At 43.0% G+C, this 72,089-nt stretch overlaps 1 protein-coding gene and 1 long non-coding RNA gene across 3 annotated transcripts; one reads left to right on the top strand and one right to left on the bottom strand.

Moving 5' to 3' along the window:
• Positions 1 to 22,557: 22,557 nt before the first annotated feature.
• Positions 22,558 to 25,800, bottom strand: JUN (Jun proto-oncogene, AP-1 transcription factor subunit). Its single transcript, XM_016159926.2, has one exon. The coding sequence runs from the start codon at positions 24,825 to 24,827 to the stop codon at positions 23,820 to 23,822; it is 1,008 nt and encodes a 335-aa protein (XP_016015412.1). The 5' UTR covers positions 24,828 to 25,800; the 3' UTR covers positions 22,558 to 23,819.
• A 12,855-nt stretch (positions 25,801 to 38,655) lies between these two features.
• Positions 38,656 to 55,304, top strand: LOC118612846. 2 transcript variants are annotated; one of them, XR_004955131.1, is made up of 3 exons: positions 38,656 to 52,725; positions 53,299 to 53,382; positions 54,596 to 55,304. It is a non-coding gene; the product is annotated as an uncharacterized LOC118612846 (long non-coding RNA). The 2 variants fall into 2 exon arrangements; XR_004955130.1 differs by having other exon boundaries at positions 38,656 to 53,382.
• The last annotated feature ends 16,785 nt before the right edge of the window (positions 55,305 to 72,089 follow it).

The following is a 72,089-nucleotide window of genomic DNA, read 5'->3' on the forward strand; positions in this document are numbered from 1 at the left end:
AGTCAGGCATGGTTCCAGGCCCACAACCTGTGGGCTGGCACAACAGTAGGCTCTAGGCCCAGGGTAGGGACACCAAGGCAGAAGCTAATCTTATGGGATTGGAGAAGGCAGCATGGTATCATGCAGAGCGCATGACTGGGAGAGCTGTAGATTTGAATCTCAGTTTTGGTACCTATTAGCTGTGTGACCTTGGGTAGGTCACTTCATTGCTTGGGGTATATCTGCAAAATAATTCTTAGAGAGGTGGCATAGTGACCAGGATCACAGACAGACTTGGGTTCAAGGCCCTGGTTCATCATTCATGAACCATATGCTACTAAACTCCTGTACTTACCCTCCGTAAATCTCAGTTTTCCCAACTGTAGAAAGGAGATATGAGTACTTACTTCATAGATTCAGTGCGAGAATTAATTAAAACATAGCAGAGAAATGCTTAGCATTAGGCTCAGAACACAAAAATCACATCATAAACGGTGGCTATAAACTGGTCTTGGGATGTCAGGTCCTGGTCTGGTTATGAAGGCCTAGGAAATAGGACTAGGTGGCATGTGTTTGGGTGCTGGTGACAGTTTAAGGGCTATCCTAGAGTTTCTCATAGTTTTCCAGTCATGCACTAGGCTAGGTACCTCTTGGTCCTGGCTAAGTTTCCAGATTTCTGGGCTGAAAACATCTTCTAAGACCTGCTGAATGGGATGAGGAGGTAAATGAGGAGACTTTGAGGTGAACTTTGCTGGATAGGCTTGCCTCAAGGGCTGGACTGGAGTCTGTGAACTGCGGAAGGCAAGGTTGAGGCTGACATTTTTATGGCTCAGAGAGTGTTTTCCCAGACATGACTTCCTTTCATTTGACTCCTATAGCTTGCACTGCCAATGTTTTCCTACATGAAGAAACGAAGATCCTGAAAAGTTCCCTAAGCGGGAGTCTATACCGGTGCAGGGCTCTGAATGTGAGGCAAAGCCATGATCCACCCATGCTGGCACAATGCTGTGGTGCTCCCCCTCCCCCACCCCTGTAACCTGCTCTATGATTAGTACTCTGGGGGAAGCAAGACGAACTGGAACTGGCCTTGTTCCTGCCCTTACATGGGCTGTGATGATAATCCCAGGGGTGTAATAACAGTTACTATTTATTGAGTACTCACAAAAGGTGCTAAATACATTACATATGCGACCTTAGTTTTTCAACGGAAAAACGCTGTAAATGGGATTTAGTGTATCCATTTCACAGATGAAGAAAAGAAGGTGTGGTGAGGTTGTCCAAGGATACACATGGCTAGATGAAGAGCTGGGTTTTAAGTCTCTTATCAGCACCCTTTTCCTTCTTGGTACCACTTCCCTTCCCTTCCTGGTATGGTTTAGTATGCAGTCAGTATAGACCTAATTATATTCAACACTATGCAGTAGGATTCTGCTATTAATTTCCTATCCCTCACTCACTAAGTTACTGACGAACTCCTTAGTGGTCAGATATGACTAATGGAATTATTCTTGTTTTAGTTTGATTTGAATTTCCTTCTTGTTAACTGCATAAAACTCTAATGACCAGGGTGGACGGTGGCATAAGCAATGCCTCATTCGAAATGCTTTTACTCTTTTTCTCCTTCTTTTGAACGATTGTTCATGTTTTGTCAACTTTTCCATTGAGTTATAAGAACACTTTACAGATCAAGAAAATTAGCTCTGTTTATTTGTCATATATGTTAGAAACATTTTTTCTCCATGTTAGAAATATTTTCCTCCATTTTGTCAATGGTCTATTGACTGCATATATACTATGCAGTATATAGCATATAAAGTTTTGTATTATTTTTAGAAATGCTTTTTCACTCTGAGAGAAAAAGCAAATTATTTATGTGTCCAAATCTTATGAGTCTTTTACATTATTTTCTATTCTCTTGCACTTATTCGTCAGCCTAATATTTTTCAGTTCTAAATCATTGTAATATTTATAGCTTTATAATTTACTTTACTATCTGGTAGTCTACTTTCTTGGGTCCTTTCTCCGCTTTCCCCTGGCTTCTCTTACATATTAATTTTTTCTTTAAAAAGTATACATGTGACATACCCTTTTATGGAAATATTAGAAATACAGATAAGTACAAAAATAAAATTTTAAAAATGAATAATAACACCATTTAAAGGTTACTGATATTAATTTACTGGAGCATCTCATTCCAATCTTTTTTTATGCACACACACACATCTTTTTCCTAAGCAAAATTCAGATCATGCTATGCTTGTGAATATATTACCTAAAATCTATATATTCATTAACTAGTTAATATGTCCATTGCCTAATATACTATGTTTTATTTAACCATTCCTCCATTGTTAAGCATGCAAGTTATTTCTAACTTTTCACTCAGGCTATTTCTGTCTGGGTGTGAATGAATCCTTTTCACATTCCTCTAGCAAGTTTATCAACATCTGGTCTAAGATATTCGTTAGCACTTTGGTGTTGGGTTTGTGATGTCCACCTTGGCTCATCAATATCTGCTTAAAGACTCCTTCCCCCTCAAGTCTTGCTCTGAATGTAAAGGAGACATTCTCATTGAGGAGGAGGTTGGCACTGTGGTTAAGAGCATGAGCTTTGGAATCAGACAAAACATGTGAATTTGGAGAAGTCGCCTAAACTCTGAGTTTGCTTCCTCATCTATAAAATGTAGACGCCAATAGCTACTTAGAGGGTTAAAGTGAGGATTAAATGTGATTATGCTTGTAAAGTCCTTAGTGTTATGCCCCGCACATAAGAAGATGTTCAGCAAATGATATTTACACAAACATTGTCCCACCTCCAACTACTCAACCACAGCTGACTTCCCCTAACCTTATGAATTTTGCTGCTTGACAATCCAGGAATGGGGTTGCTGAAGACTGAGTCATATCTTCAGCAGGCTTGCTACGCAAGGTGTGGTTCCAGGATTAGGGGCATTTGCATCACCTGAGACTCTCAGAATCTGCAGAATTTCAGGCCCCACCCAAGATCTATTTGATCATAATTTGCATTTTAAAAAGATCTCCTGGTGATTTGTATACACAGTAAAGTTTGGGAAGATATTGGTATAAGTATCTAGGGAACTGGTTGTGTAGTGGGGTAAGAGTGCAATTATATGACATCTCTAGTCTGGAATTTGCATCCTTTTTGTCTCAAATCCATTGCTCAATAGCAATGTGCTCTTCACAAAACTCCATTGACCTTGACCACCATGGTGTGCTGAAGAAGCTTCATCTTCAAATCTAGATGGAGCTGGGTTTCAATCCCAACTTTGTTATCTGGAGGACTTATTAGTATCCAAGAGGATTTGAGACAATCATTTCACCTTTTTAAGCCCAGTTTCCTTACTTATAAAATATAAATGACACACCTTTCTTAAGGCGTTATTAAAGATAACCAGTGATAAAGTATCTAAGAAGCCTGGTACATCATAGGTTACAATAAATATTTTGACTTCAAAGACTTGAGTTTGGATTTCAGTTCCACAACACACTTGACCAGTCATTTCTCCCTGGACTGAAGTTTCATCACCTGTCAAATGGGCTTTTAGGTTAAATAATCTCTGAGGTCTCTCTCTGCTCTGAAATTCAGTAACTCTAAGGCATATTTCAGTACACATATTTGAATACTAATGATAATTCATGGTTAAAAAAAGGGGAGAGTCCTATCACCCTGACAAATTATCTAAACTGCCTTTTAATCCTCAGACTTGAAAAAAAGGGATGGATTTTCTATGTATTAATGCATGTATTTGATTGGTACAAACAAGAGACTCAAGAAAAGTGTTGGCAGTTATTAAATTGAATTTCCATATCATAAGAGTATATACCTAGACAATTAATTGCATAGTGGGTACTGAGCTCTTCAAAGTTGTATTCTGAACCTCTGAAGTATTTGGGTCAAATATCTGGTCCTGGAAGTTCTCTAATTAAAATTAGAAAACTATGGAGATCATCTGGACTGAAAATGCTTGATTAAGGGAAAGAAAAAAAAAAACCTGGCTTCTCACAATGGAGTCTTAATAAATGATAGACAATGACTTAAAGTAATTAAATATCCTAAGTAATCCCTTCCATTCGTCTTTTCCAGGAGAATATAGGATCAAGCAGGTCAGAAATACACTCAGACTAATAATCTATATGAGAGAGAGAGAGAGAGAGAGACAGAGAGAGACAGAGAGAGACAGAGAGAGAGACAGAGAGACAGAGAGAGAAAGCAGGCGAGCTAATTCAAGCATTATTTATCATCCACTTGTGTAATCATTCATTTGCCAAATTTTATTTGAGCACTGCCATAGACAGACACTGTGCTAGGTTTCATAAGATGGAGAATCGGAGAAGGAATAAATCAAACAATTACAATGTGCTCTAAGAGAAAAGACATACACCCAAATAACTCTAAAGTAAGATAAAAACTATCAGAAAGGCAATGGTGAAATGATTTGAACATACGGGGGACTGAGAAATTATTTCTGGAGACTAGTACACATTAGAAGTGACTTCCTAGCAGGTACTATTTAATTTGGGCCTTGAATGATTAGATTTTATCTATCGATTTAAAAAATGTTTGCTAAGAACCAGTTAACCACAATGCCTCATAGAAGATGCATTCAGAGTTGGCTAGTTACAAGAGAACTGTTTTGTCAATTGCTGATTTTCTATGGTTTGCTCTTCTTTCTCTTCCTTTTATGCCACCAGTTTGGGGAAGTTAAACTCATAGATCACTTGGGGGACTGTCAAAAGTGGTCATTGTTAGATGTTGTTTTGTCTAAGCCAGACAAACCTACATTCATTCAACATATATTTATCAGCTACAGACTGTGTGCCAGACACTAAGGAACCAGAAATATAGTGATGAGCCCAGGTACTGTGTTATGCACCTTGGATCTTGGTTAGAGAGAGACACAGTGTCATATGATCTCACAGATACATATGGAATTGTAACTCTGATGAATGCCACAAAGGGAAGAAAGCCCTTGTTTCTGCGGGTTTATCATATGAGAAGCTGGCCAGCAGAGAGATCAGGGAAGGCCTTGCTGAAGCGTAATGCCTGACCACTGACACACTTGAAGTGTCAATAAGAGTTAATAGGCAAAGGGGAGAGGACCAGTGCTCTAGGTAGCAGGCACATCATGTGCAAGGACCACTTTCCAGGAGAGCTGGAGAAAAGATAGAAGAAAGGAAGGTGATGCAAGATGAAACTAGAGGCATAGGGAAGGGACCGACGGTGAAGAAGGCCTGGTCCAAGAATTTTGTCTTTATCCTGAGTCGTGAAAAGCCACTGAGAATTTCAAGAAAGAAAGGCGATGGCCCTATCTATATTTTGAAAAGATTCCCCAATTCGCTAGCTCTCAGTGTTAAGATAGTTGAGTTTATACACCTTCTGGTTGTGACAATGGGAATAAACACAAGGCAGGACAGATTCCTAACTGGGAGGCCAGTTAGGAAGCTAGTGTTGTAGTTCAGAAGAAAGATTATGTTGTTTCCACTAGGGTGGTGGGGGTGATGGAGAACGATGGAGAATTCGAAAGACAAATAGGAGCTAAATTAATAGTATGGGAGGTAGAACGTGGGAGATGAAAGTGAGAAAAGGGTCAAGGATATTCCCTAGGTTCCGATCTGGCACGCATAATTGGATGGATAAAGTACCACTCACTTAAGTGAATCAGTAGTTGGCCTCGTCCCAGGGCTGCCACTGGCAGTTGTGTGAGTTGTGCACTGCACAGGGAAGGCAGGAGCCGAAAGTCAGTCTATGCTCAGCTTGCCTAGCTACTCATCCCAGCTCAGGGCTACATCTGCCCATATTGGAGAAGCACCTTTCTATAATTTGCAAAAAGGAGCCATCTGTTTGGCTAGAGTAAAATAAATAAAGAGATAAATAAATAAATAAATAGAAAAGTAAACCTTTACCTCAGCATTTTAGGCATGCAGGCAAGCCTGGATGGGGTGCTACGAGTTGGTGGGGGCTGGAGGTGGTAAGGCCAGGCACAGAGTACCTAGATAGTAGAAGCAGAGGCTGGGGAAGTTGATGAGAAAATAAGAGGGTGCAATGAACACCAAGCTCAGTTTATTTATCCTGCGGTGACTGTCTTTGGCCTTTCCTGGACTCCTGACCCGCAGGGAGGGATCCTGCTTATGGCTCACCCTTCCTGTTATTTTGATTCTTTTGTTGGATGCCTTTGATGAAAGTAGGCATGGAAACCCGGACTGTCAGAGAGGAGAAGGAGTTTAAGAATCATCTAGTTCTACTCTCTCCCTACATGGGTGAGAACACTTGAGGCCCAGAAAAACAGACTGCTTCGAATGATGTCTCCCTGGCTGGGACTAGATCCTTAGTTTCCTTCGTCACTGATCTTCCCTCTAAAAAGAAATAGACTGAGCTTTCACAGGCAGTGAGGCACACCAGAAAGAGCACAGGGATTGGACGGAGTCAGCCTGGATCTGGGTCCCTACTTGCCATTTCTTTGCTGCGTGATCTTGAGCAAGCTACTTAATCTCTCCGAGCTTCACTTTCTCCACCTGTGAGACCGCTAAAACCACTCACTTTGAAGAAGGTCTGTTAGAATTGATATAAAGCCTCTGGGACAGTATCTATTCACAAGACACGATCCAGATGCCATTCTCCACATCTGTTGCCTTTTCCAGCCCCTGTCTCTTTGCCTATCCTTTCTCTGTTTCTGAGAGTTTAGCAGGGATCTGCAGAAAACTTATTTCTTTGAAAGATCTTCATGTAGCACTAGATAAATTCAGCATATCAAACAAACACAAAATTGTGAAATGACTACACTTCCACTAACCTTGATTTGAGGGTTCTGATCCCTAAGATGCAAATGGCAATTAAACTATGGCTCCTAAACCAGTCCTCCCCTTTCCCCTCGTGACATCTCTGAAAGGATTTCAGGACATTTCATGTGAAAAGAAACCAAAAACAAAAGGAACTGGAAAGGCTTCTGCACGAAGCATAATAATAAAAAAGCCGGTTTTGAAGAGGTGGAGGGTGGGAGCTCAAAATAAAATAAGCTATCACAGGGAGGGTTTTTTTTTTTCCCCCAAAATGATTTTTGATGGCACATAGTTACTTTCATTTGTTCTCTGACTTTGAGAGGATGACAAATAGCAGTCTTATTTGGAATATCTATTGTTACTCTTGAGGTTTTTATGCAGAGTAGGAAGGATTGTTTTGAACAGTTTCTCACGGACAAGTAGAAGCTGTACTCTTGCTACAAATGATTCATCCAGGAGAAACGATACATAAACAAGACTGCCTGCCTGGAAAGCGGATGGGAGGGCGAGGTATTTCAGAAGGGCTGTTCACTCCTATGCCAGCTAATGATAAAAGCAAGCTCTTGAAATAGCAGGAATGCTATGAAATGGAGACTTTAGAAAGTTTTAAAATCTTACATCTCATAGTTAATATCAAGAAAGGTTTGTCTTTTGTTTTGTTTTGTTTTGTTTTAAATCTCTGACTCAGACCAGTTACTTTCTCAGGGAGACAATATAGCAATAGGTTGATTCAATCTTACGCCTTGCCCTGTCAGTGTGATATGAAGGAACAGGGCTCTGGGAGCTGATGGAGCTGAGTAGGGTGAGGCAAGAGAAGCAGCCAAGATGAAAAATGTAAGGAGGCACCTTCTTTCAGGGTCATACAAGTGCAGAATCAACACTTGCACAAGCCTGAGAGTGAGTGCCTCCTTACATTTTGCAGTCTGGGTGCTTCCCTTGCCTCATCCTAGTCCAGGCTCTGTAATTGAGTTAGAATCAGGGTTCTATCACTTATTGGTAGTATAACCTGAGAGAATCAGTTGAATTTAGGCTTGTCGTAATAGAAAAACCCCAAACGAGGGTGGCTTTAACAGATAGGAGCCTATTTCTCTCCTACATAGAAATATAGAGCAACATAGACCAGGGCTGACATAATGTCTCTGCTCCACAAAGGCATCAGAACCTAGATTTCGTCTAGCACACTGTTCTGCCGTTCCTGAGATTTAGCTCTCATGATAGAAAATGGCAGCATCCAAGGTCGATGATACAGACATTTGTGTTCCAGGTGTCAAGGGGAAAGGGACATGAACTATGTACATGTATTACTAATTTGTTTAAATTAGTGGAATTATAATCACAAAATTATAAACCAGACTGAAAAAAAACAAATAATAAAAATATAAAATCTTTTGTTTTTTGATTGTTAAATCGCTTGCAATCATTATTTATATCAATCCTATCCCACATTCCCAACCTGAGTATCACATTTATTAAAAGTGAGCCATAGTCTTACTTCCCACAACTGAAAATGTTTCCAGGAGAAAAGATTCTTACGAATCTGCATTAAATGTTCCTAAAGCCACAGGTTTGGGAATGACAGAATTATCCAGAGTGTGGAGCATTCATTCCCCATCCTGGTAATTACACCTCAATATCACTTTGGGGAACTACCAGATCCTCTTGCTTATAGATGTGGTAGAAATTGTTAGTCAGGGTGTGGGTGTGGGGTGGCAGAAATGTCCCTCAAGCCAGGACAATACCTTCACTCTTTCCCAGGATTTGTCTTCTAAATAGAGAGAAGCAGCACAAAAATATAATTGGGGACCATTCGCTCCAACTGAGGCATAGATTTCAAACTAAGTCCCTCAGATGCTCTGGAATCTGTCCCTTCTGAGGCCTAACTCTTCAGCGTTTCCTTTAAATCCCATTCATAATGCCCGACACTTTTCCAGAAAAACTCTTCTATTTAAGTTGGAGTCCATTTCCGTTGCTGACAACCAAAAACACTAATTGCCCCAAGTAGTTATTCATTTTTCTACTTAAAGATTTGGCATTTTATAGGTTGGTTTCCTGCCTTATTCACTCTAGCTATTCTTCTCCATCATTTCCCCAATAAGGCCACTGTCTTGTTCCTGAGCCAACGCTGAAGTGGGACCTGAGGAGTCTCAGTCTTCTATTGAGCAAATTAAGTCATTCCTCTTATATCGGGTTTTAGAGACTAATAGGCCTGGTTTTGTCCTCAAGACTGAGCCCAACAAGTTGGTAAGTTGTATGCAGGATGTTAGAGAGGAAGTCCCAGGGGTCAGGCTGAGGAATTACTTCGAAGGCACAATCCCAAGAAGGGAAGAGGCCAATGTATCATGTAGATTTCACAAAACAATTGTGAACAATTTGTATCCTTAGTTCTAAAAGCTATATCTGGCCACCGAGAGTATTCAGTAAATACATGCTGAAGGGAAAAATGAAAAGCAGCAGCATTAAGAAGGGCTGAGATTTGTGGTGGCCAAAACCAAGTGAAAGAGTGAAGTGACCTCACAGAGATGGAAAGAGATATCAGTGAACAAAAAAGTTCATATTGGAGTTGAGGGTACAGGGAGGTTGGATTCTAAAGGTGCCAACCAAAGCAATCACTGTGATGCTTTCTGGTTTTCCACAATTTTTTCTGAAGTCTTTCTCTCTGCTAATCATATCTATTAACTAGAATCAACCTAGGAAAACCTCTCTACCACATTCAACTTCTTCCCTCCTGCCCCTCTAGCTTCTTAATAGTTTGGCCTAGCCCACCAGAATGGCCGTCTGCCTTGGTTCCTCCTCCAGAGTGCCAAATCTTTCCCCTGTCCTAATCCCTTACCCAAGGTCTGTGCCTTTCATACCCTGCTTTGTTCTGCCAAGTCCTCCTCTCTAAGACCAGAAACTAGCTGCATTTTCTTGACAGGTCCTTGAGGTGCCGCCACCAAGATCAGGCTTCCTAAATGATAGCCTGGTTAATAAAAATGGTAATGACAATATCTACATTTACTGGATAGATACAATGTTCAGGTCCTGGGTAAAGGTCTTTTACTTTTGTAAAGTGCTCACCATAAACCATAAATTGAGTTATATTATTATTTTGCCATGAACTGCTTGTTGCCAACCCAATAATCATTCTCCCATTCACAAACATTAAAAACTACATCTCCCAGATTTCCTTGCAACTAGGAGTGGCCAAAGAAATATAAGTGGAAGTTGCTGGGAGAGCTTCTGAGAAAGCTCTTTAAACCTGGTAGGACGCCTTTTACTTCCCTGATCTTTTCCTCTTTCATCTTGGCTGGAATGACAGGTAGAGGGGACCTTGTAACCATGAAGTAACTTTGGGATGGAAGCCATATGCAAACAATGATGAAGCAGAAACAGAAGGAGCCTAGGCTCCCGATGACTGTGGAGCAGCCTCACCACCTCTCTTCAGACCTTTTTTAACAACAGAGGAAATAAATCTCTATTTAAAGCCCGTATTATTTGGCTGTTCAATTTTACATAACAGAATCTAATCCCGAATGATTTAATTATTTTAATTATTACCCAGCAGGGCAGACATATACAGTGCTCCCCAAATATCTATATGCTCCTCTACATTTCTCAGTCTCCCTTGAATTTGGGTGGGGGGCTACGTATCTAATTTTAACCATTGGGCTCTGAGCAGAAATGGCATGCGTCACTTCTGCACTGTGCCTTCTCCCTCTGTCTTCCCTGATGCAGGATCATTGGAAGCCACATGATGAGATGGTAGGAGGAAATGGGATCCTTGAGTCACTGGATGTATTTGAGCTCCCGCTAACCTGTCTGGATGAGACTTTGGATGAGTGAGAAATTAACTTTTTTTTGCTAAGTCACTGAGGCCTATTTTATAAATGAAGAAATTGAATATTTCAATAAGTAAGTAACTTGCCTCAATCAAAGAGGCTACTTCGTGCCTAAGTGCCTAAGTCTAACTAACTCACGATAGCCAAGCTCGATGGTCTCCATCCCCTCCTTTGTATTGTCTTCCATTGGCACCCTTGACCCTGTTGGCTCCCCGTAGCTTGCTTCCATCCAGATAGTTTGTCCTTTTCTTCTGCATCTCTCTCTTTGGCCTGCATAGACTAGAATTGCATGCCCAAGTCTTAAGCTATGACATTAAAATTATAGAATTACATCTAATATTGTAATCCTGTCTTGGAATTTATTTTGAGTCTTGGCTGGTTGAATTGACCAATACTAAAAATGGCTGCTCAGCATCTGGCTCCTATTTGGTCTTTGGCTAAAACAAAACCAAAAAAAATCAGAATTAATTTCCATCACTGGATTCATAGTATTTTCTGTTTTCTTTCCTGAGCACAGAGAAGAAAAAAAGTGAGATGTGGCTATCATACTGTATCTGAATCATTCAGCTTAGTGGGTTGGAACAACTTGCTCATAAGAAAAACTCATGTATTCAACAGATATGTTCCAGGAGCCCTGATAGATTCTGGGGATGCAGAGAGAATTTTACAATACAGCCCTTACTTTAAAGGAGTGCCTGATATAATGACTTGCATGAATAAATAAAGTGCAAAATAGCATGATATCCCATAGAGAATCAGTGTGTATCAGACACAGTGGTGACACAAATGAGGTTTTTTTTTCCATGTAAAGTGGTCTCCATTCCCACAGGAGGAGCGTTAGTGCCACGATTAGAAGAGTTTTTCAGAGATTGCTTAACACTGTTGTACTAAGCATTTTCCATCCATCAAGTCTTCTTCCCTCCTTTATAGCTACTACATAAAGTCCAGGGATGAGTAAACTGTTGCTCAGTAAAGGAAAGAGACTTGCCTAAGGTCACACATGTAGATTTTAACTCAGTTCTGTCCAACTCCAGAACTGCAAAATTTCCCCAGTATACCCTCTGGTAAGGGAGATGGATTTATTCCAGGCAACGTAAGCCTCCATTGCCTTATCCATGAATTTCCTGAGCCAAGCCCTCTGCAGTTTCATCCCAGCGTGGGCTTCTTGGAAATTCGGTGCTGGTTCTCAAGGCCTCCCTACCTGCTGAGCTTTATTTCTTCATTCTGAAATAAGAGCTGCCCTGTAAACAGCATCTGGTGCTCACTTCCTGGCCTCTGGCTGGTGGAGCAAGAACATTTCCAGCGCGTATAAGTCCCTATTCGGTAAAAAAAAAAAAAAAAGTGTTTATACTTGGTCCCCTCTGAAGGCGGACAACGCCCATACTTTGTCCCAGCCGAATTTGTTTCCTGAGCTTTTTCTAATCCTTTACACTCTGAGAAGCAGGGAGCACTGCGTCTGCCCCTCTGGCGCCATCTAGCGGCACTATTCAAGTCTCTCAATGAGCCCCCTGGAGAAGCGTTGTAATGCGTTCCGTAATTAATTGGATGAGTCCTGCCACTTCATCGGCAGTTTTTTTTTTTTCATTTTCCCGGACTAGAGGGTGACCAATTAGTAAAGAGAGTAGATAGCAAATATATTATCTTACTTTAAAGAGACCAGCGTCTCCTCTCGTTTTTCTCACCCCACCGGTTATGACATTCCTTCACCTTCAATTCTTTCTTCCTTCTAAAAATATTTGTTTTGTTATTATATAGAGATCAGGGCATGGGGCACACAGCTGCACACCTGAGCAAACAGAGGGGCTGACTGATTTGCTAGTGTAATGAAAAACATTAGTTTTGAGCTCATTACTGTGATTCCACAATGGGCACCAAATCCCACTTAAGACCCACAGAGGAAGTCTTCAAAGGAACGCTGTTTCAGTCTGTGCCTGGTGAGTGTGCAGCCTCTCTGAGTCTTTGCAAAAGAATAACCCTCTTTTGGAGACCCAGACCTGTCAGATCAAAACCAGGCCTGGCCTCCAGACCTTGAAACAAGTTGCAACAGTAAACCTTACTCACTCATTTTCAAAATAAGGCCTGTTCTCTTTACAAAATGGAGCAAAGCCTCTCAGATTGGCGCTGGCTGCAATATTTGATATATTAGGGAGAATCCTGACTCCTTCCAGGTTTCTGCCTGTCTGTTTTAAATCCAAATGTCTTGGCTGAGAGTGGTTTTTAGTTATTTTTTCATTTGAAATGGAATTCCAAAGAGCAGGAGCATAAAGCCCAGATATGGATGGGAGAGAAAATAAAAAAGTCCCCAGAGTTCCAGATTCACCTTCCATGTTTAGGAAATGGAATCAGCATTCGTTGTAAACCTACTATGTGTTAAAGTACCATGCGAAGAGTGTGATATTGCTGAGTCTTAGAAATTTTACAAGATTTCTCATGCTTTTGGTTTTCTTCAGAGGCGGGTTGATGGAGTGAACAAGAGCCCAACTTGAGAGTCAAATCCTGCTTCTATCTCTCATAGTCATGGGCCTTAGCCATTTTTTGTAACCACTTTGAGTCTCAGTTTTCTCACTTGGGAATCAGGTGATAGCTAAGTGATAATAGTTCTTGTGAGACTGAAACAAGGTAACTACAGAAGGCATTTACCACAGGTCTGGGCACATCAGCAAGAGCTTCATCAACAGTTAATGTCATGATCAGTTTCTTGAAGCAGGAATCAGAGCCTGGGCCCCAAGAACAAAATGTGTGGCCTGCAGTAAAAGCCTGGGCTCTCTTTGCTCACTGTTGTCTAACTTCTCAAATTGTTGAAGACTTGTGCCATGTCCTTCTTTTCCCTGAGGGAACCAAGTGTTCTAAGGATACTGGTCTTCTCTGGTCGTCTTGCTACTTCTAACACAAACTCTTATCCAAGACAGGAATGCTCTCCCTAGCTACCCTCATATGCCTGACTAATTGCTTCAGGTCTCAGTTTAAAGGTCATTCCCTTTGGGGAGGCTTTTCCTAATGACCAGACCCAATCAAGCCCTCTCTGCTCCCTCTCCACCCCCCGCCCCCAATGCTCTGGTAACACCTTTGAAGTACCTGCAGTGATATTGCTTGCATATCTCTGCAGCACTTTGCAAAGTGTTGGGCTAGATAAAGAAATTGTGGTAACCTGTTCAATAATCTGTTTAATGTCTCTTTTCCTTACCTGACAGGAAGTGGGCAGGATCTCCATTTATTTTGCCCATTAATAGTTGATGTTCGACTGATGGACTCTGAATCCTACTTGCCTTAGTTCCTGATGTCCTCTATCCCTGGAACAATAGCATCCCATTGTTCTGTCATAGTTCCACTCATCCCTTTTAAAATACCATTCCAAATCAGCTCCTTAGTGAAGCCGCTGCTAAACTCCCTTATGTGGGGTATTTGTTCCCAAGGTACTTGTATTTACCTCTGTCGTGGCAATTGATGCATTGAATGTCATCACTTTTGATAGTAGAATCAATGTCTTACATAGCTTCTCGTCTTCCATGCTTAGTCAGTGCTTGACACAGAAGAGGCATGCAATAAAATGGGGTGAATGAATAGAGTAACACTGACTTCTGAGAGTGATGCTCTTTCAATCCTGTCTTGCTGTTTTAAGGTGAAAAACTGTTAAGACTATTTATGCCAAGAACTGGTCACCTTATTACTTCCTAGAAATGTCTTAAGTTACATAGTGGATATTCATCCGCCTTCTTGGTATTTCATACTTATGACACTGGATTTGTCGTTTACTTTTTATGCTAATAAACAATTCTAGGAATGTTCAGCTATCTTTCTCACATCCTCGGTTCTTAGGTGTGAGGATTTTTGATTCTGTGTGGGGAAAACAAAAAGAGTATTTCATTGTACATTGGATTCTCCTTCTCAGGATTCCATCGCAATAGTCAATTTCATTGTCGTTTACAATTTTAGTCCTTCAGCAATTGATTTGTGGAAATACTGATGCAGATCCTGATAATTATGCAGTCCAATAAGCAGGTGAATAGAGACAAACACAGACCAGAAGTATGTTTCCTTGGCTTCTCAACATTTCAAAGTCTCTCCTGGAGAATCTTCGAATCTCTAATTCAATTAGTGTAGATGAGTCCATTTTTTAAACAATAAACATCACAACAGCAAGTAATATTAATAAATAACTTTTTACAGAGCATTTTTACATATGTCATATTATTTAATACACCCTCCTCGGCCGTTTTCCATCCAGAGAAGTATGTTCTTAATGATTTATACCTGGATCCCCAACACATCAGAAGAGATCAAAGAGTGGATCATGAATTTCAACCCGGAATTTGAAGGGTAGTAGATGTCCCTCTAACCTGGCCTGTGGAATCTGATAATAATAACAATAATCACAAAAGAGATAGACTCTGGTCCATTTATTTTCTTTTGACCTTCAGCATCTACTCATTCTTGTAAGCTCTGATTTTCCTTTGAAGATTTCTCCTCCTTCTTTACTCTCTTCTCTGGCTGTGTGGTTTGATGGGATTCCAAAGCCTAGTTTTAGAGGTGGCCACTTGACCGACACCTAAGCCAATCAGTATATCTCACACCATTCCTCAGACAAGGTGATTATTTCAGGGAGGGATATAAGACCCAACCAGGGATCTAAACACCATCCCGGGAGGATGTGAAGATCTGTTGAGCTATCTTATTTTTTCCTGTGGTCAGAGAGTGGGAGCCACCGGACACTATTGCATGTGGACTAAGGATGGTGCTAACTCTTCCCATAGTAAGCTGAGTGACGGAGAGAAATCAAAGCCTGGTAATACCATTTGAATCCTGTACACAGCCTTGTCCTCTTCCTCCCCTCCCCTCCCATGAGAGCTACCTCTACTGATGATTTCTCAGTTACATATTTCAATAAAATTCCTTTTTTACTTCAACTGAATTTTCAGTAACTTGCAGCTATAGCATTCTGACTGATACATTTGTAATTTTCCGGAAGTAGGCTAAAGCCCTTTTACATATATTAGCTTATTTAATCCTTTGGAAGAGATATCGTTATCTCCATTTCTTAGCTAATGAAACTAGGGCTAAGAGAAATTAAATGTCTTCCCACTCACAGGTAGGAGATGTTGGAGGTGGGCTTACAATTCAGGTCTCAGCCACCATACTGTTTCTCGAACATGGGAACACGCTGCAGAGTGGTAGCAAGCTTCTTCTCAGGATGCCATACCCTCTCAGACACCATCTTTCTCCTTTTCCCCCCAAACGCCTAACCCATTCCTTCATTTTACTATCCTCCAGTCTCCTCTTCTTACCTCCCACACCTTGACTTCAAAATTCCATGGAGATAAACATTAGCCTCTCCACCCAGCAAGCTCTGGGAGCCCAGGCTTAGTCATTCTCCTGCCCAAGGCAGGGGGCTGGGTGAGCTGACCCCTGCATAGCCCTTTTGGCAGCTTTGCTGTGGAAGTCACAGCCCTTGCCTGGGTGCCAGTGATTGTTTCTTCCTTTTCTGGCCCAGAGCCATTCTCAGAGGCTTCTTTGACGGCATCAGGGTAACCCCAGGCTGATAGGAACCCTGCTCGGATCAGGCATTTCACCGCCTGGGCATTTGTGTGCAGCTGGCTTTGTTTGAAATTCTGCCTCTCTCTGACTTCACTTCCTGAATGTGCTGACAGGCCTCTGAGCCAAGCCAAACAGGTTCCCAATGCCGTGCCTGCAGAGCATTCCCCTGCGAGTGCAGCTGGGGAAACAAAACTTTTCTCCAGCCCTCAGAGAGGGCCTGCCGGTCCTTATATGACCAAGAAGCAGCCCCTGTGAGACCTCGTTGAGCCTTAATGGGAAACGGTTTCATTTCAGTTAAGGAGGTGTGTGTGCACGCGCGCATGCATGCGCGCGCGCGCGCGTGTGTGTGTGTGTGTGTGTGTGTGTGTGTGTCCACTCAGTGACTCACTGGCTTGGGGTGGGGGGATTCCTGATCATTTCTTCTTAAATTAACAAATTTACAGTGAAAAATGGTGAAATACTGCTTACCTGCTCTATGCGAGGGCTTTACATATATGATCCTTCCGATATTCTTCTGAGATAGCCATGGTCAGCCTCATTTTTACAAAGGGAAGAATTGAGATATAGCAATATTAAGGGACGTGCTCCAAACTCTTCAGCTATGAGCTGCAGAGCCAGATTTAATGCCCCCAGGCACTTGACTCCAAATCTGTGTGCCTCAGTCATAATATTCAATTCTCTTCTGTAACTAATAATACTTTGATTCTTCTGTGGTCAGAAGGGAGCAAGGAACAGTGGAAAGGGCAGAGGCTTAGGTGTCTTCTCAGCTCTGTGAAGTTCAGCAAGTTAGTTTACTTCTCTGAATCACAGTTTCCTCATAAGCAAAAGGGAATGATAACAGTGCCTGTGGCAGGGAGATTGTGAGTCTCAATGGAGATATAAATTCACATAATAGTACTACTTCAGGAGAAAGGTCATAAGTGTACAAAGCAAGCTCTTTGGACTTAGAAAGACATAGATGCAGCTCAGGCTTTCACTAGTCACTTATTTCATGAACTTGAAAGAGATCTGAACCTCCATTTTCTCATATATGAAATACAGCCCTAACATTTACCATGTAAGTCCTAGCACAGTGCCTGCTACATAGTAGGAACTTAGTAAATGGTATTTATTATGAATATTATACAACTATTAATTTTCATTATACTATTGGTTCCTACTGGAGCAGTTAGGAAAGGCTAGATAATGCTATAATAGCAAGTAACCTTCAAATCTCCGTGTCTTAAAACAACAAAGGTTTAATTCTTGCTCATGCAAAATGTCCCTTTTAGGTATGCTGGGGGTGAGGCAGGACTCTGACCTACACTAACATCATTTAGGGACCCAGATTGTTGGACACTTGGTCTCTGTGCTTGCATAGTTATCGAGGCTGGGAAAGGAAACATGTTGAATCTCACACTCATTCTTAAGGCTTCCACCCGGATGTGATGTAAGTCACTACTGCTTGCATTTCATTGGCTGACACAAGGCACAAGGTCTCTCGCCCAGTGTCAAGGAGGTAGAAGATAGAGAAGTATAACCCTACCTTATAACCAAGAGGAGAAATGGAAATATTTGGCGTAGACCACTAATGACTATCTACCAACCCTAAAGCCATCTTCCCTCCCATTTCTTTCTTGCTATCGGAGCCTTGATTTTTATTTATTTTTACAATTTACTTTTGGTGTTTACTCTCTCAGATGTTTAGGAAAAGGTGATCCCAAGGGATGAATCACAACTGTAGACCAATCATGGTAGTCTCTTTTTTTTTTTTTTTTTTTTTTTTTGCCAGGAATGAGTTTGACTATAGGCACATGACCTGCTCGTGGCAAATAGGACCCAAGGGGAAGTCTACTGGGATGGAGGTGGGGAGCTTCTAGAAAGGTACCTCTTGCTAATAAAAAGAGAGACTAAAGTAAACATATTTGAATTGCTAGTGATCATTGTGTTTACCTATGATGCTAAGAACTGCTACAGCTATCTTGAGTCTGCCCTAGGAACTTCCTTGACACACTAAGAATTGTGAACTGAAAAGATGGAAAGCCCCTGGGCCCATGATGATGTCATTGTGCCACTATATTTGCCTTAGACTTGTTTCATGTCTGAACTTCTGTTTAAAATTTATCTTCTGTTACTAGGCCCTATAAGCATCCTAACTTGAAGAGTGGTCAATCATTTAACAGGTCAGATGCCTGCCGGCCTTTTCCCAGACTTGTGATAAGGTCAGGCAAAGTTCCTCCATCTGAGCATTAACCTAGGATGAATCAATGCACTATGAAAGAGATCAGCCATCAGCAGAAGCTGATAGACAGACAGTCCTGAGGAGATTTGGGAAATACCCAAATTCTGTCCAGGTAGTTGGTGAGTACCTATAACTTTAGAAGGCAGTGTCTTAATAATGGTGGAACCATTAGGCAGTATTTTTTAGTAGATGTTCATGAAAGAAATTTACATAGCAAGAAACTATCAAGATTGATCAGCTAAGTATTCTGGTCCCTCCAGAAAGAAGGACTTTGTAGCAGGATAAAGAGAGTTCATTAGATGTGGCTGCGACATGGATGAAATGTTCCAGGAGACTATCTGATTACCTTTGCTCAGATGCTGTGCACATCAAAGAACCTTCTGATGGCTAATTCAGTTCCTCAGGGTCCTTGATTGAGAAGTAGGGGTGTGCTCTGAGTAAAGAACCCAGGCTCACCAGGCTTCTGGTTCTTGGAATAATAAGGAGAAGTATATGGTTCTTGATCTCTGAGGACCTAATTGTGGCCCCACCAGTGACTGGCTGAGAGGCACTGACAAAAGCACTTAAAACTCGCTGTGAGCCTCAGCTTCCGTTCCTGTGAAACACAGCTACTAACGATGAACATCCCCAGGATAGTGAAGAAAATAAAATGAGGTAGAAGAAGCAAGAGCACTTTGGAAATGACAAGAGTATTAACCTGTGAGTGCCAATTTCATTTTTTATCACTCTCCCCTTTACTCATTTGGCTACAGAAATAAAGACCTTCTCTTAACATCTAGGTTACCCCGAAGTCTTTCCCAAGCTTTCACTCATGCTGACCTTCCACATGGAATTTTCTACCCATAGCCTTCTGCTCTTTCCCTGATGAACTCTTAGTTCAAGTATTTCTCCAGAAAAGACTTTTTTTTTTTTTTTTTTTTTTGCCACCAAACCAGTTTAGATCATTTTTCTCTTTCACAGTGCCTAGTTCTTCTTCTTCACTGTACAGTTGACCCTTGAACAGTTGTGGTGGTTGGGGGCACTGACTCCCTATGCAGTCGAAATCCTTGTATAACTTTTGACTCCCCAAAACTTATTTACTAAGAGCCTACTGTTGACTTACCAATAACATAGTTTATTAACATATTTTCTATGTTATATGTATTATGTACTGTATTCTGGCAATGTAGTAAGCTAGACTCTCCAAGCAGCTTACAAGTTCCTAAACACAGCATGTTTTCTTACACTCCAGTGCCTTTGCACACAAGTTTCTCCTCCTACCTTTTCAATCTGGTGAGTCTCACTGGATCAGCTCAAATGTTATCTCTTCCATGAAGTCTTCCCTGGTAATAGCTCCTCTTCTCCTCCCCTCTGGCATCTCTTCCTGCTTTATCACCACACTCCTCCCCACTAGATTATGTGTGAGTTTCTTGAGAATAGGGATTGTGTCTTGCTCATTATTGAACCTATACTTAGCATAGGACCTCAACAAGACCCAGGCCTAGGGGAATGCTCTTCTTTGGGATGTCAAAAGTCCAAAACCAAATAACTGGGGTCAGGTTCCAGAGTTAGGAAGAAATAATTTAACTTTCTGGGGCCACCCTAGCTTCTAACCATTTTCCCTCTTCCATTACATTCTACTTGATCTACGTAGAAGTGGGTGGTGGAGGCAAGGGGCAGGGCAGACGAAAAGACTTTGTCTTTTTCCTTGTTTCAACCAATGCTCATCTTCTCTAACAACAAGAGAACATGAGGGATAGATACAATAGCACGATCCTTGTGTTTGTCAAGCAAACATTGGAGACTAACTTCAAGACCCCTGAAATACATTAACTTTATAGACAGAAACTCCTCTCCACCATTACCAATGAAGTGGTTGCTTTTAATAACGCCACATCTGAAACTATATTTTTGTGCCTGACTAATGATTACATATTCTTCTTCCCATCTTCACCTCTAAGCCAAATGTTTCAGGCTGACCCATTTTATATAAGAAGATGCCTACTTGCATTGATAGAGTGAAGGGATGCTCTGTGTGGCTGGAAGAATAAATGTGCTAACAGCTTGATTCTTTTAAGAGCACTCATTGAGAACTAGGCTTTAGAACTTGGTGATTGGCCAGATCTGACTTTTCTGGGGGTATTCAATCCCTCTGGAGTTGTGAACCTAGAAATGAATGAGATATATTTCACTGGAAGAAATTAAGACTTGGAGTTATTCTGGAAGAGGTTTTAAATTCTATGTTCATTCAGTCATCATGCGTTTATTTTATGAACATCCCCTATGTACCAGGCAGTGTACTCGGAGTCTAGGGTCCACAGATGAGTAGGATAGGCTTCTGGCCAGGTTCACATGATATTACTTTGATAAGTGCTATCATAGAATTTTTGATAAAATGTTATGTACGAGCCAAGGGGAATATTCATTCCACCGGAAGATGGAGGTAGCAGGGAAGGCTTCACAGAGAACATGCCACTTATGCCAAACCTTGAAGAATGGGTAAGATTTATTGATTGAATCAGAAGGAAACGTATTCCAGGCAGAGGGATGAAGCAGAAGCACCGAGGAGTGAAAAGGCATGGGATTCAGATTTACACAAAGATATGTTTTTCATAGTGGTGTGTAGACATTCAGTTTAGAAATTATTAACATTTTTTGAGTCATGGAACTCTGTGAGAACCAAATAAAAGCTAATAATTTCTTACCCCACAGGAGTGTGTGTGTGTATGTGCACGTATGTGCACGTACACATGCAAATTTGTAGGCATTTTCATTGAGTCATGAGTTGTTGTTGTTTTTTTTTTTTGAGCTCTCTGTTTCGATGAACACAAAAGGTTAAGAATCCCTGACTGAAATATTTATATATAAAACAAATTAAAAGAGGGTTAATAGCTTTACATGCCACTAATTTCATTTTCTCCAATTACTAGTGTTACTCAAACAACAACTCACTGAATGCCAAAATAAAATTAACCTTTGAATGTTTACAAATAATTAGCTGATATTCTGTCTCCAAAGTTTACAGAGGATTATTGGTTATTTTCTTCTACCACAAGTATTTTTTTCTACCCTTTTTATTAGAATGGTTAGAATTTCAGGGATGTACATTTCAAATGTTAGTTGAAACAAACAAGTGTGGGGATCAGTCTGAATTTCAGGCTCTTTTTTTTTTTACACTAGAGTCTAAAGTAAACTGGGGAGTGGTGTGGCTGTTCTGTACTGCACTGTTGTCTGGGCTTAGTCTACCTTTGCAGGTAATTAATTCCCCAGCCTGCTTATTTTTTTCTAGTTGGCTCTTGTTTAGCTTCCACGGAGCCCCACCCCACAGTGCTTTATTGTCCCTCTGCTGACTATTCCTACATATGGTCAAAATCAACTCACCTTCCGGGTTGCTGACATCAGCAAATTCACTGTTTGGCAAACTCTGCTGCGCTCCCAGTAACCCTTTGTTAAAGAAGTGTTATTATAATGGAGTAGATCTGATAGCTAACAAACCTGTCCAATCTCTTCCACTCCTAGATATAGTAAGGAAAAACTCTTTGTGTCTATGGATTTACAGCCACAGGCAGGATATTAGTACACTCAGACCTGCTGGATACCAGAGCACTGCTAATGAGCAAACAGCCTTGCCTCAATTAGTGGTTTGTGAAATAAATATTCCTGGATATCAAATTGCTTTTGCTGCTTGATAATCACACTGGCTCTTGGGATGAAAAGCAACCAAGCAAAAAATTGTTCCCTTGTTGAGTGCTGCCTTGTTGAGCTCCTAAGTTATATCTGCAGATAAAATTTAAGTTTGCCATTTCCCTAGAGCTAAGGTTTGATTTACACATGTAATCATTGTGTTGGTGTCCATATTTTCTCTTGTGTTTCTTTCCCATAGTATCTAGATTACCATTTTTTGAGGCTGATTCTATAATTATTTAAATAAGGTTATTTTAGAAACAAATTAAGAAATAAACTATAGAAGAATCCAAAATGGTAAACTGCTATAGAGGTAATTTGCCTAGGCATAATAGGTGTTTATGAGAGAGAGAAAGAGAAAGAGAGAAAGAGAGAGAGAGAGAGAGAGAGAGAGAAATTAATGAACCTGTTGACTCTTCTAAATTATCTGCTTGATTACCAAGTAACTTCAGTGGCAATGTTAAACCCAGCAACTGAAAAGAAAAGCTTCAATACAGAGCTTGGGAAGAGAAAAAGTAGTAAAGGGAAAGGAATTCAAGATCTGTTATTGGTATTTGAATAAGTTTATTGTGACAAGAATGCTGTTATAAATATTCATAAGCAAAGACCATCTTTTTAATCTAGGAATTGTTAAAGATTCCAAATTGGAAGGATACATCTTTTGTAAAAATCTGCCACCGTTTTTGCTTTGAGAATAAGCATCTATTGTTAAATGTCTACTAACATTATAAATGGTCACAGCACATGCCACTTGATATAATCCAAACTTTAAAGTGTTTCACTTCCCAGTGGGCTGTCCCTCTTCGCCACAACCTCCCTTCCTTCAGCCTCCTGAAAGGCCACACTATCCTTTGTAAGCAACTCTATATGGATAGTGGGGGAGGGAAGAGTATAACTTCATGAGAGCATCAGCTACAGTTATTTCTCAAGCTCAGTAGAGAATAGGTTTTACTGCTTGATAGTAAGAAGCACTGAGAGTGCAAATCTCAACTCTTCAACTCCACCCAGATAGGTATTCTATAGATAATGCAGAAAAGAGGTTGGGGGAGGGGTACTTTTTCAATATTTTATTTTCTTAAATATCCTTTCTGGAATTTTCAGAAACAAAACATAAAAAAATTATATACTTTATTACAAATGGTAAACTCAGAGTGCTCCAAATCTCTTATTTACAAACAACACTGGGCAGGATACCCAAACAAACAAACATGAAATAACTTACAAAGGCATAAAGCTGTTTATTGACAGTAATCAGCTTTCATCAAATTAAAAAAAAATTCATATGTACATACACAGTTAAGGAAGGCAGGCCAGAAAGAGTTCATCTGTAGGCTCAGCCTCGCTCTCACAAACCTCCCTCCCGCCTCCCCTCCCCAACCCCTCCCCCCTTTGTATTCTTAAGGAGTACTACAGAAGCAATCTACAGTCTCTATTGCAGTTTATAACCCCTCCCCCTCCCCCCTTTTAATACTGAATGAGATCGAATGTAAGGTCCATGCAGTTCTTGGTCAATGTTAAAGAAAAGTCTAACGTTCTGTTCGCGCCGGGACAGCCCGTCCGCAAAGCCGGGCAGCCCGCAGGCGGCCGCTCCCTGGCTCCACGCCAAGGGAGGGCGCGCCAAGTCCTTCCCACTCGTGCACACTGGGGGCGCCGTCAGGACGCAACCCAGTCCAACTTGAATACCCTTGGCTTTAGTCCTCGGACACTTCTTTTTTCTCGCTCTCTCTCGCAACTTGTCAAGTTCTCAAGTTTGTCTCTCTTGCGGTTTTTTTTTTCCTCCGTTGCCCCTCAGCCCCCAACAGTCTCTCTTCAAAACGTTTGCAACTGCTGCGTTAGCATGAGTTGGCACCCACTGTTAACGTGGTTCATGACTTTCTGTTTAAGCTGTGCCACCTGTTCCCTGAGCATGTTGGCCGTGGACGCCAGCTCCGAGTTCTGAGCTTTCAAGGTTTTCACTTTTTCCTCCAGCCTGGCGATCCTCTCCAGCTTCCTTTTCCGGCACTTGGAGGCAGCGATGCGGTTCCTCATGCGCTTCCTCTCCGCCTTGATCCGCTCTTGGGACTCCATGTCGATAGGGGACAGGGGCGGCGTTTCCCCGGGCATCTCGGGGACCGTCTGCGGCTCCTCCTTCAGGGCTTGCAGCCGCGGGTGCTGCACGGGGATCTGCTGGGGCAGGTGGTGCGGCGGCTGCGGTGGCTGTTGCTGCTGCTGGGGCTGCGCGGGAAAGGCCAGGCCGGCCGCGCCGTAGGAGGGCGCCCCGCCGCCGCTGCTCAGCGCGCCTGGGTTGAAGTTGCTGAGGTTGGCGTAGACCGGCGGCTCGCTGTGCAGGCTGGCGCTGAAGCCGCTGCTGCCGCTGCCGCCCGCCACGGAAGCCACTGCGGGAGCCACCATGCCGGCGCCGCTGACCGGCTGCGCCGCGGACGTGACGCTGGGCAGCGTGTTCTGGCTGTGCAGTTCGGCCAGGGCGCGCACGAAGCCCTCAGCGAAGCCCTCCTGCTCGTCCGTCACGTTCTTGGGGCACAGAAACTGGGTGGGGGTCGGCGTGGTGGTGATGTGCCCGTTGCTGGACTGGATTATTAGGCGCTCCAGCTCTGGCGACGCCAGTTTGAGCAGTCCCACATCGGGCGAGGTGAGGAGGTCCGAGTTCTTGGCCCGGAGGTGTGGCTTCAGGCTGCCCACCGGGTCAGCCAGGTTCAGGGTCATGCTCTGTTTCAGGATCTTGGGGTTACTGTAGCCGTAGGCGCCGCTCTCGGACTGGAGGAACGAGGCGTTAAGAAGGGTATCGTCGTAGAAGGTCGTTTCCATCTTTGCAGTCATAGAACAGTCCGTCAGTTCACGTGGGGTTAGTTTGGGCTGCGCGGAGAAGTTTCGGGGCCGCAACAGCGCGCTAGCAAGCGGGGGACACCCGCGCCTCCCGGGGCCTTCGGCAAGGAAAGTTTCTCTAGCAGCGCGCGCACCCGCTGTCTGTCCTCCCCCCTTGCGCCCTCCTCACCAGCGCTCTCCAGGGAACACAGGGTTAAGGTGCCGCTCGCACTCTCGTCCGTTCGCGCGCGCTGCCGGCTTTGAAAAGTCGCGGTCACTCACTGAGCGCTCTTCCGCGCAGCGGCTCCTCGGAGCCCACGGGCGATCTCGCTTCCCGGCGACAACGGCTCTCCCGGCGGCGACACTCAGCGCGGACCTCTGAAGGGCCGGCCGGCGGTGGGTCTCCGCCGCCCGGACTCGGACCACTGTCCCCTCCTCCGCGGCGAAGGGGAGGAGGACGCCCGGCGGCCTCGGCTCGCGCTCGCCCAAGTTCAGCAACCGGCGCGCGAGAAGCAGAGCTCAAGTCCCTCGCTCTTCTCTCTCCGCCGCCTTCTTTTCTTTACTGCCGCCGCGGCAGCTTCGGGCGGAGGAAAGCTTTGCAAAAGTTCGCTCCGGGACTCAGGGGCCACTTGTCCCCTGTCCTCCTGGCCAGGAAAGTTCTGTGCCGCTGCGGCGGCTCGCCGGACTCCTCCGGACGACAGTTGTCGCTCTCCGCGCTGTCAGCGGCGCCCGAGCAGCAGGCGCTCCTTCTGGGTCGACGGTAGAAGGGGCTCTTCGGACGCTCCCCAAAACACCAGCCAGGGAGCCACAGGCGCTAGCTCTGGGCAGTTGGTGAGAAAATGGAAAAGAAAATATTTGCAGTTCGGGCTCTCCTGCCGCCCTGACTGACTGACTATATCTGTCTCTCTGAGTCCGCGAAACCTCCTCTCCCGCTTCGCTGCTTCAGCCACACTCAGTGCAACTCTGAGCCCTTATCCAGCGGGAGCTCAACACTTATCTGCTAGCAGTCAACCCCTAAAAATAGCCCATGATGTCACCCCAAGGCCTTCCCATTGGCTTGCGTCTCTCTCAAGGGGGCGGGCCCGCCCGTCGCCATGGAGACCCCACCCTAGAAGATTCTTCTTCGGACCCGCGGAGGCTCACGGGATGAGGTAATGCTCTGCTGCCCTCCTACAGTTGGGCCCTTTTTTCGCCTCCTGCCCCCTCCCCCCTCCCGCGCGACTCGCGCCCCTCTTTTCGCCCTCCCCGACTCGGCGCGTCTTTCCCGGCCCGCCCGGTGCATTGTGGGCTGACGTCTTGGGGTTTGACTGTCTAGTGACGGTGGCTGCTGCTAGCGGGGTGGATGCGGGCGCCACAGCCTCGGACGGAGGCGGGCGCAAGTTCGGGTTTCGGGGCAGGGATGCAGAGGTTGCATGGGCTCGGAAGAGTGGGGAACCGGGCCAGGTGTCTGGGGCCGAGGATGCGGGACGGGTGGTATTTTCTCCCTTTGGGGAGGGGGTGCTCGATGCCATCCATGGTCACTTCGTCGCCGCGCGGGGCCCGGAGGCCGAGCACTGGAGTCCTCCCCCCCCACGCACTTCCGGGGGGCGGGAGCACCGCTCTTAAGGTGGCTCTGTTACCCCGTGGGGACAAGTGAAAGTGGGCTTAAGTTTAGGGGCGGTCTCGCGAGAGGCAGCCCCCCACGTTGAGTAGGCTCGGAAGTTTGTCTCTTGGTCAAATTCACCAGCGATCGGACGCCCTGCTGTCTGGCTGTATTTGCATTGCTGGGAACAGGGTGCTCAGCTAAGTCCCCGCTGCACCCTCCACTTCAGCCACCCGACCGCAGAAGAAAGGGTGCGGGGTCACAGCTTTGTCTCAGGGTAGTTGTTTTTTTTTTTTTTTAAATAGGGGGTGGAATTAGGGGACAACTCAGCATCCAGTGGAGAACGAGCGTTTAGGGAATCCGAAACCCGGGGAACCCCGGTGATCGTCTGCTCCCTGCCCCCGCACAAGAAAACACACATTACACACACACACTCTCTCTCTCTCTCTCTCTCTCTCTCTCTCTCTCTCTCTCTCTCTCTCTCTCTCTCTCTCTCTCTCTCTCTCTCTCTCTCTCTCTCTCTCTCTCTCTCTCTCTCTCTCTCTCTCTCTCTCTCCTCTCTTTCTCTCTCTCTTTCACACTCCTTTCGCCCTGTTTTGATTTGCTTCCGGGAAAATAAGTCCGAGAGCGGCAGACACGCGTCAGAAGTCACGCAGCGAGAAGTAGGGTAGAGGGAGGATTTTAAATCTCTCCGCTGCTGGCCGGTGCTGAGCCCATATACTGTATAGCCTCTAGGAAGCGCTAGACACATATAAGTGGTCCCTTTTTTGTGGTGGTTCTGTTATCCTACCCCCACACTGCTCCCCTTAGGACAAAAGTGTGTGGTGGAAAGAATACCAAAGTCGGGAATCGTGGATTCTATCGTGACCAGCGCTGCTACGATGTGAAGTAGCAAATCACCGAACTTTTCCGAGCTTCACTTCTTTTATCTGTGAAGGGTGCTGGTGAGAACCACCTCGCTGTGGTGAGTTAGTGCAGCATCATAGCCCTCTGAGCTAGGAAGTTATCACCAAACAGCCCCCCTTCCCTGAGTTCCCCAGAATCTCGATGGAATGCCAGGGTGTACGAGTGTGACTTGATGGAAGAGGTGTACAAACTCCTGTGAGGAGCAATGAGGGAAGGAGGGAGAGAGGGAAGAAAGGGTCAGAAGGCAGCTCTTTCCCCAGCCGTCTGCAGATGACTGGGGCTTGAAGTCGGATCTGCAGCATTTCATGTTCCTAAGTTCTAATTCCAGTTTTTCAGCTTCAGAACTTGGGGGAATTCGGCTTTGAGTTCAGAGGCCAGAGCTTCAGGATCTTTGTGACTGAGAGTTCAGATTCGACAGACCAACATCAGCTAGCGGCAGGGAAATCTTGACAACTTTTCCTTTACTTCAGGTACTCACCTGTCATTCCCTCATGCAGCAGAGGAAAACCAAGCCGTTACTGTGAGCCAGGCACTGAGCTGGGGTGGGGATAGGGGTCGGGTAAGGATACAGTGATAACAAGATTTGGTTACTTTTCTCAGGAAGAGAACATTCTCCTCTATATTATTGCCCCGAATCATTTCTTTTATAATCAGGAAGCTGGTGTTCTTAATTTTTATGATAAGAGTAATAAAAATAAATTTCATGTATTAAATATCTACTATCAGCCAGGCATTCTCCTGAGCAATTTAAATATGCTGTTTCTCCCCACAACTATCTAGAGCTGTGTATATTATTAACAGGATTTAGCATATGGGGAACTAAGCCCAGAGAGGTTAAATATCTTGCCCACGTTACACAGGCAGCTGGAAATTGACTTTAGGTCTGTGTTACATTCCTTTCTATCTTCTCTGCTCTGGGAGACTTTCTTGAAACATAATAGCTGTCTGTAGAGGAAATTGTGCTTAGATGGTGGGACAGAAGACATTGCCTTGCCTGATCCTACTTTCAGAGATTCTGTATTTAGAAAATTCAAGATTTAGGTCTCTGTATAAATATATATATTTTTTTTGCCTAAGGGTTCTGCGTGTTCCTCTCTGCCTTATGTAGTTTAGTAGGCTGATTTTCTCCTTATGTTGAGGAACAGCATATTTCATCCAAAAAATAACAGATCTGTTTATGTTAACGCCCCTGCTTGGAAGCCTTCATTGGCTTCTCCTTAAGACCAGGAGAAAGTTCAGACACCTTTGCCTGGGAAAAGGAGCCTTTCACAGTCTAGCTCCGGCTCTCAGGCCTCACTCATCTCTCACTCCCAGTATCAGTCGGGAAAGGCTGGGCTATGCTGCCCTAAGAATCCTAACATCTCAGTGGCTCACACCACAGAAGGTTAGTTTTTGTCAGTGCTATGTGCCCACTGTGGGTCTGCAGGGGAGTTCTGTTCACTGTGGTCACTCGAGGACTCCGGTTGGAAAAGGCTTCTGCTTGACACATGCTTCTTATTACTACCTTATTATTACCTCGGCTGAGGGGAGAGAAGGTGGGAAATCATTCACTGGCTCTCAGAGCATCCACCTGGAAGTGACACACTGCTCATGTATCATTGGCCAAACAAGTCACGTGCCCATGCCTAACTTTAAATCTCTGTAATTCTTCCAAGTTTCTTGAACACAGAGAGCCAGGAAGATTTTCAGAATAACATCAATGACTCTAATAGTCTCCTTTTCTGTTCACCAAATGTTTGGCTTACTGTCCTCCTGCAGGCAGAATTCACTCATTCTTTTCTCAAGGGGTACAACTCTAAAGACCTGTCTAGTCACAGTATATCAAGCTCACTTTTCAGGTTCTGGGTAAGGCATAGTAGACTTTCTATCAGCTCCAGATGTGACTTATTATCCAAAAGCAAGATGTCTACCTTGCACACCCTCAATATATAATGGTGGGACAGAGATGGGATAACAACAGTGGGTACACCGTTTGGAAAGTGAAGCAATGGGAAACCACAGTGGCCACTAGTCCGCTGAGCAGATGTGTTGAAGAACTCCTGTCCAGCACCTGATTAGGCCCTGGTTCTGCTCCCCGAGTGTCACTGCCCTGTCCATTGTTTTCTATGACGCCTGGCTTTGCCCCCTGAGGGAGTCTTCCTTTTCTATATCTAAAGCAGGCATAGAAAAAGATGTTTTTAAATACGCTTTCAAAAATTGCATGGGGCAAGGGGGAAGAGTGATATTAAGTCTCAAATACACTCCTTTAATTCAGGCTGATGTTCTTTTGGCAGTACACCTCTCACATAAATGTAGGCCTCTTATCAATTCGATTCCAGCCATTCCATGTACCAATAGCCAGGGCCATTTTTTTTTTTTTCTAGATATAGTTCTATGGTCTGCCACATTTCATTGCTTTCTTGCTCTCCTGCCTGCTAATACCTCTCTCTCTCTCTCTCTCTCTCTCTCTCTCTCTCTCTCTCCCCCCCCCCCACTTCTCCCTTCTTTCTTCCCTCTTTCCCTCTCTCTCTCTCTCATTCCTCTGCCCCCCAACTTGGTTTCATGTGCTTTGGGCTTATTGGGATTTGGTGTAAGAGTCACACTTTCCCTTTTCCAGAGCCATTTTGTCCAATTGGAACCATATATTGGGTAACACCTTAATTTATCCCGAGATTTTACATTAAGGTTTGAGACCATACCCTTGACTTGGTCCATATTTCAAGGTCTATTTTAACTGGTCTTTTCACACTGAAAACATTTCTAAATTTTATATTTTACTGGTAGAAGAAACAATAGCTTTTTCTAACCCTATACATCTCTGAATTTCTAGATTGTCCCTACTCTCTTTCATTCAGGTTGCAAACTGGCCAAGTCTTCTCCGAGCTCATTCCTTTTTTTTTGTAATAAGTTTCCAAATGCATCTAACAGCCACTAATATATTCTACTAACATTTTGTTTTACAGTCTCTTGCTTTAAGCTGATTAGTTTCATGATATGCCTTCTAAATGATCACAGGTGATATATTCACCAAATAGATCACTATCTTTTGAGCTTCTGATAACCGTGTTCTTAGTTACTGCCCTCTAAACAAATGTTTACTCTTATTGTTATTACATTACTGCATATCTAGGTACCAATTCTTATATCACTCAGGATAGGCTAGGTTTCCCACCATAGTAAACAATTTTAAAATCTTAGTGGCTTAACAAACAAACAAACAAACAAAACGTTTATTTCTTGTTCATTCTACATGTTCAAGGTCAATGGGCTTTTCTCACTCAGAAACTAAGTCTGAAGAAGGTTTCATCTTAATATATGCTTCGACAACCATTCTAAACACTTCAACAAGGGGAAGACAGCATGGTGAATTCACATTGGCTTTAAAAGCTTCCTCCCCAAAATGATACATATTACTTGTGTTTACATATTATTGGTTAGAAACTAGTCACAAGACCATGTCTTAACTTACAAGGTGCCGGAAAGTGCAATCCTACTATGTGCTTGGAAGTCAAGAGCTAGAAATGCACACCTCTGTATAGATGAGGTTACACTATGGTAGCCATCCAAAAATCTTATTGAATGACAACCATAGAATTATTTCTCACTCATACTGCATGCCCATTGTGTGTTGGCTGCTTCACACACATTATCTATGCTTTAGGACCCTTTCTGAAACATTGTTGATTGTCATGGGAGAGAAGAGCTTAGTGCTTAAAGCTTCTGCTGAGAGCAGTTCACATGGCCAAGCCTGATGTCATGGGGAGGAGCAGCAAGTATTTGCAAATAGTAATACACTCTACCACACCCTACACTACACATTCCCCCCATTCCTATGAGTCTCAGCTACCCTGAACATTTTCCATTCCTTTAACATTTTCCTGTCTTTCCATTTACTTTTATCCTTGATCAAAATTTATCCTGGCAAACTCCTACTCATCCTTCAAGACCCAGCTCAAATAATTACTCTCTCTGAAACTTTCCTTTACCCCATCTCCTACACTACCCTCAAATAGTATTATCTCCTTTGGCTCTCACCACACTGGGTACATACCTGAAGCAGAGACTGTTTAACATGTGTTCTTATAAATGTCTTACATTCCTGACTCCAAATCCAGGAACTGTGTCTTATTCCTTTTTGTATCTCTAGTGCCTGGCACATGAAGGGATAAGAAGATACTCAATAAATGCTTGTTGCCGGAATATTTTTTTTAAATGTCTTTTCCAGAGTGGAATTAAAGGGGCTCTTTAATAGTCAAATAGCAATAGTACCTTGTTTTAATACATAAAAGTTGAACCATGTCAAACTCCCCTGCTGAAACCTTCTTAAGCACATACTATTAGATATGGGGGAAAAAAACCCAAATATTTTTACCTTGCCTATAAATATTTCACATGATCTGGGTTATCCTACCCTGCCAGCTGGAAATAGCCAATACTTCTACCCTCAATTACTACTGCAGCCACACTGGTTATGACTGTATTAATCAGGATGGCCTAGGTTATGCTACAGTAAAAAAACAAAACAAAAAACCAATAAGAAACCTCAGTGACTCAAGACACGAAAGTTTTATTTCTCACTCATGCTCTATATCTATTAAGGGTTGGTAGGAACTTCGATTACATTGTCTTCCTCTGACACCCAGTCTGGTGGATCACCCAGTTTCAGGAACATTATAGATAGCGATCCAGGTAGAGGGAAAGAGAACTTTTGAAGGGTCTTAGACAGGTAACAATTAAGTAGCTTTACCAAAGAAAGTCATATGTCACTTCTCACAATTCATCAGCTAAAAGTAGTCTCATGGTCTCACCCAGCCAGCCATAAGGAAACTAGGAAGTACAATCCTATTTGCCTGGAAGGCAGAGAGCTGGAAGTATTTGGTGACTAGCACTAATGACTCCTGTAATGGATTTCTTTAGTTCCTCAAATAAGACAAATTATTTTTTGCCTAAGAACCTTTACGTGAGCCCTCCCACTTCTTTGTTCCTCAGTCAATTTCTATTTCCTTTGGATATTAGCTTAAATGACACTTGAAGGGGCTTTAAAAAAATAAATATCACACCCTCCCCTCACCTAAATTAGATTCCCCTGTTATATTTTCTCATAAGTCCCTGTGTTTTTTCTTTACAGTAGTTGGGATTTCAGAAGAGTGATGAATAACACTGCTTTCTTTCCCTCTTGAGTTCAGAACCAGCTGACAGTTAGAAACAGGAATCAGATGAATGAAGATCGCAATGTCAACTTGATAGTTGATGTAGAATAGATTGGAGGTCATGTGGCAGACATGAGGCCACAATGGATTTCCTAACGCTTCACTGTGAATTAAACTTACTCACTGGTCCCAGGCAAAGGTGTGCAGTTGCATGCCTCTTCCAAATGGACTATGAATGTGTACATCCTGTGGACAAATTGATTCTGAAAAGAGAGCAAGTGACTGAGGTGGGCATGCTGGATCTTTCTTCTAAACTCAGCAATCAGGTAACTCATTCCTCTTCCCGGGGGAGTAAATAAGGGATGGAGGAAGTGAACAAAAGGGTTGGTTACTCTAGCAAATGTCCTCTCATGGAAATCTAAAGCCAGGGAAATGGAGATTTCTTCATCACAACAGAATTTATCTTAATTTGTTATTCCATATTGCTTTGCGTTATTGTTTTCTTCTCTTTCCCCTCCTCTCCCTGCCCCCCCGCCTCCTCCTCCTCCTTAAATCTATCTTGCCCACCAGACACCAAGAGTCAAGACGGCAAGATAAGCATATCCTTTTGTCTACACTGTATCCACAGCAGTTAGCATGGTGTTTGGTACAGAGAGTGCTCGATAAATTTGTTATACATCAGAGACCCTGTGGAAGTCCTTCTCATGGATCACCTTTCAACAGAGTTAATTCTCATTTGCTTGAGACTGGTTTCTCTTTTGAAATGTTCCATTCTCTTCTTCACCTTCTCACTGCCCTCCCCCCTTTTTTCCCTCAGTTGTCAGCTTGGATATAAGGCATCTATATTTTACAAGTGGAGTAAAGAGGCAGAAATGAGAAAACAAAATCTGAAATACAAGTAAGTAAGTGAATTGAGTTGTTGGAGAGTTTGTGTGGACTAGGTTTTTGTCAAAGAAGAATGTAGAATTATACAAATCATCACCCTTATGGTGATGTCTTTTCAGCACTCAGAACTTCCACAAAACCTATGTGGGATCATAAATTGGCAAAGGTCCTTAGAAGTCATCTTCCAAGTCCTGCCCTTTCCCCAATGCAGAAATCTCTTTGGCAGCATTTTCACTACTTAAATACTTCTAGCGATACTCGGACTGGGAAGTGATAATTCCCATGAATGCTACTGGTTAGACCACGCTGGGAATACTGTATACATGAAACTGTGGAAAGCAATTCTGACCAATCAGAGAGATCTCAGAGAGGTCAGCCAAGTGGTGAGAAGTTTGAAACCACGTCCCATGGAGAAGAAAAGAAGGAGCTGGCAGTATTTACCCAGAGGAAAAAATAAAAGGCTGTGGGAGCATATATAGAAGTCTCCAAATAGTTGTGTAACTGTCACGTGGGGGCATTGACTTATACTGTAGGTTTTGAAGTCAGAGCAAGGGTAATGTTAAAAGTTAGAGAGGGAAACCCTGCTGTATTTAAGGAGACTGTCTGAAGTTGGTTATATATTAATTAGATAGTCACCTTAAGAGTAGAATTGAAGTTCATCCATTTGATACATATTTATTGTCTACGATGTGCCAGACACTATGCTCAGTTAGTTATGATAATTCCCAGTGAGCCCATAGTAACTTGTAATAATCATCATTTTATTTTCAAAGTTCAGAAAAGCCATCTTTAAATATTATCTTTTAGATATTGTCTAGGAGTTGTCATCAACATTAGTAATTTCCCTGTTATGGAATTCACCCTTTTTTTACTCTCAAAATTTGAAAACCTGAGATGATATTTTCTCATGTCCAATGTTAGTTAGATGGACATCCTCCTATGAAAACAACAACTATTTTCAGTATCCATAAATCAAAATTACCTGTACTCGGGATCACTTAAGACTAGATATTCCCTTACCATTTGTCACAGAATTACAAAGTATTCGCCAAACTCCTTTTCCTTTTCCTCTTGTGCATATAGCTAAACTTCATTTTCTGGCCTCCTTTGTAAGTAGATGTGTCCACTTGGCTGTGTTTTAGCCCATAAAAAGGGGGTGGATATAATGTGTGCTATTTACAGGCCTGGCTCATAAAACCACCTCTCCCCCACTTCTGGTTAAATGTAAGGGACATAGAGAAGGACAGAGCCATGGATGGTAGGAGACTAGATCTCTGAATGACCACATGGAAGACTGCCTGCCATGGGAATATTTACAATGTACTTTGCCTGAAGGAGAAATCAACTTTACTGTGCTGAACCACCGAGATTTTGGTCTTCTTATTCCAGCCGGTGCTGCAGGACACCCTCAGTGAGAGAATAAAAGTGGAACTGAAGTTAGGCATTTCATTCCATCCTTCCCTGTTTGAAGAGAATTAGTGGAGGAAGCAGAAGTAAAGGACATAACACTTAATTACATATCAAAACTTCCGGTTGGTAATGTTTTTTTCTCATCTAATTCATAAACTTCATGAGACATGTTGTCATGTCTTACATCCTCTTAATATTTTATCTCTCAGTGGATATTTATTGAGAAATGCCAGGCGCTTTGGGGATTTTAGAAGAAATATAGGTAGCACATATTGTTAAATATGTTATTCATTTATTCAGCAATTTTTAAGCATTTACTGTGGGCCAGCCACTGGTAAACACTGGTGAACTAATCTACAGTACTTGCTCACAAGTTGAGGTATAGCGATGAAAACAAATAAAAAAGAGGGAAAACTAGTTGGCTATGATAATGCTATGAAAAAGAGGGACAGGATGTTCCGGATGTATAGGGAAGGGACATCTGACAAGGGTAGCAGTCAGAGAATTGTCCTCAAAGGAGGAGATGAATAAATTGAGACCCCAGAGATGAGTAGGAGTAGCCAGAAAGAGACAACAGTGGAGAGAGAAAGAGTGTTCTAGAAAGAGGGCCTTCATGTACAAAGGTTTAAATATAGGGCATGAATACGGGGCATGTTTGGAGGGACCAAAAGGTAAGCTGAAAAGAAAGAATGAGAGAAGGACCCTGTAATGTATGTATGCTCATACATAATAAGTGTATACAGAAGGTCTTGTACTATAATATATGTATATGCAGTTACCTAGGAGGAAATATGGCTGATTAGCCATCAATGTGTCAATAGTTATAATATTTGGGTAATTTCCAATTTCCTCCTTACACTTCTCTGTCTGTTTTAAAAGTTTCTACAATAAACATGTATTACACATAATAAAAAAATAAATAAACATTTTTTTTCTTATTGTAACTGCACCTGCTGTCCCTTCTTGGATCCTCACAGCAGTCTTCTGAGCAAACTGAGGTCCAGAGTTGATAAGCTCCCATTCAGTCTGCTTTCTCTCCATTGCGCCAGGCTTCCCTGCATTTTTCTAAGTAGTGATGCTGGCTTCTCTTCTAACTAGTGACTTTAGTGCTGTGTTACTTGTTTGTGTGTGTGTAGTTTGCAACTTGGAGGAATTGGGTCAATATTCTAATGATCCTGACCTACCTAAGAGGCTTCCCACATACAAAGGATGGTCCTCAACCTACTGGACTACATCATTAGACATGTTTTCTTTGATGCTATCATGTCCTTTGCCTAGTGATTTTGCAGTAGGGGCTACTGATAATTTTTTAAAATGTTGTTAGGGAGGAGATTGTTTTCCATTATTTTGTCAACCTACATCTTGATTGACTAGCATGTTGGTGTTTGGCCAAACTGGTGATGATGAATATTTGCAGTGAACACCCAAACACTTGAAAGTCTTAAAACACTGTATCAGCATTCTCTAAATTATGTCGTGGCACCAAACTTCCCCCCAAATCTCAGAGGCTTAACCGACATGAGTTTATATCATGTGCATGTTACACTTCCATCCTGATTTAGGCCTTAGCTCTTTTATTCTGAAACCCAGTCTGAAGGAGCCACTCCTGTCTAAGATATTGCTGGTGTGTGTTATAGGAAAGAGAGAGAAGCGACACCACAGGCTAGATCTTAACGCTTTGCCCACATGTCACTTCCACTTACCTTTGATTGCCCAAGTATGTCACAAGGCAGCAAAATTTTGTCAAACACCTTCTTAGCATTCTGAGTCTCAGCTTCTTTATCTACAAAATGGAAATAGGTAAATAACATTATGGGATATTCAAACTATGGAATATCACATAGCTATTTAAAAAGATGAAATAATTACCCTTAAAAAGATGAGGTGACTTGGAGAAATTTTCATGATATAGTGTTACTCGAGGAATGCAAGTTACAGAGCAATGTCTGTAGCATGGTCTTATTTTTGCATAAATTTAAAAAACTATGTGAGTATATTTATTTGTATGAGAATATTAATAAAAACAGCAAATGTTTAATGAATGCTTACATCATATTCCCATCACTGTGTTAAGTGCTTTTTACATGCATTTGCTCATTTAACCCTTGAAAAACCCAGAGAAAAGAATAGAAAGTTACATACCAAATGTCCATTATCAGCTACCTCACTTGTAGGTGTGATTAGAGAGAGTTTTATTCACTTTGAAATATATATGATTTCTGTAAATCTTTACTTACACAATAGGTGGATTAATCAGCTTTTGTTGTGAAAGAAACGACCACAAAATCTCAGTGCTATACGGTGTTAAGTATTTTATTTTCTGTTTATCAGTCTGCAGGTCAGCTGAGGTAGCATAGCCTTCCTAAGGGCCCATTCAGTCTTCTTTCCTCGCCATTTCATCTGCCTCCCCTGCAAGTTTCTCCCTAGAGATGCTGGCTTTTCCTGGAACTGCTGACTTCAGTGCAGTGTTCCGTGTGTTCATGTGCAACCTGGAGAAATAGGGCTGAGGGTTAAATTCAGGACTGCTCCATGTGTCTCATTCTTGAACCCATCCTAGACAGGCAGAATCTACTAGGGAGATGTTCGCATGGTGAAGGCTGTGGCAAATGGAAACACTTGAGGCTTTCTAAGCCTTCAGCTTGGAACTGGTATGTTGTCATTTTTGCTCACATTCTATTAGCTAGTTGTCATTTTTGCCCACATTCTAAAAGCAAGTCACATGGCCAAATCCAGTATCAGTGATCTGGGCAGTCATGGGGGTTATGGAAGGAGGGAGTGAATATTTTCTGTATAGTAATCTGCTGCAATAAGCATTCATTTCTTTTCTAGTTAAAAAAAATAGCAATAAAGTGAGGAAATGAGACTGTTTACCAGGGATAGTTTAAATTGTGTTCAATATATTCCAAAGTCACATTATGCGCTTCTTAAAAATACAAACTCCATATCTACAATTATAATGAACACAGCGATATTAACATGGACATTTAATTAACCAGAGTACTCGTCGCCTAGTAGGGCAGGGTAGTTTACAGTAGCTTGGCTTATGCTACCTGTGGTGTGACATTCTAAGCATAATCTAGAGACCGTTTAATGGCTCTCTGTATATATCACGCTACTTGTGTGGCCATCTGCAATCATGAAATCACAGACTCTCAGACCTGGAAAGATTCTGATGCCTGTGGTAGGCAGGTCTCTCCTAATTTACGTGGACAGCTACTTTTGGCAATTGTGGTCATTCTTGATTGGATGTGTTTCACATTGCTAGAGAATGGTGACTGAAATTGAAATTCCTTCATTTACCCAATGCAGACAGTGAGCCCCCCAGCTATCACTTATCTGAGTAATATAGTAAGTTTGTGGCCAAAGATGGGATGCAAACCAGGTGTCTTGAGTGGGCCCAGGGCGTTTTACTTAGTTTCTCTGCATAACACAAATATCAAGCATATGGATCATTTGGGAATATTCATTCACTAGGCTTTGAAACTTCCACAGCTCTTTAAAAAATGATTAAGTCTCCTTCTTCTACTGCTTCCTCTGTATTAAGAGAACCCAAACACTTCTTAGACTAACTACCTCTGAGTCCTGCAAAGAAACACCAAATGGCACAGATGCAGAAATAGTTACATTTTAAATTCCTTAAAATGCTGGCCAGGGAATCACACCTGCTTTAATTTCCTTTCTATTCTAAGTAATTTAGAAAATATCTGCTGATATAACTCATGGGAATTCATTTGCAAAAGAAAATGTTATATTAAGGAATTTATTTGTTAGGATTAAGAATCATGTTCCTCAAGTTTCATTTACCCATCACTTTTTCCATTTTCTATGTCCATTTATACATCTAAAATCAATTTACTTAATATTTTTCTTTAAGTAGATTTACTTTTTTAAAATGTAAAGATATTTTTATAGCAGATTATATATTATTATACATGAATAAAACTATTACTTGCTATAAATATTTAGACAACTGTGAATGTAAATATGTAGCCATTAAAATCATCAGATTTGTCCATGTACCACTAAAAGTGGTTTCTTATTCTACAAGCCGTAAGTATCTCTACTGATACAGTAGAAAAATATGGGCTTTGGAGTCAGGAAGACTTGAGTTCGAATCTAAACTCATTCTCTTTCCAGTAGTGCAATTTGGGGCAATTTCATTAAATTGCTGAGTATGAGTTTCTCATCCATAAAATGTTACAACAGTCGTCTCACAGCTTCGTGTGTGTGTGCGCGTGTGCATGTGTTCGACAGCACCTAGTTTTGTTACTATCTCATAGAAACTTAAAAAACAATTAGGTACCTTCTTTCTGTCCTCAATCTTTTTCAAAATGGCACTTAGGAAATGTGTTGTTAAAGAGATGAATGATCTGGGGGCACTATTATTGTTCCCAGGGTTACTTACCGATAGATTGCCTGCCATGTGTTAGAAAATGTCTAAGTGTTGTGGATACAGTGAAGACTGAGTTAATGGACTCAGAGTTGAAGACTTGGATTCAAGTCCTATTTCATCTTCTTTGGATAAGTCATTTAACATCCCTGAGTCTCAGTTTCCTCATCTGAAAATGAGTGGGGTGATTGCCATTTTTGTCTACTTCAAAGAAGTTATATAAGGAATACCAAATATAGCTAATGGCAAAGCCTTTGGTGAACTGATACAGCTGATTCTGCTCTATTGTGATATATATGTTCCTGAAACACTTTGTGTTCTGCAGAGTTGTAGATTAAAAAATAATAGGGTTTTTTTGAAAAAATAAGGTTGGCACAGATCGCTGAAGACCTATACAATATTATGATCACAGTGCTAAGATAAAATTTGAAATATCCTAATAAAAATAATAGAGTGAAAAACTGTTAAATTCTGACTAAAGAAATAAATACACACACACATCCATACTACAGCAAATATAGAACTTTACCTTAAGGCTGGCAAAGGTAACTTGATGGAAGGTATAGGGCTGGAATGAGGCTGCTGAGTTATGGCGGTCAGGGCAAACGCTTAAAGATGGGGCTGCGCCATGCAATAAGCTCTTTTGGGAAAGAGCATGTAAGCAAACACGGAGAGTAAAAGGACATCATACTCAGAACCCCCAGTATTGCCTGTGTCTGGCTCCTGCACTCACTGTGTTAGTGTAGCTTCTGCTCAGCTGCTGCTTCTCAGTGGAACAAAGCATTAACATCCTGGGAAAAATAAATGTGAAACAAAGCACCTACATGTTACATTGTTTTCATCTCCCTAGTTACCAATCTTACCTCGTCTTATAGTATGGTGTCACGATATTGTGTATTATAACAAAGCAGTCCACCTATGCAGATGGACAGCAGGGAGAGGTTTGGAGGCTTCATGAGCAGAGCAAACAGACTCTTACAGGTAGAATTCATTCAGAGATGTGAGTCTCTCTATCTGTGCCTTCTCCTTCCCTTCCCAGTCTAACCGGTCTATTTCCCCTTCTCTCCTTGGTCGCAGAGTTTCTCTTCTTCTGTGAGCTCCTTGAGACAGGTCTTCATCATATTCATCACTGTGCTCCAAAGGCCCCCAAAGAAGCCCTGGAACAGAATGGTTATATTATAGTCGAACCTCCGTTTATAGGCATAGAAGAGCCTTAGGTCTCCTGAGGGGCTTCCTGGGCTCACCTGAGGGCATCAGAAACACTGGACTACCTTGAGATGAGGATGAAGGCACTCATTCACTCACTCACTCAGGATAGGGACAGTGTCTCAGTCAGCTTTATTTCCAGCATCTCTGGTGCTCTCAAGGGAGATGGGGACTCTTCAGTGGCTCCCAACTCTACCTTACCCAAGAGAAGGTCATTAGAGGGCTAGTAGCACTTCTTCCTCAGCACTCTTCCCTCCTCCCTCCTCCCTTCCTCCCTTCCCTTCCTTTCTTTTTTTCCCCGACAAATATTACTGAGCCTCTGTTTCATGCCAGGCATTACACAAGGGCTTGGGGATGAAGTGGTGGGCAAAAAAGACATCTGCCCTCGAGGCATTTCAGTATTGCCTAGAGGTTAAGTGCTTTACCTGGATCTTATAGCTGGCTCTGCCCTTTTCTTGCTGTAAAAACGTGACCAAATTCCTCACTAAATCTCCATTTCCTCATCTGTAAAATCGGGCTCATGAAAGAACCTATTTCAGAGGGTTGTTGTGACTATTAAATGAATGATATGTGTTTAGAAATAGTCCCTGACTCAGTAAGTGCCCAATTAATATTAATTGTAATGAGAACCGTTTTCCCTGTGGTGTAGCTAGTAGAATATGTAAATGTTATCTGACGGGGAGTCAGAGGCTAATTGAACCTATGGACCTAAAAGATTTCTATACCGTTCTGGTTTTGAGGAAGAATGACAATGGGAACCTTCTTAAAGAGGATGATCAGAAAGGGCCTCTCTGAAGAGGGGCTACAGTGTAAAGGATATAAAGGCTGACACAGAGAGGCATGACAGGTTGTGCAGGAGGGGCACACCACGCGGATGAAAGGCAGGAAAGAGCCATCTCCAGTGATCCAGTGGTGAGGACTTACCCGACAGGCTCTGCACTTGGCTAGGTTTGTTAACATATCCTTTGTCCCTAGATGATCAGTTAAAGTCTCACTGTACGGGGAGCTCTCAGTTATGGCTTTCGAGCATTGGAGACTGGACACTGGTACCATCCGTATCCTGGGTTCTAGAACTCCACGTCTTTTCAGGCTATTACTGTGAACCCCTCTACACAGCTGTGTCTGCTGAGCCATTGTTTTATTTCTTACATTACACTTAGACAAATTAAATAGAGGTAACTTAATTAACATGAATTTCTAGGTACCGTGGTCTAAATTTACTCCCAATCCCTAAGCTTTAATCAGTATGTTACCAGCCACATATAGTTTGGATGACTTCTCTCAGGTCATCTCATTTGCCTATTCATTCATGAATACTCACTCAAAGAATGCCAGTGGAGCAAGAAGTATGTGTTATCATGACGTCAGTCACTTGGGGCCTCGGCTTCTCCACCAGTAACATGGAGGCTTGGGCCGGATTGCTGGTTTTCTTTGTTGACGTCCGATCCCTATTTTATTAATCAAATTAGAGTGGATTCAAGGTTATTCCTTTAATAGCTTCAGCCTCATTCTCTGGTTTACTGAAAAGCTTTCTCAAGTGGGAGAGAAAACAGTAGAGTGACAACTAGCAGCTGGGAATTTTATTATTATTACCCAGAACTTAATTTTTCTCTGGCTAGATCGTTAGGATATGTGTGCCTCATTTGCCACAAGGTCTCTGTGGAGGGGTGAGCAGTGCCAAACTGGATGTTCTCCCAGGTCCTTTTAGCTTTGACATTCTCTCAGTCCTATGATGATTTTTCTTTTTTCTTTGTTTCTTTTCATTTAACACCATTTCATGTGCATGTTTCCAAGAACTCATGTAGTTCTCTCCCTTGTCAGTCTTAGAGATTATGCTCTAATTTTGCTGAACAGTTACCCTGTTGATCCCTCTGCCTTGATTCACTCTGCTTTACATACCTTTTCAGACCCTTCATTTCAATGAATTCTAATTGCGTGTGTGCGTGCATGTGCTTGTGCGTGCGCACGCGTGTGTGTGTGTGTGTGTGTGTGTGACTCCCCACACTCAATGTTTTTATCCCTGGTACCAGTAGGCACTCAGTGACTATTGGATGGATTAGTGAATTCATAATGATTATCAAGAACCTCGCCATACACGTACATACACATTATAATCTTTGGATTATTTCCCTTCTGTTCTGAGGGTATTAATTCTTAAGATAGAATTCCTAGATCCAAAGTTATAAGCAGGTTTCATGCTTTTTTACCAACTGCCAGATTGCTGTGGCGCTTTCGTTTTATGTAAGCAGTAGTGTTGCTGATAACACTTGTGGTAATTAAAACATTATCTTAAATAATTAATCAAATCAAAGAGTACTTCCTCTCCTTTTTTTTTTTTTTTTGTGGGTATCAATAACTTTTATATCCCAAACTCTAATAGTTTCCCTAAAGCCACTCAGATCAGTGCTACGTGCTCTGAATTTAGTAAGAGAAAAAGAAATGGGCTGTTGTTCCAGCTCTAAGTCCAAGCAACTTTTGTGTCTCCTTGGGCACTACATTCTTTTGAGAGTTCAATACCAGCCTGATTTGGAGTTTTCTGCGATAGTGATGACGATAAAAATAAAGAGAACCATGACAACCCTGAGACTATATTATTAATCTCATTTTATAGATAAGGAAACTAAGGCTCAGAGAGGTGACATAGCTTGTCTTCAGCTACACAGCTAGGAATTAGCAAAGACAGGTTTTATGTCTGGTGTCATTTGATTCTAAGCCAGTCTCCTTCCCCTAAACTACACTACACCATGCTCCAAGTGGATGTGCAGGGTCAACAGCCTCATGGGAGCAGCAGGTCTGTCAAGTTCTGCAGGGCTGAGCTGTTTATCATTGCAGAGGATACTCATCACTGCGCTAATTACATTAATTGCTGCCCACTCTGTGGCTAGGTGGGTGGCTTAACAATACCTAGCAACAGTGATAATGATGCCTGGGCCTGCCTTTCCGCCAGAAAACATCTGACTGCTTTTTTTTTTTTTTTTTTTTTCCACATCTCCTTCCTGTGATGGCCAAAGATAGTAATTATAGGTTCTATTGGTTGGAAGTTAATGACTCTCTACCTTCTAGGGGAAAGGTCAAGACTTTAAACTTTGCCCTCCATCAGCATCAACTGTGTGTTTGACACTTTATTTAAAGGGTCTTTTATAAATCCTCACAATATCTCAGAAAAAGGAATTATATTATCCCCATTTTGTTTATAAGGGAACCCAGTCACTTGCCTGGGGTCACATAGCTACAAAGTGGTGGAATCAGGTTTAGAACTCTGGCCTTTTGGAGGAGGACAAATTTTGTCTCTCCACATTTCCCTATACCACAGCTCCTCCCAAGAGGAGGCCTTTTTATTATGATGCTTGGAATTGAATTATACACCAGTGGGGCTGGAGACTGTATTTGCAGAGAAGCAAGGCATTGGGAATGGTGTTTAGAGGAGGTCTCTAGTGCTGAAGGATGAATATTTGACACTTGTCCTTACAACTCCTACCCCTTCCCTGAGTTTCTCAAGGAAATACTAACAGAGTGTTTCAGTTGACTTTTTAAGAAGTAATTTGAAGACTATATCCGTGTACTTCTTAGGAATGGATGGATGGCTTTGGCAATTAATCATAATAGGGTAAGTGACTTACCTTCTCCAGAGACCCAGATAACAGAGGCTAATTTAGGAAGTCATTATCTTTGGAATGTTGCGTACACACGCACTGTATGGGTGTGTCTATATCTATGTGTATGTGTAGATGTCAATAAATGTGTGCGTGTGTGTTCTCAGGAAGTCTTGGAGTTCTGGTGGAACTTTAGATGACTCGATTTCTTTCTTACCTACCTTTTATCCATAAATGAGGTTTAAAAGTATATTTTACTAGAGTTCAAAACAACTATATTATGTAATGACATAGAGTAGTGCTTAAGATATTTGGAGCTAGATCAGGGTTTGATTTTGGCTCTGCCTCTTACCAGCTACCGTGACTTGGACAGGTCACTTACCCTCTCTGGGCCTGAGTTTTCTCATTTCTAAAAATAGGGATAATAACAGTTCTGACCTCATGAGGTTGTTGTAAGTCAGGGAAGTTTCTGAGGGCAGGGACTATGTCTACACACTACTCTGTGCCCGGCCAGAATGAGGTATAGAAAGAGCAGAGATGTCACTTAGATAATCCCTCGACTCTGATTCCGGCTCTCCCATATTGCCTGTGTGATCTTGGAGAAATTCCTTAACTTTTCTAGGCCTCACATGCCTCATCTTTAAAATAGAGGTTCATTATTTCTACCTCAAATGATTGCTATGTGAGGAGGTGGGACGTATGAAGACCTAGTACAGGCATTAGGGTGTCAGAAGTATCCATTCCCCTGTCTCCCATCTCAGAGTCTGACATTTAGTAATTGAAGATTCAGTTCCTATTTGATAGGGAAACATTTTCTCTTGCCCCCATCCTTCCCATCCTTATTTTCTCCTTCTCATCCCTTTTCTTCTTTTTCCTTCCCTTCTCTTCACTTTCTTTTCTTTGTCTTTTTTTGATCAGCTTCAATCTACTGCAACTCAGCCCCTCTCTCCAAAATCGTCAGCCCTCTGGACTGACGCAGCAGCCTCCTCACTTGCTTCCTCGCCTCCATCTGGCCTTCTATTTTATTGTCCACACAGGGTATCCTTCCAGTACCTGAACCAGAACTTGCTACTTTTCTGTGCCACTCCCTCCAGTGGTTTCTCATCACATTCAGAACATTCTGTGGCCCCCGCTGTGACCTGCAGGGATCTCTGTGAACTGTTTTCTGGTAAAAATCTGACTTGGCTTCCTAGCGCTCTATCTCTAACTCACTTTGCTCCAGCCACAAAGGCCTCCTAGCTGTTATTGCAACTTTTCAAGCATGTTCTAGCTTTGGGTCGTTTATACTTGCAGTTCTCTCTCCCTCCAAATAGCTTCAGACTTCGTTCTCACTTCCTCAGACGTCTGTCCACGTGTCGCCTTATCAGGAAGGCCTTCCTTGATGACTTTACGTAAAATAGCACCCCAGTTATTCCCAATCTTCCATTTCGTTTTGCTTCTCACTTATCACTGACATAGAGTATATTTTTTTATTTACTCTTTACTGTCTCTCTCCCCCCAGTAGAATGTAAATTCTATAAAAGCAGACTTAGTTTTGTTTTCCGCTGTGTCCCCAGAGCCCAGCACACAATAAGTGCTCAATAAATATTAGCTGAATGCATGAATGTGTGTGACTTCTCTATGAAATGGCAGGGAAGAGCCTACATAGGTGATCCAGATGTTTCTGGGCCATGGAAAGCTCACCGACTAGCATTTATCTTACCCAGACCAAGGTGAGGAGAGGTGAAGAGGAGAATTTGGTGGTTACTTAGGGGCCCACTTTCTTCACTCACATGCCTTCACGCCAACGCTGTTCCGTGTGTTGCAGTGACGTGCCTGCTATCATGCTTGCCCTTTGTGCTATAGCTGCAATGTTGTCTAGAATTACCATGACAGCTTTACCATGTGATTAACTTTGCTCATACAGATACTATCCATCACAGATAAAGATCATTCGAAGTTTAAATTTAGCACCACAGCAACAAACTGAAAGTTAGAAGTGTGCTATCTAATTGTTTCTAGACAATGAAAACAAATACACAAAGTCTTCTAGAACTGAATCACCCTTCCCTACCAGGTCTCTCCCTCCCCATCACCCTCCCTGTCCTGATTCTGTTCCTGTCATGAAACATAGTAGCCTAGAGAAAAGAAACATAACATTGAGAATATAGGATTCCAATTCCTACCGCACCACTTATTGATTGTGAGATCTCAAGGAGGTTGCCTCTCCCACTTTGAGCCTCAGTTACCTCTTCTCTAAAATGGGCATTGAGAACAGGTATTCAATAATATGTATCGAGTAAAAGATGACTAAATGAGATGCCAGGGGTAGAGTAGCTAGCCCATAGTGATCATGCAGTAAATGCTGGTGCCTTCTATGCCGACTTGCATGGCTGTGGTGTTTTGATAGCCATTCTTTGGCTTTCGTCAACTTTTAGGATAGTCAGTCAACTAAAAATGGAGACAAGGCCTTTCAGAATCAGTACTTCATAAGGCTGATTTGCAATGAGGTTGAAATTCTGGGACAAGTGGATGGGTGCGGCATCATGGCAGTGAGAGGCACAGTTTCTGTGCATATTAATTTCCTAGGGCTGCTGTAACAGGTGCCACAACCTTGGTGGCTTCAAACAACAGAAATTTATTCTCAACCAGTTCTGGAGGCCAAAAAATCCAAAAAGTGTCAGAGGGCTAGACTCCCTCTGAAGTCTATAAGAAGGAATCCATTCTTTGCCTCATCTAGCTTCCACGGATCCTTGGCGTTTCTCGGCTCATGGCGGCCTTACTCCAATCTCTGCCTCCATCTTCACATGGCCTTCCTCTCTAGGTGTCTCTTTCTCAAATTTCCCTCTCCTTCCTGTTATAAGGACATTAGGCATTGGATAGAGGGTCCACACTAAATCCGAAATGATCTCACCTTGAGATCCTTAACCTAGTTATATCTGCAAAGACACATATCCAAGCGACGAAGGTTGGGCATAGCTTTTGGGGAGTAAAATTCAACCCACTGCTGTGCCCTCCAGGAACTTCAGGTTAAGCAAAGGGACAAAGCACATACAGCTGAGCTAAGAGTTCCAAGTAAAAAGTAAAACAAACCCTTCTGGAAGGTTGGTAGGAGGTCAATTCATTCATTCTCTGATCCAGAGCCCCTACTGAGCTAGGTGCTGGGAAGTAGAAATGACGAAGCGCAGTACTTGCCTTCAGGGAGTTCACTGACTGGTAGAAGGGGACAGATCAACAGGTGTTTCCAGCTCAGTATTGTAGGGCTATAGTGGAGGTGGGCCCCCATGCTGCGGGGGCTTAGCAGGTCCGGGTTACAAGCCCAGAGAGGTGATCATAGAAGGCTTCCTGGAGGAAGGATTGTCTTACTTGAGTCCTTAGGGATGAGGGAATAGGAACCAGTCATGTCCAAAGGGAGAAGAATTCTAGGAAGAAGGGAAAAAGGAAAGAAAGCCCGGCCTTGTTGGTCCTGCACAAAGTATGGGGCAGTGGGCTGGAGAGGCAGGCAAGGAGTCAGATCATACAGGGTGCTGGAAGCCGTTCAGTGAGCAATGGAGAGCCACAAAAAGACTTTAGGGAGAGGAATTACATGACCAGATTTGCATATTAAAAATAAAAATTAGAGAAAGCCTTTAGATTTTTCAGTAGATTTAAAAAACTATTTTCTTCTTTTTTTTTAAAGGGAGGAAAATATATCTAGAAGAAAGTACACAAATCTTGAGTACAGCCTGATGAATAAGTGACCAGCCCTGTTTGTACCACTTAAGTTGTTTGGGTATGGGTTGTCAGAATGGAGGCAGAACAGAGGAGAGTTTGTGATAGGCCAATGACTCAGAATTCCCCTTCTTTGTCCTATGTAGAAATGACCCCCTTAAGAGGAAGAACCTGAGATCTGGAGTAGGAAGACCCAGTTTTGAGCCCCGTATCTGGTAATTGTCTACAGTGTGATCTCAGGCAAATGGCTACACATCTCTTATCCTCAGTTTTACCATCCGTAGAATGGGCTAACAGTACCTGCCTTACTGAAATAGTGTGAAGGTTTTGAAATACAACGAAGTTGGAGAAAGCTCTCTGAGCTGTGCAGAATAGTTGCTAATATGATTCTCAAATTCTAATCTGCCTCAGATCTGGACTGTTTCACTTTACTTTCTTCCTTCTCTACATGTTTTGTTTTTCGGATACACGAGGAGGGTGAGAGTTTCTCTTTTCGCAGCACTTTTTGTTTGTTTGTTTCCCATTCCAAAATATCTATGTTAGGTCTGGAGTGTCACTCCTGTACCCTTCTTTGTCCCTGCCCTTTGTGCTTACTACTGTTGGTCTGAACCACTCACACTCAAAGGGGCAGGGAGTTAGGGCCATGAAAAGAGGTTTGAGGGTGAGTCAATACGATTTTTCTTTCTTAGTCTTCACCTAGAACCTGCTATCCCCCAGCTCTGCAGGGGCATTTGGGATCATGGGTAGGAGGTGGGGGGAGACACAGAGGGAAACATGGCATTTACACCAAGGTAGTCGGCTGGCTCATTTGTTGAGGCAAAATGGAAACACGTCATGACAGAGCAAAGCCAGCTAAGGTCAAAGTCTTACTGCTGAGAAGCAAAAGCCCCAAAGGAGTTGAAAAACAGAAGAGACCACTTCATTGGGTAGAAGCCCATAAAGAAGGCGAGCTCAGCACTGGACTCTCCATCTCTCCTCTCATTTCAGATTCTTGGCATTTCTGTAATAATTATCTTTAAGGATCTATAGCTCATCAGACCACTCTTTTATACACATTGTCTTATACAATCCTCATAACAAGATCAAAAACTAAGTATGTATAGTAATTACCATTTTTTCAGATGAGGGGACTGACATTTTTAGTGACTTGCTCCAAGTCATATCATTGTTAAAAGAAGGAAAAAGCTTTGAGCCTAGATTCATCCAGCTCCAAAGCTCCTGGTATTTCCACTCTGCTCTACCATTTCACTGAATGCATGTGGAAGGGAGCCACGCATTTTATCAAGTTGCATCGCATTGCATGCATTTTTAGTATTTGTGTGCACATGTCAACAGGCATGTTGACGCACCTGCTGGGTGAGTTGTAACAATTGCATTTTGAGTGGCTAAATACATTTTTGCTGGAGAACAGGAAAAGAAACATGCAAGCCCACTGTGTGTGAGGCCAGTCTCACCATGTGAGAGCTAGCTGGTCCTTGAACAAATGTTTGGGAAATGGCTCTTGTCTAGCCCTGGTGGACTTTTCAGGGGACCCCTTGGGTTTTTCCATGATAATTCTATTTCCAAAACAAAATTCATTCCCCATCCTTTTTAAAAAAGGAACGAATATTTGTTTAGTGCCCACTATGTGCCAGGCATGATGCTCGGTGCTTTACATCCATGACATCATTGAATTCCCACAAACCCTGCCAAGGGAGCACCATTAGTGTCACTTGTTCAGCCCAGGAGACAGCTTCAGGAAGGTGGGGATATTTGCTCAAGATCACTCAGCTCCTGCCCAGTGCTGTCCAAACAACAGGCCACACTGGCATTTTAAAATTATCGATAGTTCATTTTATTTTTCAATAAAGTTGTAAATTATTTCTAATTCACAAACCAGGATGCTGGCATACAGATTTTGCTCCTACTCTTTTAGTAAATCAAATCTTTTTTCTTTTCATTATTGAGTAGCTGAGCTGTTTTGTCCTAGAGATAAAAATCTTCACTCCAGGTCACTCGAGTGGAATATCAGAACAGTACATCATTTGGCCTTTTTTCTTCTTTTTTTTTTCCTGAGGTACCTAGCCTCCTTTTAAGACCTTCTCCCACCATCACCATGGAGTGTGGCTGCTGAGGTGTCTCCAGCCACAATGGAGAAGGCAGGAACTGTGGCCTGGACGAGCCTGTGGTCGGTTAAAGAGACCTGATGTGCATGAGCCCAGAGGGGCCTCTGAGGTTTGAGATGGGCTCTAACAGTCTCCCAAAGACTTCTGTTCCTACGCACCCAGTGCCACCATAGAAAGTAGATGTCCTCAGTGACATCCGAGAACATTTGGCCCCTGAGAAAAGTTTTTGGGCCTCTTTTAAGAGAAGATGACAATTTTGATACTACCTGTTCCTAATTTTAGCACTGAGCAGATAGATGGATCATACCTTCCGGAAGTGGAATGAATAATAAAGATGAAGGTCTTCGCACCCTTAGGGCTGGTATTTTCAAATCTCTTTTAAGGCTAATTTTAGGAAGCAGTGGGGGAAGAGCCTCGGGAAGAATAGCTCTTAGTATGGGCCAGGGCGGGGAAAGCACTGCCTGTGTGCCCTTGGGGAGACTCCGCTCAGCCCCGCCAAGCTCCAGTTTCCTCTTCTGCTACTTGGTGATACTCTTCCTTCTCTGCTCTTGGTCCCAGATGACCGCTGTGGAAATTAAACGAGAATCTGTTTATGCCGTTAGAGAAGAGTCCCCAACACAGAGAAGGTGCTTAAGCAAAAGTCAGGAGTCCTGGGTTGCACTTTAGACTCCACCCGGAGCTCTGTTACCTCTTTTCTCTGGTCTCTCGTTCTGAAAAATGAGGGAATTAGAGTAGGATTTTTTTGCTCTATAGTCTCTTTTGCCTCCAAGTGGAGGACTGAAAGTGACTTTTAAGAGATGACTAGATCTTTTAATATTTAGCTATGTAGCCACTCAACAAATAGTTAATAAGGGTCAGGTGTAGCACTACGTGGTGGGTGTAGAATAATAAAACAGATGTAGCCCCTGCCCTCATGGAACTTCTAGTCTAACATAGACCATTTGGGGGAACTTCCTCATCTCATGGTTGAAGAGGTGCAAGGGCTCCAAGAGAGCACTGTTAACTAAAAGAGCTATGTAAATGATGGGCAAATGTTCACTGCACAAACAAATCAGTCTAAGTACCTTAAGAAAACTCTTTGGGTGACCCTAGAGTTGGGGAGTGGTTCCTGGAAGTTGGGAAAGGTTGTGGGAGCTCTGGCCAAGGGTGTGTGTAATTGCTAAATAGTTTGTTTGTTGAGACACCGGAGAATGTGAGGATCTGCTCCTACCTGCCCAGTTCTCAAGGGGGCCATTTACCAGGAAGAACAATGACTTCTCATGCCTTGTCTTCTCCCTGGATGTGGAGCCAGTGCAGATGCTAGAACGCAAGGGGAGCAGAGACAAGTGGACAGAGAAAGATGCCAGTGTTAGCATGACACTTGGGCCAAGCCCAGAGGACCCTGAGGGGTTGTGGAGTCTGAATCTGTATCCTCTTGAGGGAGAACCGGGGTCCAGTTAGGGGGTAAGGCTATCTGAGAGTTGGTCTCATGTCCATGGCCAGAAGCTTCCTGGAGAGGTGGAAAGAACCTGAGCTTAGGAGTTGGAGACTGACTTGGGTTCGAAGGCTGTGGAATCTGGGGCAAATCGCTTAACGTCTCCGAACCAGCTTGCTCTTCTGTTAAATAGACACCGCCTCTTTAAGACATTGTGAGGTCTCAGGCACCTAAAATCTATCCCTGGGACTAACTACAGACTTGATAGTTGATATTTATAATCATTACATTATCAGGACCCAGGTCCTGTTCTGTGCAATCCTAAAAGACAGTGCTAGGGACAGCTTCGATGAGAAAACTTAGAAGGAGGTTGTATTATCTTCAGTGTAAGTGAAATAGTGCAACAAGACTGAGTGGATTTACAGGGATTTAGCTGTAGCTTCACTCACCCACTATTTGACCGTAGATAGACATTTTTACCTTCTTTGAGACTTGTTTTTTTCCGATATTAAGTGGGGATACCTTACATGCTCAACTTTTCTCATCGAACCCTTAAATGTTATTGAATGTCTACTATGAGCCACACTATGCTTGGTGCTGAGGACACAGGAACAGAACACAGTCCCTGTCCTTAAGGAGCTCACCATCTAGGGGACAGACCATTAAATAAATACTTATAATAGAGTGTAGACAGGCCTAGCCCTGTCTCGGTGGACAAAGAAGGCTTCCTGGAGGAGATGATAGCTAAAGCTGAGAGCTTAAAAATGAATAGTATTTAACCAAGTAAAATAGGAAAGGAAGTAAGGATCTGGGAAGGACATTCCAGGTAAGAAGGGTTGCACATACAAAGGCCGGGAGATAAATGGGCACAGCAGATGTGAAAATATGGCTGAGTACACCTTTACTGCAGTGTAGGCTTTGTATAAAGGCAGTGTGAAACCACTGAAAGATTTTAAGCAAGGGAGTTGGAGTAACCTCATCACATTTGCACTTTAGAAAGAACACTCAGGGTTATGTGTGCATGCATCACGTTATATTGTGGAGAGCCCTTGGTATAAGTTGAGTCTTTCCTCTTCCACTTCCTGCTCCTCTTCTTCTCCCTTTCTCTGCCCACATAGGATGGCTCACATAAGATGAAGTAACCCACATGAGCATGCCTGGTGTAGTGTCTAGCACATAGTAGGTGTCCAATTTACATATATCATCCTCCTTTTAAAACGTAGTCTTTGAAAGAGAAATCCCCTGGCATGAAGTGCAGGTTGGGGTAAAAATGCTGAGGGTGTGGCTCTTTGCATTTTCTAGCTGCTGTTCGGGTATAGCTGATGGGATTTAGGTCAAAGGAAGTTCCCCAGACAATTCAGTCTCACCAGTCATCTGGGGTTTCAAGGAGGGCAGGTAAGGGTCATAATAGCTCCCCTATTTCAAGAAGTCACTCCTCCCCAGGGTCTTGGTCTTGAAAATTTACCAGACATAGATGATCCTGATTCTGTTACTTTGTCTGAGTCAGCTTTCTCATCTATAAAATGGGTATGAAGTTACCTGTGCTGCCAGTCACACAGGAGGTCGTCGTGATGATCAGAAGAAGAGTGTGAAACACAACGAGGTAATACAATAGATTCCATTCATTAATCCCTACTTTGGGCCAGGCCTTGTTCTATGAAGCAGGTATTATCATTATCCCTCTTCGACAAATAAAGAAACTGAAGTTGGGAGAAATTATGGGAATTGTGAGGGGCACAGGGTAAGTGTCTGTAGCTAGAGGCCTGGTTTTTTGACCACTACACCATGGCACCATGACCTGCTCTCTCTTACGAACCACCAACTGCTCCCTGAGCTCTTAGCATGATGCAAGTACTCCATAAGCATCTGCAGGAAGGTAGAATAAGGTAGGAAAGAGGCAGTGTTTAAAGTCTGAGAAAGTTTTTCCTAATACTTCCTTACCGCACCCCCAGCCAGCTTGCGTCTTCTCCCAGATGCACTCCTGGAAATGGTTTTTCACTCCATATTAAAACGACTGATTACCTGTCTGCCTCATCCTCAAACTGGTACTGGTGAGGGCAGGGATGGTGTCTAGATCATCGTGATATCCCCAGGGCCTACCTGGTACAGTGTCTGGTACTCAATAAATGTTCGTGAGTAAATCCCTTATATTGCTTGCCTGGATTTTCTGCCCAAGCTTTCCTCTTGGCCAAGAAGTCTAAAGCAAAGAAGCTGGGACATGGGTGAAAGTCTTCTGAAGGTCATTGGGCACATGCTGATGGTAAGCCAGCCTGACACTATCCTCCCATATCCCCTCACTGCTGTATGGACCCAGAGGATTGGGATGGCCCATCCCACTCTGCCCACCTTCTACATGGGACCCAACTGCTGGTGGGCTGAGCACAGGGCCCACATGTCACATGAGGAACCCTAAGGGTTTTCTGCGTCCATCAAGGTGCGTGGGCCACTGCATATGCTGGATGGCTTGAGTTGGGCCCACAAGGCTGATGGGAGTCGACAAGTCACATGAGAACCAGAACAATCCTCAGGCACATTGAGCAACCAGCTTCCCTTCCTTGCCCCAGGCAGGAGCTGGGCCAGGGAAAGTGAAGAAACCTGTTCAGGGCCTTGAGGGGGGTGGGCGTGGGTGGGGCCCGCCGGGAAGGGGGCTGCTGAACCAGTTTCTACTGCTCTAAGACTGGATGCAGCCTCGTGACACCAGTGGAGGCTGGAGAAACCCGCCCTGGGCGCACCTCGGTGTCCTTCAGGGCAACACCGGCTTTAGCAACGATAGGACTAGGGGCTCTAGGTCGACGGTCACCGGGTGAGCGACTTCTGGTTGCTAAATCAGGCAAGCGCGCGGGGCCGCAGCGAATCAGCCTATAGGTAGAACTGGAAGAGGATTTGTACATCCAGGAAAACGGGGTGTGGGGGGGGGGTGGTGCGAGCTCAGAAACAGCTGGGTAATCGCTCCGCTCTCCGGATTTCGCAACCCCAGCACGTTGTGCCTTTACCCCTGCGCCTTCCCGGTGCAGGGCGTTTGGGTGGGAAGAGCCTGGGACAAACTTATTTGAATCCCAGCTGTTCCACTTACAGCTTTTGTGTTCTTGGGCAAGTGACTTCACCTATCTGGGCCAAAGTTTACCCAGATGAATATGAGAATAACCACCCGAAAGCGTGGGGCGAGAAATCAATGAAGTGACATAGGAACAGTGCCTGGCTCGTAATAGGTGTTTATAAAGCAGAGTTCCCTTTCCCTTCTTTGTTTAGGATCCAGATCTCATTCCCGCCCGAAGTCGCGCCCCACAGGCGACTGACTCTAGGATGGCGGATCTAGATGGCAGGGGGCCACCATTTGAGGCTCTGTTTGCTAAACTATCAAATAGGACGGGGCGTTTTAGAGAATTCTGAAGGCGGCATTTGGGTCGTGTTTCTATGATCCTGGGAGGGCATTTCAATGCATTCTTTCATTCAGGTATTTTATTTATTCACAGATTCCTATCAGGCGCAGGCCGCCTCTTATTGCCTCCCTCAGCGACGTTCCGGCCCGCCAGCTTTTCGTCCATACAAGGCAAGCTCCACCGGCTGCTTTTTGTGTAAATAAAGCCCACGGCCTTCCGCCTGCAAGTCGCCGCGGGTCCCGCCTGCCGAGCCGGCCCTGGGGAGGCGGGAACTAGTGCCACCGCCGCCCGGCAGGCCTCAGGAGTCTGGGAGCCGGCCACGCCCAGCTCTCCCGCAGGTGCGGACATCCGCGGCCAAACGAAGGATTAGGGGGAGGAAATCCAGGTTCAGGTCGTCAGCGTCCCCATCCGTTCGGACCGTCACCCATTGATCTCCCGGCACCTGGCTGCTTGTCATTTCAAATCCTCCCAGCAACCCTACAAGTATTCTCCCCGTTTTAAAGATGGGGGGACTGAGACTAGGTTTAAACCGCTTGTCCCACAGGCAAAAAAGGGGCAGAATGAGAAATTCTAACCGAATATATCTGGTTGCAAAACCCAGTCTTTTCCTTACCCTGTCTGCCATCAGTGAGATTGTAAAGAGCTTAACGGGGAAGAATACAGTAAAAAATGACCACGAATCAGGTTGACAGAACAGTGGGAAAAGAAAGGGGCTTTCAGAGCTGCCCTGGGTGTCTCAAGGAACAGAGGTGGAGGGTGGGGACTTAAGCCACTGGATAAACCACAGATTCTTTTTCCTGCATGACAATTTTACTCCTTTGTGAATCAAAAACATCTTAGTAAAACACAATGGTAGAGAACATAAAACTCTCAGAATTATTTTAGCCGAAAATAGGAGACTTCAAAGAAATTTCAGGCCGTTACCACACCGTTCACCTTTTGCGCGATTGTGCAGAAACGCTGTTGACGCCGTTTGCATACATGGGCAAACTGAGGCCAAACCTGAGTCCCTACGAGAGCAAGAGGCAGAGCGGAAGGAGAACCGAGAGTTCCGGGCTCCGGACTGGGCTGCTTTCTGGCCGGGGCGGGGGTCCTGTTTGCAAATAGCTTTCCGCGGGCATCTACTGCTGATCATTGTCACTCAGCCAACGGAGTGGGAACATTCTGAGTAATCGCAGGCAAGCAGAGCGGCTGGCTGAAAGCGAAAGGGACGCGCGGGCGACGGCTGAGGAGGGCGGCGGGTGGAGAGCCCAGGCGCCCGCGCTGGCGCGCCACCCCGCCCCTCCCCGGGTTCCCGCGGTGCGAGCGCCGGCTGCATCCTGCCCGAGCTGCACTCAGTCGACCCGTCCGGCGCAGCAAGCCAGCAGCCCTAACCGTCCCTACTGCGGCCACACTAGACCTTTCCATGGCCTAGGAGACCTGGGTCCCAACTCCTAGGCTCCGCGGGAGCTAGGAGGACCCGTTGGACTGCTGGCCAGCATGCTCAGCCTCAACCATCTGGGACCCATGGCCCTCCCCTTGCGTGTGGGGACAGTCAGGTGGTCAGGTCAGACCTGGGCTTATATTAGCCCCTGATACTTGCTAACTATAAGGCCTTGAGAAAATTACTTAAGCTCTCTCACTCTATGTATCTGTATCTGTAAAATGAGGGTTAGCAATTACCTCATGGAATTGCTGTGAAAAGTAAATGTGTCCCTATCTGTCAAGGCCTAGAACATTTACAAAACCGATTAAATGCTATGTTTTGCTGTAACTGTTAGGTGAGCCTGGGTAGGAATCTCAGTTAGGCCAATTAAGAACTGGATGACCTGGGCAGATGGACTTTCTTCAGTTCCCCTATCCGGAAAAGGGAGCTTCATTACACTTTGCTGTCTCAGGGTGGGGATGAGGACAGGGGAACTCCCCAGCATCTGGCAAGTCCACAAGTGGCTATGTTTGCAGCTCTCATTATTTGCCAGAACTGTCTTAAGCACTCTGTACTTATTAGCTCAATTAATTCTACAGTTATGGAATGAGAGAGGTATTACTGTTATTCATTCCATGTTCCAAGTAGGAAACCTAGGCACAAAGAGGTTAAGTGTTTTATCTAAGGTCATACAGATACTAAATAGGATTTGCATCAACAAAATTGGGCTCCATACTCCATGTTCCGAACCCCTACCCAATGTAACAGGCACTATGCTTAGGCCATGGGGCTGCAGCCAGGAAGAACATCACACGGTCACCTTTTCAACAAAGGACAGGGCCTCCTTTCTGAGTTTACTTGCCTTCTTTGATGCTTAAGCATTGCATGTACTTTATTATATTTTATATGCACATTGTGTGTACCTTGTACATAGGTATTCCTCATTGTTAGTTTCCCCTTCCTGTATTTTTGGGGGATCCAGTTACAAGGACGTATGTGGTATGGACATTGAGTGTTTTAGGTGATAGAGCAGTTGGTGTCTAGTAGGTGCTCCATATACCTGATTTCTTCTTTCCCTGTACTTAGTGATCTTGCAGTTAAGTAGACCGAAATAGCGCACACTTAAGGTTTAGACCTTTTAATAACAATAATTGTTTCCGCCTCTGAGAATTACTGTCTGTGCTGTGGAGTTCCCAGAACTGAGGGTGAATTTACTGTATTTATTACTTAATCATTTCCAAAACAGCCTATGACTGTGGCATCTTTAGTTAAAGGTGCAGAATTCTCCCTCTCCTACCCTCCCTCTTCAGGGTCCCTGTGATAAGTCTTGCTGTAAATGGCTAAAGCTATTAAATTTAGAATGTAGATCTTCCTGTGATGCAAGTGTAAGCTGTCGTTACATTCATTGCTTAAATGTTATGATTATTTCAAGCTTGGCTTTTGCATTTGAAGCCTTGAGTTAAATGTGGAAAGTAAGAAAAAAAAGTATAACGGTTGGAAATGAAAACGTGCAGTGGGTAGGCTTCCAGAGTAATAAAAAACGGCTTCAATTTTAAAAGATTTTAAGCCTGGTCTGGTTCCAGGCAGCATATCCTAAATTCCTATCATTTATCGTGCTGTATTATAAGGGTCTTTAGACAATTCAGTGAACTCAATTGATGGTATAGTATTAAACCGTGAGTTTCTTCTTATAAATTAGATAGCCCGTGGAGAGCATTCTGTATGCACACTGTAGACACTTGAGGAAAAGCTATTATGATTAGGGACTGGGATGCAGTTGAAGACTTTGTACTCAACTGACATTTGTTGAGCATCTACTATATGCCAATTGCTTGCAAGTCCATTATTTCGAATAAACCTCACAATATACCTATGAGGAAAATACCATATTACAGAAGAGAAAGTTGACACTCCAAAGAGTTCATTTTCTTGTCTATCTCACCAGAGAATAAGGGGCAGAGTCTGAGTTGGAATTTGGGTCTGACTATAATTTCAGTGTCTGAATCACTGCATTACTCTGCTTTTTCCTATATGTCCAGCTTTTGGAGGCTAGCATTAGAGAAGACTTTAAGATTCACCTCAGCCAGCATTTCTCTGTTCCTTTTATAATCCAGGTCCCCCTAGGTAAACACAAAAACCTTACACCCTATTTTAATGAGTTTCAAATTCAAAATAATTTAAATGTCATGATTCAAAACATTAAAGCAAAGGGACAAAGTTTTCAGTGTTTTGTTTTTTAAAAAATAAGCCTCCCCTCCCTGGACCTTCTGGTTCCAGTGCCTCACTTCCACCCTCTTGGTGGAGAGCTGTTGATTTGTGTCCTCTTCCTCTGGGTCATTTACCTCCTAGGAAGTTGAGCCCAGAGGTGTGACTTCCTAGTAACATCATCAGCACTTGAACTCAGGTCTGTCTGACTCCAATACATTATCTTTTGTCTAAAAATCCTGCTTGCTTCTCAGTTTAGTCTCACTATGCCCTAGCTCTGGGTCACACTTCAGACCAGCTTTATTACCCTAGAATGTGTCGTTCTTCCAGGTCTTTGCTTGGATTGTTCCTCTGTCTAGAATGGTTTCACTCCCCCTCCTTCCCTGTTTGCCAGTGAACTCCTATTCATCAAGGTTCAGCTTGAAATGCAACTCCCTCAAGGAAGTTTTCTGGACTCTCACCTATATCCAAATAAGGGGCCTAATTCCTTTTTCCTGCCTGCCTGTGTAGAAGTATCTCCTGGCATTTAACACTTAAATGTTGTTTACAAGTCTCTGGCTCTCTCTGTCTCTGTCTCTGTCTCTGTCTCTGTCTCTGTCTCTCTCTCTCTCCCTCTCATCTCTCTAACTATTATCTAATCACTTATGATTTCCCCGGGCATCCCACAACCACCACTGCCAAAACTGTGGTGATTGGAGTGGAATGGAACCACATCTTTGTATTCTTTCAGTGAAGTGCCTGGCAAATAGCAAGCATTCAGTAAATGTGTATAAAATAAATATACATGCATACACACACACATACATACATACATACATACACACATGCACACACATTGAACGTCACTATCAGATTATTTTATTATTATTTTAATAGTCTTAAGTCTTCATCCAGACTAATTCGTTCCTTGATCCATAGGCAGCAGAGAGACTTGTTCATAGGATTGAAGCTATGGATCTCCCAGTTTCCAGGCCTTTGCCTTTGTAATCTTTCCCTGGAAAGGTTTCGTCTTATAAACAAGAGGCTTGGGAGACTTTTTAAAAATTCATTCTTTGTTTATTCAAAAAATAGTACCTACTATCCCACAGGTGCTATTTTGGGCATGGTGGATACAGCAGTGAGCAAGGTAGACAAAATATCTTCTCTCGTGGAGTTTACAATCTTCTGGGGGGAGAAAGATCATAAATAAGTAAACAGATGATAATAAAAATGAAGAAAGATCAAGACTACAAAAGTCAGACAGAGTAAGGGATGGGCAGATTATTTTGGTGGCAAGATCCAGAAAGGCTCTTCGAAGAAGTGGCATTTGACAGAGCTATGCATGCAGTGAGGGAGAGAGCCAGGTGAAGAACTGTGGGAAGTGCATTCTAAGCAGAGGGAGCAGCAAGTGCAAAGACTCTGAGGTGGAAAGAAGCTGGGCACATTAGAGGAATCACAAGATGGCTGAAATGATAGCATGGACAGTGGCTGGGATAGGCCCTGGTTTGTTCTCAAAGGCAGCTGTTGGGGTCAGATGATGATTTGGGAGGTGAGATAAGATTAGCCATTGTTAGCTTATCGTAATCTCAACCCAGCTGTGGGTGAATGAATGAATGGAGTATGGCTAATCTGCCAGGAAATTAGGCTGAACACCTTGGTCAAATTTTAATAACTTTTAGTCAGCAGCAAATGAAAGCTTTTTAAAAGCAAAAAATAAGAATAATATGATCTTTAAAATGAGTTTAAATGATCAAAATAGAACAAAGTCAGAGTGAGTTTCTGAGTGTAAAATAGGTGACATTTTAGTGTTTATTTCTCAAAAAAAGAATTTGCCAAATCCATCCTAAAGTTCTTTTAACTGAACTGTGAAAGTTACTTCCACTGTAATTTGGCAATGGCACTAAAATGACACCTGCAGAGGGTAGATAGGTGGTTTCCTGTGAGGGGACTTGGGTGCATGGGTTACAGCTCAGAGTTATGCCCATTCAAGTGGGATGCTGTAGCACCCGCCAGTTCTCCTTCGAAGAGCTGCTGACACTGGCCACTGGAGGCACATCAGAGCCTTTACTAACGTCTCCATTTTTTCATCTATTAAATGGAGATATTACCTGTCCTGCCAAATTCATAGATGGATGAGAAAGCATCTTGTAAATTGTAAAGTGTCAAAAGAAAAATGAGGAATTACTATTTTTCTCTTCCTCATCCTCTTTGTCACTTACATTCCCTAGTTACTGAGAAGACTTTGAGTGTGAAGGTCTTACTTGCTCTTCATCCAGGTGTTGCCGTGCCCAGAGCATGGGTTTTTTGAGACAGAGAGGCTTCTCCTCAAATCCCTGTTCTACTGGTTACTAAGCTGCTGTATAATCTTGGGTGAATCACTTAACCTCTCTGCATATCTTCTGAGAACTTGGGACAATGAGACTCACTTCAGAGGTGTTTGTGGTAAGACGGAAGCAGGAGATCACGTGTATGTGTCCAGAACAGCATCTGGTATAAGTCCAATCAGTGCCGATTATTTCTTTTGCCAACTCTCCTCCCCCACTTGGCTCTGTAGTTGGGGGTTGGCCTGGCTTACTTCTGTAGCCACTTGCCACATGCTACGTTGAATCATGGTGAGTTGCATGAGTTCCTTTCTCCATTAGGCTGTGAACTCCTTAAGGAGAGGATGTGTGGCTTGCAATTCTAGCCCCTGGTATGGGGTAGATATGCTGCTCTAGGCACAGGGGAAAGAGCACAGACATTGAGCTGCATAAGCCTGGATTTGAATTTCCTTTTAACCACTTCCTTGTGGTAGGGCCCTGGACAAATCATTTAACTACTTTGAGATTCAGTTTTTTCATTTGACAAATAACTGAGTAGAGATGCATGTATTTACGAGTTGTTGGGAAGATTAGAGATAGCAGATGTAAAATGGCTAGCTAGCATGGTACCTGACATATATGAGTTTTAATGACTAACTGTTGACTGACTGATGGTTCTGCCTAGCATTTCATTCTACATTGATAGCAGTCACAGCAGTGACATATCATGGGGTATATCACTTACCTACGTACCATTTGCCCTGCAAAGGAAGAACATTTTATTTCTGACATTGTTCAGAATCACACGCACATGATAACAATAAAAAAGAGGCTGATTTATTAAATTTTACTCTATTTTTTTAAGTCCCATACAGATAATACACCCCTTTATTACCTGTACTCAAGGTGGACTGCTCTCCATCTTCAGTTCACTACTGGCTCACAGCATTGAGAGAAATGAAGGTGAGGGGTGGGAGGTTAGAGAAGAAGATGTGCTGTAATTACAAGGCAGTGAGATGACTACAAACAGAGGGAGTCCATGGCTCTGTAGGACAACTGAGATCAAAGCCACTTACCCACCCTGGTGTTGGGGTTGAGGTTTGGGGATGCTGCCAGGGAAGGCTCACAGAGAAGGACTCTTTAGTCTGGTCTTACAGAAAGAGCAGGACTGTGCCAAATAGGGTGTTGGAGGAAGGACTGTCGGGTATAAGTGACAACGCCTACCAAGGCACCGAGTTTTCACACTGCATGCGATATTCTGGGAACCTCAAGTAGGAGGGTTTGGTTGAGACAGAACCAACAGGACATATTACCCAAATTTTAAAATCTCCTCGGTAATGACTTCGCCTTCCCATTTTCTTGTAGTTTGTGAAGACGTTTCCAGCCTGCCGCTGCATTGTTCTCTGAGTGGAGAGCTTAGTGGAACCCTGTCTTGGCCCATAGCCATTAGGCGATTTCTCAGGGAAAGCCCTCAGACCAAGAAGTCTGTTTTTTTCTTTTCTTTGGAAACTATGGTGCTCTCTGCAAAAACAAAGGAATTTGGATTCTGTTCAGGAAAAAATGTAACCTACAAACAAATAGCCTTGGAAAATCTGTGCCTCACCCTTAGTGCCTGGGTCAGACACAGAGAGAGCCCCACCCCTCCACTGCTTTCTAGCTGGAGGCCACATCCTTTTTCCTCTTCCGAATGTTGTCTCTGGCTGCCCAAAGGCCAACATCTCCTTTCCTTGCCTCTCCCTCTCCTGCTTCTCAGGGCCCAAGTCTTTGCAAGTGCCCTTGCTCTACCCGGAATGTTCTTCCCCTTCCTTTCTGCGGGCCCCTAACATGCCTCCTTCATAGATTTGTCTTTTGTATCACATGAGCTCACACATGGGAGGGTTTTGTGAAATGGAAAGTGTTTTACACATGTTATAGACATTATTGTTAGAATCATTTTGGACCCCAAAAACATCACCACCATACTTGGCAGAACATGAGCCTACAGGTAGCTCTAGTTGGACAAATATCAATGTTTCTGTTTCGTTTTCTCATAGTGTCCAAAACTGTTGTTCCTTAATGTTTGAGATACCACAATTTCTTCTCCTCAAAGCATGCATTCAAGTTTAGTAGTCTCAACCTTCTTAAACGGTTTTAAAAGTTCCTGATTTTGCCACATGTTACTTTAAAATCTACAACCCTAAATTTCACAGTTACACCTTTTCTCAGGAAATCTTCTGTAAGAATTATAATCAAACAATTGTAGTATTTATTGGAGACAGATGCTAGAGAGTGTAAAGGGGGATGGAAAGAGGTATAAGATGTAGTCTCACTCTTAGGGAGCTTAGAGTCTGTTTCAGAGCCAGAGCTTAATCCTAGATTTGTAGGTACATGATATGATCTGAGAAAAAAGTGATCCCTCTGTGTTGAGATGGTTTGTGAAGGCTGCAGGGAGAAATTGGGCCTTAGGTTAGCTTAAAGGAAGACTAATATTTAGACCGAAGCCCTGGGAAAATAATTCATAAGCCAAGGCTAGGGTCATCAACTAGTACTGCTAACACTTCTTTTAGCGGTATTGTTAACTTTTTTCGTTCTTGGTGGAGTGGGGAAAGACTTGAGAATATTGTAGAAATGTATTCAGTGACAAATGTCTGAATACAAAAAGCTGCTAATATATTGTGGCTGATACTCTTATGATGAGGAAACAAAAACACCTTACATTTTTTTCCAGCCATGATGTGCTTGTCTTAAAATATGTCAGAGAGAAAGCTGTTTACAGAAAATTGTAGTATTCTGGCTTCAAGATAATGATAGCAACAACAGGTGCTTCTGGCTCAGTAAGGGCAACTCACACTGCTGAGTGTAGGATAATAGCATATAAATTCAAAGAAGAAAAGAATTTTAAATGCGCAGTTGTAAACTATTTAGAAAAAAAATAAGAACACCAGATCTGAAAATGTATGTAATGTAGCCAAAGCCTTAGTTAGAGGTAAATTCATACAATTCATGCTTTCACGTAAAAATAAGAATAAATAAAAAGAAAACAACCAAATATCTAAGCCATAAATTTAGAAAATGGGCAGCAAATAAAAACCAAGAAAAACAAGACAATGAAAAAATATAATGATAATAAGTGAATTAGAAAATCAACAAAATTGTAGGATTTATAAATTCATGAAATGGTTCTTTGAGGGAAAAGTAAAATAGACAAAACTTTAGAAAATATAGTTAAGAGACAAAGAGAGGAAAAATTAAATAACTAATATCTGAAAAGTTTTTGTAGTTTTAAAAGCACCGTTCTATTCCTTAACACTCTTGGTCCCCAGACCAATCTTGTGTGTTATGTATTTGTATCCTTATTTCACTAGCGATCAAATTGAGGATCAAAGAAGTGATACTTTTTAGGGTCATTCAACTAGTGAGTGGTAAAACCACTAAAGTCCTGTCAGTCTGGCCGGTTGAAGGAACTATTAGAATGGCTCAGAATTTTTGGTATCCATATGGGCTGCATATGATGTTAGAAGCAAGAGGCATGAGAATGCTGTTCTAATACTGAAAAGGCGGCCAACTAGAGGAGTCTGGGCTTCTGTTTTGTGTCTCTGGCTAGAAAGATGACAACCAGAGGGTAGAAGCTACAGAGATATATATTTCAAGTCAGTTTACAGTTAAAACTAGGATCAGATGATACTGGTACCTGCATATGTGTGATTTCCCGCCTTTAAGCTGCCACAGCTGAGAGATACCTCATCTGCTGGAGGAGCTAGAGGGGAGACTTGGAGAGGAGGGGGGTTGTTAATAGATCTTATTACTTAACTAAACATTCCCAACTCGATACTAGATAGAAATCTCTGTTTAAAAATTGTAGAAACACATACTTTAAACTTGTTTTGCATAAACTTACATTGTTCCTCAGTGTAAACACAATGGTTTGCATAAAATTAAGGTACTTTTGCATGGCAGATACTGTACCAGGGCCTAGCAATGCACAGTTGAAAAAGAAGACGTGGGCCCCAACCGCCAGGGGCTCGCAGTATAGTGGGAGAGATATAATATAAAACAGAGGCAACCAGGTGTAATACTGTAACAATTAGCTGCTCAATAAATATTTGGAGAATGAGCGATTGAGTGATTTTCTTCAAAGATTATTTTTGTTGTAGTAATAGCATTGACTTTATAGTAGAGTGAGCAATTTGCTGGAGCCTGAGAAGTTTCTTAGGATATGATACTTTCAGTGCTGTGCTGAGGAAAGTCCCAAGCAAACTGAGAGATGAGTTGGTCACACTATTTTACAAGCTTTTAAAAAAGGGAAGAAAGACATAAAAGCAATTACGGTAACATCAGCAACAACAGTTATGGGAGCAGAGAGAGGGGGCACCAGGCAAGGCTCAAAGCTTCATCGGAACAGGGATGATGTCTGTTTTTGTCACTGCTATATTCCTAGCACCCAGAACAGTGTGTGGCACATTGCTGGAATTCAATTGGTATTAGTCAAATACAAGAATTAATTAATACAAGTCAAAAAGCATTTGAGCTGAGCCTTGAAGGCAATATAGCGTTTTGGCCATAGACTAAAAGAGTGTGTGGTAGAAGATTCCAAAAATAGAGAACTTAGGTATAGAAATTTATAAATATGATATTTAATGGAGTCTAGTCTTTCTCTATGGTTATTAATGTAATTCTTGGAGAAAGCCCTTAAAACAATAAGTCTGTTATATTTCCTTCCCCCTCCCCAACCTGTAGATACTCTCCCATCTTCCATTTCTGCTTCCTTCCCTTTTCAGATGTTGGAAGAGATAATACTCTTTGCAGAAAGGATACCATTAGAATCTCTCTTAAGGCATGGCTAACTGGCAACTAAATCATCCAAGAAAACATTCACTTGGAAATGTCAGCAGGAATGATGACATTTGGCCAAAGAAGGACACATAGTTTGAATGGTTTGAGTGGCATGGAAGGAGGAAGAGGCGAAGGGGCATTAAGGCCGGAGAAGTCACTTGGAACCATATGGTGGAAGGTTCAGTTGCTGAATCACAGTGTGCCATATCCTCCTGTGCCTTGGATTGCACAGGTGTTTCCTACTGCATTCTCATTATGGAGGACAAAGTGTGAACATTACTCCTGTGAGGGAAAGAGAAACATTTATTGAGTGACTGCTAAGTGCCAGCGCTGCTGGGTGCTTTTATATGCATGATCCACATACATGCATTTTAAAAGATGGTATTATTATTCCCATTTTACAAATGAAGAGATAGAGGCTTAAAGAGAGCCAGTGACTTACCCGAGATGTTAAGTAGTACTTGATACAAGCCAGATTTGAACTTGGGTCTGTCTGGCTTTACAGCAGTGGTTTCCAACTTCCCATCTGTTTTTTTTTTTTTTTAAATATATATCTCAGTTAATGAAAGCAGAACCTCCCCAGTCTCCTCCTATTTACCTTCATGCCTCTTCTCATCACAGTGGCTTCCTCACCAAATCCATCCAATATTTCCTTCCACTGTGCTCAGAGTACCCTGTCCCCTTTAGAAACAAGTCAGGTTCTTGTTATCTCTTTGACATTAAAAAGATTACTTAACCTGGAACAGACTCCCAGGACTTTCGTGATAGTCTTTAACTTTTATTACTGCTCAGTAATGTTTCTAGCAAATGGTATTATATTATGAAGATATTCTTCTTAAAGGGGCATAATTACTCACAGTTGGAAACTGTGGGAATCTTATGAACCCCAGCAGTCAAACTGTCTCTTTCTTAGTGCTAATAGCCATGATTTATTATCAAAATAGAGAAATAAAAAAACCTAGACTCCAGTCCAGGCCCTGCCATTTACTAGCTATGTATTCTAAGTCCCTTAACTTCTTTGGGCCTCAGTTATACTATCTATAAAATGGATGAATTATACTTACTTTGCTTACCTTACAATACTAAATCAAGAGATTATCTTAAGTGAAGTAATCAATCATAAATCAAAAAATGTAAGACAAAGGACAGATGTTAACTTTAAATCAATCCTTTGTGGAACAAAGTAGGCATAAATAAAATGCGAAATATTTTTATTTCTTGGTAGTTAATCAGTTTAGGTAAACAAAACCCAAATTTGATCTAGCTGAAGCCAAAAAGGGGACTTTATTTGCCAAATCAAGGGAGGAATGGAGCCAGCCTTGGAAATAGCTAGAGCTGGGTCTTGGGTACTGCCAGAGCCCCCTCTGCCTTCTTCCTCTCTGACTTATTACATATTTACCTCAGTCTCTCCTGCTTGTCATGAGCTTCCTATGTGTGATGGGCACCATGGTAACTGAAGTTCCGGGCTAGCATTCCAACTTTTAGAGACAGAGAGAGAGAGAGAGAGAGAGAGAGAGAGAGAGAGAGAGAGAGAAAGAGAGTGAAATACAGCATATACAGAAATGTATATTATGATATATATACAGGTTGGGTTTCCATTTATCTCAGCTTGTTATCAGAGAGAAATATTTCTCCCTATAGTGCGAGGTAGAAATATCCCGCAGAAGCCCTGTGATCGACCTGGTTGGTGTGCATGCCTTGGACAAACTATTGTGGCCAAGAGTGGATATTACCATGAGCCCATCTCAGGTCTTAGGCCTATACCATGTGGCCAAAGGATGGAGAAAGCAAGGACATGTACATGCCCATTTGTATTCTGAAAGTGGAATTTAAATAATAAAAGATATCGAAGGAGGATATTTCTGCAGGCTTCTGATTCTCCAGGATGCTGTAACTCTGGGAGTGCTGGCCTGGCTGGAGGTGTAAGGGAGGAACTTTACATTGATTGCATTTGGGATATGTTGCCACTTCTTGGTTAATATAGAAAATGGAGTGAAATGAACTGGTTCATGGATGAATTCTGACCTGTGCTCCTACACAGTGTTGCAGGGAAGGCAGACATTGAGTAAAAATCTGTGCTACAAAAGGCAAGTACCGAACACCTCACAGCACAGTACAGAGACCAAAATGTGCACTGATATCAGCTTAATGAAGTGTCACAGGTAGGAAGAAGACCTTCTAGTTAGAGGGATTAGCATGTGCAATGGTTTTGGGTTGGAAAGAGCACACTGGAGGAAGTAAAAGAGAGCCAGATTTTCTTGATATAGAGAACTAGGGGGAGGATGGCTCAAAATGAGGGAGGGTCCAGATCAGGCATCTGGAGAAAATACTAAATACTAAGTGTCCAGAGTGAGCACTGACCAGTGATCTCTCTCCATCTTGGGCCAGGATCAGCCTGTGATCATGACAGAAGGCAACTCCCAAGCCCATCCCAATGTGTCATAGATCTTCTTTAAAAGCAAACGAGTAATGGAGGGAACCCCTGTTGCTGGAAAATAGTTGCTGGGCCATTTCCCCTTTAAAAGGGCTAAATACTGCTAATAATACTTATTATTAACACTAATCATCATATTTGACACCTCTATTGCCACAGAGCATGCCAACCTTCAAAGCTTCCAGGAGCAATAATTATTCCTCTCAGTTCCCCTATGAAAAATGTAAATAGGGGTCTGAGTACAGGGTAAGGAGCCATAAAGTCCTGAAAATCAGACTTTTTCTCTATGGCCTGGAGCAGAAAAAGGAATAAGGCACCCAAAAGCCCCTTTTGGCTCCTGGTTGTAAAAAGGGAAGGCAGACAGGGTGGGGAGGTAATCATGGCCTCACAGGTGTGCTGAGAAGTTTAATGAGAAGGTGCGAGGTATGCTTTCATGAGAGAAAGGGCTGCTAAGCACTACTTTTGCAGACGTTGGATTCCTCTGTAGGTAGATAGAATATCAGGGTTCAGACAACGGGTGCTGGGATAAAGAGAAGGGATGGGGACAGCAAACACTTCTCAGCAGATGGCACTTGTCTGGCCTAAAGAAGGCCAAGCCAGGCCAAACTGCTTGGCTCTCTTGGGGCTGGTGCTACTAGACAAGGAGGACCAAACCCTGATGACGTTCGAACTCTTTCTGCTCCTGTGCTGAAATGCATTTTGGGACCAGGACCTGTTAGGTCTTTGGCAGCTCAGAAAACATCCCCAAGGTTTCGCTTGGGTTCAAATATGATTTTATGTTTGGTTCTATGCACTCACCTTCTGGCTCTCCTTCAAATGTATTTATTAAGCCTTCAGTGTGTCATAGGTTCTGTGTTAGGCGGTAGGGATACAATATAGAAACATGACACCCAACCTCATGGTTTGCTAGGAAAATGGAAGCACAAATAGACAATTCCCACTGAGCATGATGCACTTCTAAAGGGAAGTGCAGGGGATTGTGGAAGCCCAGAGGAAGGATATCCATCCAGGTTAGGGACACCATGAACATTCTCTAAAGGGCTCAATCGCCCATCCAAACTCATCCCCTTGAGCCCAGTTCTCTGGAAAAGAAGCTATTCCTGACCACTCCATCCGATGTGTTCCAAAGTCTCTTCTCATGGAATTATATAGCTCTGAGTGCCTGCTTTAATACTATAGCACTTCCGACCGACTCTTGTTTTGGCAGGAAGTTTTATGTTCTGAATAAGAGAATGAATAAACAATAGGTACAGCACCTTACATTGGTGTAGTGCTTTGCCATTTACAAAGCACATTCACAGTTATCACCTATTGCACTTCCCCAGACAGTCCCATGTTACTAAGAGACTACATTTGCTCAGAGAGTTTAAGGAATGGGTCAGGTAACCCATCCCATTGCACCCACCTGTCTGACTCTTAGTCCTGTGCTTTCTCTCATATTCTGGCTGCAGATGGACAAGCGGGTAGGTGGGTGGAGCATTAACATCTAGGATATGCCTGCAATTCATCTGCTAAACACTTCACATATGTGGTCCCATATAGTCTTCCAGTTCAGCGAAGGCAGCAGCATATGACCCCATTTTATAGATGAGGAAGGTGAAGCTTTGGGAGGTAAGGACATTGGCCAGTGTCCCACAGTGCATAGGGAATGGAACTGAGATTTCTGCTGTCAGGGGCTTAACTCTCAGTCTATTCATTCTTGGCTACGCTATGCAACTTGGTCTTTACCTTGGTATTCATCTCTCAGTGCCAGGAGCATAGTAGGGCTTAGTAAAGTTTCAGAGGTCTGATTTATTCATTTGTGTTCTCTTTTTACCTCACCTTTTTGTTCTCAGGGTTGGTATGCAGAGGCGATGAAGGGAGTCTCATCCCTGAAGTACTGGCCCTGCAGGCACTAAAGAAACACCAGTCCCCGACAGGGCACCTGTTCTTTTTTGCTACCTGGAATGTCTCCAGTGAAGAACAGGATGTTAAGATGTCAGAACGTTGACTGCCCAAGGTGGATGGTTCCTTCCTAACCCCCTCCTCTCTAGGCCTGAATGTTGGGGCAGCTGCCCAATAAACAGGAATAGCTCTGCCAACCAGAATATCCTCTCTCTTGGCCAGAGATAGGGGTATGCTGTCCAGGCCTTTCCCCTGGGCCCTCATTTTTCCAGCCTCTTGCAAATCAGCACTCGGATCCGTTTCATGACCTCTGTGTCTCTTAGCAGCGTGGATTTCTTTCTTATTTACCAGGGAATCTTCTGGTTGTCTTCATTTAACACCCTTCTGCTGAGTCGCAGTCACGCACACGTCTCTGGGAGTGTAGAGTTGAACACTGCCTATGCCCTTGAGGCATCCCCAGGCTGGGGGGCCTTGAATGCTCCACCCAAGGTGAAAGGGGTGGATGGAATAAAGTTCAGAAGCTTGCGGGGGTCATGGAGGAAAAGCACCTGAGCAGGCAAGGAAGCCTTTGGTGGGAGTGGTGCATGGGCTTGATCTTAAAGGATGCAAGGGGATTATCCGAGAGAGATAGAAGGAAGTAATTCGATGAAGAGGGATTTTATTTATTCATTGGTCCTTGTGCCCCCAAGGAACCACACAGATGGGTACATGGATTCTGTGGAACAGCCCCTACACATGGGAACAGCTCACGTGCTAGCTGTCTGTGTGGCATGGTTCCTCATTAGTGAGCATCTCTGTCCTCCCTGACTAGTGTCATGGTTCCTAGCTCTCTTCTCATATTTGAGCATTTTCCCTGAACTTGTTCCATTTCGACCGCCAGAGATGGATTATTGCTTTCTGGCCCGACACTGGGTTTTTCATACAGCCTAGGATCACGGTGGTGCTTTTGGCAGGTGCATCCCCTGCTGACTCACCCAGGGTTGCCTGATCCCTGGAAGCCTTAGGCCTCATTCTCAAGGCTGTACTGCTAAGTCACGTCTCCCCGACCATTTACTGGAGCCATTGGTGTTAAGGAGTCTTGTCCAGGGCCTGACATTTAGACTTGTGAAATTCTACTGTGGGTACATTTAGTCCATCCATCAAGCCTGTCTGGAATCTCGGTTCTGCTTCCTAATATTTGCTAGCCTGTTTCCTAGCAGGATTTCCTCCCTGACCATCAGTCCAACAGCCTAAAGCTATAAAAGCTTTTTGAAAATGCTGTTTTCTTCATATTCCTTTCCTATTCAAAATCCTTTTATCACTGCTAACAGAGTTTGAACTCCTTAGCCTAGCACACAAGACCCTTCATGATCTAATACCAAGCTACTTTTTAGACAGTTTCATTCTATTTTTCCTGTCCAAATAGGGATGATTATCATTTCAATACTATAGGAGATTTGTGAGGGTTAAATGAGTTCATACTGAAAAAGTGCTTAGGTTTTGCAATAACTGTGAAGGGTCTGCAATCTTATGCTAATTGCAAACTAATAGGTTAGCCTGGCACAGTCCTATGGCTGCTAAGTCAGAGACAAGGATTTTATCACTCACAGCAATAGTGGTAGCCAGAGTATCAGTGTTTTCTTCTGCCCATTGCCTGAGCTCCATTTGCACCAGATGACACCCAACATCTGTGGGTTACATTAAGGAAAGAAACTCTGAGCTCAAGGAACACAAATCTTTTTTCACTGAGCTCTAAGAGAACCTGACTTCTGGTATTTTCAAAGTCTGTTCCTCTACAAACATCCTTGAAAAGATGATCTGGAACAAAGGTAGTCTGCTTCTGTTCATAAAACACGTAGAACTGTGAGAGACCATGGAGAATTGTCTCCCGTGAAGGGCCATGTGTGTTGTAAGTGGTATGTAAGGATTACCCATGATGAGGACAATGGCGATGGTGGCATGTGCATTTTGCTTCAGTATAGTGGGTCTTCTCACTGAGCCTTTAACATGACTTTTGCCCTTGAGGCCTTCACTAATGCAGTTCCTCACACCTCCCCATCATGCACTCCTGCCTATTCTCCATCCAGCTCTAGCTTCTCCAGTACATCTCTTCTGACCTCCCTAAACCAAATGGAGTTCCCCTCTCTAAGCTCTGACAGTGTCATTTGCCCCGTTCTTTCAACACTTAACAAATACTGTTCCCCTCCCTTCAAGACCTTTCCAAAGCTCTTCCCTCCACTTGGAATTTCTGCTTATTTCTTTTTAGATTAATCCCACAATATCCCTTGTTTATCAGTTGAGAAGACACTTTCTCCAGAAAGCTTTCCTGATCTCTCTTGTACCTGGTTTGGATTGGGAGCCTTCATTTGTTCCCATGGTGTCAGTGGTGACCTCTAAGTGGCATTTGTTATCTGGCTTCCCGTGGAGACTTGGAAATTCTGAAAGATTGTTGTGTGTCTAGCACCAGCTGAAGTGCCTGGCACATAGAACTCTGCATTTAATTAACATTTACGAATGAATGAATGATTGCATGAATGTATGAATACCCACATCACATAATCATGCAAATTTAACTAACAAGTCCATATT

The sequence above is a fragment of the Rousettus aegyptiacus genome, unplaced genomic scaffold, assembly GCF_014176215.1.
Source record: "Rousettus aegyptiacus isolate mRouAeg1 unplaced genomic scaffold, mRouAeg1.p scaffold_m13_p_1, whole genome shotgun sequence".
NCBI classification, from domain to species: Eukaryota; Metazoa; Chordata; class Mammalia; order Chiroptera; family Pteropodidae; genus Rousettus; species Rousettus aegyptiacus.

Excerpts from the sequence above, each read along its gene's own strand:
- JUN (XM_016159926.2), bottom strand. The coding sequence starts at position 24,827 with ATGACTGCAAAGATGGAAACGACCTTCTACGACGATACCCTTCTTAAC.